The 72,089-nt window shown below is 35.4% G+C and overlaps 1 protein-coding gene across 1 annotated transcript; it reads right to left on the bottom strand.

Moving 5' to 3' along the window:
- Positions 1-17,520: 17,520 nt before the first annotated feature.
- Positions 17,521-54,032, bottom strand: LOC121426553 (ceramide synthase 5-like). The gene is made up of 8 exons (XM_041622900.1): positions 53,893-54,032; positions 52,810-53,046; positions 51,872-51,980; positions 47,295-47,387; positions 29,173-29,301; positions 27,458-27,564; positions 22,876-23,032; positions 17,521-19,450 (listed from the first exon to the last, which is right to left on the bottom strand). Exons 1-8 carry the CDS (start codon positions 54,030-54,032, stop codon positions 19,307-19,309), a joined length of 1,116 nt encoding a protein of 371 aa, XP_041478834.1. The 3' UTR covers positions 17,521-19,306.
- Positions 54,033-72,089: the final 18,057 nt, after the last annotated feature.

The raw sequence follows: 72,089 nt of genomic DNA, 5'->3' as shown, positions 1-72,089 counted from the left end.
AGGGAGACACATTATTCACACAAGTATGAAATAATGAAAAAATATGATATTATGTAATAACATAAGAAAACAGAAAGTGGAGATATGACATCATCAGCCCACCTAATGAATATTCATGACGACTGTTTTAAAAAAAATATTGCTAAACTTTAAACTTCAATAACTTTATTATTTGTTATCCGATTTTGATGAAATTTGCGGCATTTTGCTCAGTGAATTCTACTCTATGTATTAAAATATAAATATTTTCAACCCGGACTATCCCTTTAAACACATTATCACCCTTCAACTGTTTTATGGACTTTGTACATCATGGTTCCAGGTGGATAATAACTTATTGAATTCTGAATCCCATTGTGGGTCCCGTCATTTTTGTACGTAGAAATTTGCTCTATGCCTTTTAAGTCTCTGTATGATCTGTATATCAAATCGTAGAGAAAGATTGTAAACGTTGGAAATGGAAAGCGCGGGAGTGGGGGGAGGGGGGGGGGTGGAATAGACCCATTAACAAGGATCCTGAACGATTGTTTTGCTGGGGGTGCTGAAATATATTTGACAAAAAATGGTTTCAACACAAAATGGTGGCCATTTTCATTACATTTCTCCAATTTGACACACCTACCATAATTCCAAGGGATGCTACACGCTGCACCCCCTGGGGAAAATCTTGTGGTATTTCAGTACCCTCGCTTCCCAGGGCCAACATCACTGCTAATCAGGGCGGCTCATGTCCATATCTCGTATAAAGGGATTCTCCATACTGAAAATAATATGATTTGAACAGATACAGTAAAAAGAAAGGTACAATATATTGGAGATTTTTTAAAATCAAAATCGGACAAGGAAAAATAAAATTATGACATTTTTAAACTTTACAATATCTCAAAAAATGACAGCTCTCTGCGTGTCCTCATGAACAAGCTGATGATGTCATATCCCCAATTATTCTTTTGTATTTTATTATAAGAAATCATATTCAGATTCTTCCACTTCGAATAAAAAAGAAAATGGATTGACAACTGATTTATTGCATAAGATATTTGTTGATGCAACTTGTTTTTTCTGAAGGGAGACATAAAACACACACATGAATGAAAATAAAATTATTATGATTTCATGTAATAACATTAGGGGAAAGCATGGGCGTAATAACATCTAATGAGTAATCATGGCGGCGTGCATATAAGTGTTTTCACAAAACATTGCTAAGCTTTGCAAGGCAATAACTTCGTTATTTTCATAAGATCTTGATGAAATTTTCAGCGTTTTGCTTTCCTCTTATTAAATAATTAAAACGATATTTTTCAGCCCGGAGTATCCCTTTAAATGGTAAGATTTGAAAACGAAATACAACACAACTTTTTTCCTCAATTGAATGTTTAGATCCATAAATATACAGGGTATTCCTTTCCTTCTCTTTAAATTTAACTACTTTCAACATTTAATTGTCGAAAATGAAAAGTGACAGTTATCACTGGCCAACAAAATTGCTGCCGGATATATGGACTCCGGTTTCAAGAATTACCGGAATATCCGAATGGATTGGATAATGATACAGGTCGGTAGCGTTTCCTTCCTTTTTACTTTAGCCCACCATATCAACATTTCATTTCTTATTCAAATTTCTCCTTTTTTTGTCTTTGCAAATCGACCCTCTTGTGAAGAGTTCACAATATTTCATTCTCCGTCTGTCGCATGTGTATTAATATGCAGTCATGCCCCTGGCAAGCGTGGGTGCAGAAGCACCTTCAAGATTTTCCAGGGGGGGGGGGTGCCGCATGCATTATTTTCCACAGGCAGCAGCCCCTGGAATTGTGGAAGGTGTGAAAAAATTGAGAAATGTAACAAACATGACCTTCATTTTGTAGTGATTTGTTTGTCCTGCTTTTCAAATTCCTCGGGACAAAAAATTACGTCCATTTTGTTGTATTATTTTCATTTTTTTTTCAATATTTAATGTCTCAGAACCAAATTGAACCCTATTTTGTAATGACAACTTGTTTCGTTGTGCTTTTTAAATTTGCCTCAGAACCCCCAGTAAGAAGAAAAACAAAATGTTCCCAGGTCCCTGAAGCGAGCATCTTACTCTCCCTTCCCCCCACTGGCGTACAATGAGAGGGGGAACATATGTGCCACAAAATAAGCCTCACGACCGATAGAGAGCGAGAAGAGAGAGAGAGAGAGAGAGAGGGGGGGGGGGGGTAACGTAACAGATAATTTAATCGAAGATTGAAGGATACAGCTTAATTTCTGGACATTGCACAATAATCTGTCACAAAATTCGGATCACATTTGAAAAAAGAAAGATAAGAATTTTGGACCCACATTGACTCTCAAAAATTTTGACTCGTTACGTCAAACTTTCTCTTTCACCCCCCCCCCCGGGGGCACTTGCATTGACAAGCGACCCCCCAAAAAAGAACACGTAAAAAGGATGTCGTTTTCAAGATAGGGCACGTTACGTACGTAACGTAATAAGGGTGTCAGAAATGCTAAAATAATGAAAAAAGGATATCTATTTCGCTAGGAAAGCTACGTGTTTAGGGTCAAATTCTTGACGGTATACAAAAAACTAAAATGTTTTATAAGGATGTAGTTTTTGCCCCGTCAACACACGTCTTTACAGTCCGATTTGCGTGAGGTATGGGAGGTAATTGGGCCGTATACGCAATGATGTAGGTAAAGGTAAAACCGACGACAGACGTCCATGACATACAGGGGTACGATTAAGGGAATACTTGCCGAGGGTATCGTTTTGTTTCCAATAATTGTTAAGGGTAAGGTTTCACACGCCAATACTTGTTAAAGGGGGCGTTTTCAGAATATGGAAAATACTTGTTTAGGGTGCTTTTCGAGACCCCACCCTTCAATCGAAGTGCCCCCCCCCCGGATTTCACCTTCTCAGTTATTACCCCCCCCTTTCACAGCTCGCTCATTGTAGAACTATTTCACCGACATAATGTAAACTTTGTAAATCCAGGGTCCCGTCTTACAAAGACTTGAGATTGATCTGATCAATCGCAACTATGGAAAGCCAGCAAAGTCATCATATAAAATGCATGTTTTGTTTAAACAATCTAGATATTAATGTATATCAATAAATTCATTGATTTCTTGACAGTTTGGTGTGTTCTCCTTTGTTTACAAAGGACACTTTGCAAATTTCTTGTAGAAAAAATTATGACACTGATGGATTTCCACAGAGTTACGATTGATTAGACATATCGTAACTCTTTGTAAGACGGGGTCCAGGTCCGAAATTGATGAAATTTTTATTGTTTGCATAATCACAGCGGTATGGTGTGTAGTCCCGTAGGATTTTTTTTCAATACTGATTTTTTTTAGTTGTTTTGGCTTCAATAGGGTCCCTTTAGACCAAAAATTATGGGGTTCAAATTTTCAGACCCCCCCTTCCCTTCGTGGGGATCCTTTTTGGCGCCATACTGGCCTGTACAAAGCCCAATAGGATAATCCATTGTTTTCAATCTTCTTTCTCACTTTTCTTCTCCAATTTTATTTTTAAGTTGTCTGAGGTGTACAAGAATGAATGTTGATGTTGTGATGTCAATGTTTATTATTCACTTTTATCATGTGGGGGCGGATTTTGGGGAAAATGCCCTCAAATTGTAAAATATTACCCCAAAAATGTAATTTCCCCCTTTTTGGCACTAGAATTAGGACAAAAACTTATACATTCCAATAACAGAGGAATGCATCACATATAATTTATATGATCAATCTTGGTCAATTGATGAAAAATCAACCCCATTTCAGGAGTTCATGCACTGAAAACCTTACTACAACACTAGATGGCGCCATAACATATCATAATGATATTAGTGTGGTACGGTATATCATGACACAGCAGCTCATGAAGGACTTTTGTGCCATTTTTTTTCATTTTGGATTCACTTGGGTCCAATCTTTCAGGAAGTGATAGAATTCAAATTTTCCAGACCCATACTGCTTACCCACTTCCTGGGGCGTGGTCACCTATACTGACCAAGACCCCCTAAAATAGGTGCATTAGCAATTTTGCGCCTGGTTAAAAAATGAATTGTTTTATGGTATTTTATGGTATTCATTCCTAGACAGCTAGAATGCTTATATATCTGAAGACTTCCAGTTAGATGACCATCCTACCAACCATATCCCCTACCCCCACTGACTTGCATACAACTTTCACCATTCGTCCACTCGTTCTAGAGTACAATTTACGATGAAAAGACTTCTATTGAAATTGTAAATTAGTGTCAATTTCCAATTACTGATAGACAGAAAGAAACACATAAACTATATTTTTATGCCCCTACACGCACACACATGCACATTATCAGTACGTAATTTTTTTATTAATTGACCTTCACAAGATTTAGAGAACTTCCGAACTGACAAACCTGCATTGTGCCTCAATCTCTAAGGTAGGGCCTATAGACCATTCAATGTACAAACGAAAATACCCTTACCCGGAAAAATTGCAACAATTTTTTTAAACAGTTGTTAGTACTATTTGACCTCAGGAATAATAAACTAAAAATCTACGAAATCCGCATCATACAGGGAAAGTGGTTTTTTCAAGATAACATCCAAGATGGCCACACTTCTCTGAAAATTAATGAATACGACTCACTCATTATCCCCCCGAGAATCTTAATTGGTTTCATACTTCATGGTCTAGGAAGTAAAATTATTTGACACAGGGTAGAGTGAATATAAGGACCCCAGGGTACCTGGAAAATCCAAACATGGCTGCCGCGTGCTAAAAATCCATAATTTGGTTTCGATTCAATGGATTTAAGGGTGAAGCAGTAAATTGGAAAGTTACAAGGACAGTGAGTGGTCTGGTGGGTCCAAAAATCAATGATAGCTTATAAAAAAATTATTCTGAAATGGCTGCTAAAATTTTAAGTAGACATAGCTAGCTGATTTCATATCGACCAGGGAAATGTTACTTTTTAAAAACTTTAATCTACTGGCTTTTGGGTCAAGTAATATGTAAGGATAAGTTACAAGGACAGTCAGTGGTTTGGTATTTCATATTAATCAAAGATGAATTCCAAAAATTGATCTTAAAATGGCTGTTGATACTCAAAGGGATACAGTTCATTGTATATTGGCCTGGGAGATGTCATTTTGGTGTCTAAACCACTCATTGGCGGCGGAAGCCAGAAAATTTAGGGGGTGTCCACCTGAAATTTTGGGATTTACACAGGTAAAAAATTTGACAAGAGCCCCCCAAAAAGTTTTTGGACCTAAATTTTATGAGTTGCTAACCAAAAATTTTTTGACAAGCAATGAAAAACAAAAGGTCATCATCATAAATTTTATTAGTAGCTATCCAAAAAAATTTGACAAGCAAAAAAAAAAAAAAAAAAAGGTCATCAACCTACATTTTAGGGGAGGGACAACACACGTTTCAGGGGGGCCACGTGAATTTAGGGGGGCACGCAGGAAAAAAAGTTGATAAGCAAAAAAAAAAAAAAAAAAGTTAATCAAAACGAAATTTAGGGGGGGGGCCGTCCCCCAAACTAAAATTTAGGGGGGGGGACACGTCCCCCCCACTGCCTATGAAACCACTGGTTTCAAGGGTTAAATAATACATTAGGACAAGTTAATAGGGGCAGTCAGTGGTCTGGTATGTCCAAAAATGCGATATTGCCTCCAAAATGCAGTCTAAATTGACTGTAGTTCTTAAAAGTAGACATAGTTCATTAAAAATGCGCATTGTGGATTTGAGTTTGGTGCCTACACTAGAGTTTAAAGGGTCAAGTAATATATAGTGTCAAGTTGAAAGAATAGTCGGGTGTCAAGTTTGTCCAAAAATCCTAGATTTGCTTTAAAACTGTTTAAGAATTGGTCTTAAATGACTATTGTTAAATTAAAGTGGATGTAGAACGTTAAACATACACATGGGGATACTATTTTGGTGTCTACACTAGTATTTCAAGAGTTAAAACATTAAAGAATGGTTACAATGATCATGCAGTTATCCATTTTGCCTTAAAAATCCAAAAATGTGTTTTAAAAATGACTACTGTTACTTAAAATTGGATACATCATTGATACAATATCCAAATGTGAGAAATATGTTGGTGCCTACACTTAAATGTATGGAATAAGTTATCAAATTGATTCATGAGATTGTAACAGCACCCATTTGATACATTTTTAATCTACCATGGATTTCTTGGACAAAGTGGAAAACTAAATATCCTTGTTACTTGTCGAATGTATTATCTGACCCTTTATAACATGTGTAGGCACCAAAATTATTTCTCACGAATTATCATTATTATTAACATTATTATTATCATTATACAATAGTATAAGTTAAAAGTAAAGTCGTTGGTCAAGTATGTTTAACACTGGAGTATAAAATAGCCGCTGTTATTTACAAATGGACATGTAATATCCATCGAGGATATGGTTTCACGTCTAAACCATGGTTTTTAAAGTCGGAAAATTAGTTACAAGCGTTGTGGCCAAGTGAATTAGCCTTCTGACTTTGAAACAGAGGGTCGTGGGTTCGAATCCCAGCTATGGCATAATTTCCTTCTGCACGAAATTTATCCATCGATTATGCTGCACTCAACCCAGGTGAGGTAAATGGGTACCCGGTATGAAGAAATTCCTTGAATGATTGAGCGCCTAGGCAGCCCATCTAAAGCAGGGTTAATGATAAAAGTAGGGCAAGCTGGGAAAAGAGTTTTCAGAACTGAAGTGGCTTCCCTAGGTAAATATACTTATATCATTAATATTTTATTATAACAAGGACAGTCAGTGGTCTATGTCGAAAAATCCAATGGCGTCAAGAAATCTGAGTCTAAAGTGACTGCTGTTACTTAAAAATTGATATATTTCATTCAAAATCCGCCAAGGACATGTGATTTTGGTGTCCACTCCCTGGTTTCACGATTAAAATGATAATTTCGACTGGTTACAAAGATATGGACTTGTCCATTTTGCATAAAAATCCAAGAAAGTTTTCAAAATGGCATCTAAAATGACTCCCATCTCTCAATAATGTTCAGAGTTTATACAATATCAATCTTGGCCATAACGCTCCAACGCTTGTATCTAGTTTTCTGACTTTAAAAATCATGGTTTAGACATCAAACCATATCCTTAATGGATATTACATGTCCAAAGTAAATAACAGCGGCTATTTCAGACTCCATTGTTTAACATACGTGACCAACGACTCTTCTTTTAACTTACACTATTATATTATATGACCCATTTTACCATGGTAGGCACACACAAAAAAAAAAATCATATTCCCGGATATTGAACTAACTTTATCGGTTTTTCAAGCAGCAACAGCAATTTCAAACTCCATTTTTGGAAGCCATCTTGGATTTTTCAACATACCGGACCACTGACTGTCCTTGTCCCAATTTAATCATTGAAACCATGGTCTATAGTCACCCATTCCATCTATCTCATGTTGATATAAAATGTGCTATGTCCATTTAAAGTATCAACAGCCATTTCAAACTCCATTTTTGGAAGCCATCTTGGATTTCTGGACTCACGAGACCACTTGCTGTCCATGTAACTTTTCCCGATATACTTCTTCACCCTTAAAAACATTTGAATAGAAACCACTTAAAGGCCACAATGTATCGTGGATTTTTAGCATAAGACAGCCATTTTGGGCGCCCCCGGGGGGGGGGGAATCAAAACAAATTAAATGCCCCTACTATGAAATGTGTCAGCTTTCAAATTCATTGATAAAATTAGTGCCTAGAATTCGATACTTTTTAAGGAAAGTGCTTATTGTAAGTTTTGGCGCCCTCTAGTGTTGTAAGGTTTTCACTGCATAAATTCCTAAATTAGGGTTAATTTTTACATCAATTGACCAAAAATACAGATATACATGTAAATTACATGTTATATATTCTTCTGTTATTGGTTGTATAACAAGACATATTCATTTCAATTTGTAATCCTTTATCCCAATTCTAGTGCCAAAAAGGGGGAAATCACATTTTTTGGGTAATATTTTACAATTTTGGGTCATTTTTCGTAAAGTCCACCCCCAAATGGTAAAAGTGGAAAAAAATTGACATCACAACATCGTTAAATAACTATTCTTATACACCTCAGACAACTAAAAATCAAATTGGCGAAGAAAAGTGGGATATAAGGTTGAAAACAATGGATTATCTTATTGGGCTTTGTACAATACGGCGCCAAAAAAAAAAAAAGAACCCACGAAGGGGTCGAAAAATTTGAACCCCATCATTTTTGGTCTAAGGGGTCCCTATTGAAGCCAAAACAACCAAAAATCAATTTTGGCACATAAGTCCTAAGGGGCCTGTGTATACCGTACTACACTAATAATACCTCTAAAATATTGTCATTAAGGAGGATCGCCACCAACTCGAACCGAGTTGTATTATTTACCGACTCTTTAACTCCCGTTTTAATCCAAATAAGGCACACCAAACACCGGATTTATGAAAAGCATACACAGAACCCTTTATTGATCAAAATAAACATCACACAATAAACAGAAAGTAACATAGCAAAAAGACCCTAAAGATGGCCAACAGAGATATTACAATGTATTGCTGATCACGAGTGGAAAATATCATGCAATCGAGATGTTTTACATAATTCCAAACCTATTCCAAACATCAAAACATTAATCTTCAGAAAATTCACCGTTTGTGAACTCCTCGAAGCAGAAACAATTTACAAGGTTTCTCTGATGTTGTAGAAATGTTGTTCAATATTGCAAACCCTCAATTAGCAGTTCATGGAGTGACCAACAGTTTTCTTTTTTTTTATCACAGAAGCACAACATACAAAACAATAATCAATTAGAATTTTCAATAAATTTTTACATCAAAGACCCATGGGTCGTTTCATAAAGCTGTTCGTCAGTTCGGAGTGACTTTAAGAACGACTGGTGATCCTTTCTTGTGGTAAACGTTTTGTGATTATTTAGCACGCAAGAAAGGATCACCAGTCGTTCTTGAAGTCGCTCCTCCCTCAAAGAAAGTCATTGGTTGTGAATCAAGTTACAAATGCAGCAGGAATTTACAAAGTATGCACGAAGTTTGATGTGTGGTTGCAAGTGTATGTATGCAAATAAATAAATACATAATAAGTATTGAATAATATTTGATTGTCACTTTGTAACATAAATGGCCCTTCATATAGCATTAAACCATACCTCTAATAATTTCATATTTGCCAACTTTAGAAAAAAAGAGGAATCAATTTTTCATGCAGAGTAACGAGCGTGTGACATTTTGCGCGGGAAGGGTGTGGGGGTACCCCCCTGCCACGGTTAGAAATTTTTGGAATTTTAACACAACAATCCATTTCCCCTTGCCGCTACAATGTAATTTTATAACTTTCTGATGGGAGCGGGCTAACTGCCCCCCCCCCTTGCTGGGGAATTTACTTAAACATACAAAAATATTTTTCGATCAAAGGTGGAATAGAAGCACAACGAGAAATTGTTTTATAATGTCTTATACTTGAATGATTAATGAGAATTGTACTGCTGATGATTGCTGAGATATAAATCAAAACAGGATATCATCATACAGGTCAGTAAACTTTAACAAGATCTGAACACATTTGAAATATCATCATTATCACAATTAAATAAACTAAACACTCATTTTCTAAATAAAAATCTAGAGAAAAAAAAACAAAACACACAAAAAATATCTGCATTTTACCCATATCAATCGTCCTGGAGAATTAATCCTTCATTAAAAAAACTTTAAAAACAAGAGTCAAAATGACTAAATAACTTGTCAGCTAGGTGTCATTGATAAGTAGTCATATTTGATTCAATTTTCCCACTATTTACTGAATATATATGAATGTGTTTTGGCAAATTTCACTACAGTATGTAGTCAAATATGACTAAAATAATCAATAATAGTTGCATTCAGCTGACAATCATGTAGTCATATTTGACAGGTTTGTTTTAAAGTATTCATCAAGTCATACATTCATCCAAGACAGACATCATTACATGGCATCCAATTACCATCACTTTACATAATCACCGAGTTAAATTTTACTTTTAACAATTGTTATATTCAATAATTCATTTTGGATAGCAGATATAGATTCAGAGGGGTATAACTATAATAAAACAATCCTGATATTATTCCCTCCAGTATAGATAGCATTACTACTAACTATGGGCTTATAATATCTTCATAAAACTTTATTAATTGAGATCATTGAAAAGAAAGTACTGACTCGTTTGTGCTTACACGATCATTTACATGTATGCATGGAAATGGATTTATATTAGCATATGATTAGCACTGAAGAAAATAACACTACCAATGTGTGTTTGTACAAGGTTATCACATCAAAGGTTGTCAATTTAAATACTTGTCACCATAAACAAAATAATAATAACTTCAACAATTTAAAACAAAATATATATAAACAGTTTATAGATGCATCAAATTGTCATACAAAATGAGTTTAGACAATAATATATACAGTATATTAAAAACATATAAATTACACTTAATGTTTTATTGTGGAAGGTATAGCACTGGTAACATTCCTTGATCTGAGATGAAGGTAATTATTGTACTTGTAGATCTCTATGCGAAACAAATTGTAACAAGTGAAATGTGTTGGTCAGTCACGTATAGCATTTAATGCTAAGGATTATATGACAAGGTGGTTCACGAACCAAAAGTCTAGCCTGATTTTGCGATATATAAAATATTCAATATCTTTTGACCCCTATATGACCTTATCATCCTCAAGAACACATGTGTGGTATCACCCAAAGATCACTTGTACCATTCCAATTATGAACACAATAATTGATGCAAAAATAAAGAAATGAGATCAAGTTGAACACTCATTTTTTTAACAAAGAGACCACCAGACTAAAAACACTCATGGACCAACGGGAAAGGTGATAAATAAGTATTAGCCGCATATCGTTCAGTTGAAACAAAAAATGAGACAGGAAATACAAAATAATTGAAACCATTTCAGAGACATCAAATTCATCTGGTCATTAAGCTGGTAACTGAATCACTACCACTTCTCTTTCCTCCTGTATTCCTTTCTCCTAATATTTTTTTCCCAAAACCAAAACAAACACTTCAAATGTCAAGTTCACCCCCCCCCAAAAAAAAGAACGTAGCTTTGGATCAATAGAAAAAATCAAGTGAGCATAATGCTGAAAATTTCATCAAAATTGAATGTAGAATAGGAAAGTTATGACATCTAAAAGTTTTGCTTATTTTTCACAAAACAGTGATATGCAAAACTCGGTGAAATGCAAATGAGAAAGTTGCCGATGTCCATACTCACTATTTCTTTTTTTTATTGTCTGAATTATACAATATTTCAATTTTTACAGATTTGACAATAAGGACCAATTTGACTGGATCATACAATGTTAAAAACAATGGTAATTCCACATTTAAGAAACAAAACTTTGTTTTACAGGACAATGAAAATTTAGAATATTTCATATAATAAAATACAAAAGAAATAGTGAGTGGATGACATCATCAGTTCCCTCATTTGCATACTGACCAGGATGTGCATGTAACTGTTTTGTGATATTAAGCGAAACTTAAAAATGCCATAACTTTCTTATTCTACATCCAATTTTTGATAAATTTTCAGTGTTACACTTAATGCTAGATTTTTCTCTTTTTATTCAAATCAAATTTTCGTTGGGGTAGACTTGTCCTTTAAAATTTAACATAATTAATAAAAAGAGCTGTTGAATCATGCATGTAATATCTTCATTATTCTTTAACTAGACATCGAGTTGAGGAAGAGGACAATCCTTATACATGTATCATCAATTATAAAGTAGATATAAATATTCTGTATGAAAGCATATTGCAATGAAAGCACTGTGAGTGAATACAATTCTGTTATGGACTTGCTAATCTTAATACCACCGGTAAACTGTTTGGAATAAAACTTCTTTTCTATCCAGTAAGCCATGTGGAATCATCGGCATCAAAGTGATTATGTAATATCTCTCCTTTTCCCTTGCCGCCACTGTCTACAATAACTCTGATCGGAATCCTGTATCATGATGTCATAATTCTACAAGAGTTGCATTAAAATCCATTTCAAAACATTTCTTTTCAGTAATTTACATGATAATTTTTCAATAAACACTTTTAAGTATAAATTCTCAAGTTAATTTCATTGAAAAGGGATTTGCCAATATGTCTACGAACTCATGTAGGATTATGACATCATTGGCATCTGAGGTTCATTCATGCCTTACTTTTGCACAAATCAAAAGTCACTGCAAAGAATACCTCCTGATCATCCAAGTGTTAGGTAACACATACCCCATAAATATGGTAGCAAATTATTTGTGAGATACCTTTTCCAGTCATACATAATGATTATACATTCATGCTTTTTTCTTTTAATTGGGGATATGTGAGGCGTCTAGATTTGATTTTTTTTTACTCACACAGTTAAACGCACTGTCAAGTTCCTAGATAAATGCAATATTTTGGGTAGCTATCAGTGTGGCCTCCGAAATTTTTTTTTCAATAAATATGGCTCTCTGTACATGCATTTGAATGCAATTCTTTTCTTATTAGTGTTTTTGTTAAATTGTCAGAGGTGGTGAATATAAATCATGATATCCTGTTTGCTAAATATAAGCACTACAGGATTCCAGGAATAGCACACAGTTGGCATCTACCTCTCCAATCAATTTCAATGTACTAAATATAATACCTGATTGTCAGAACCGAAGAAAACAGTGTGTGGAGTTTCACAAGGGTACTTGTTAGGGCCTTTGTTATTTAAATTGTACATAAATTATATTGCAAATGTGTCAAATATCCCATCTTTCATACTATATGCTGCTGATACAAATAAACTGTTTAATGGTAAAGAGCGCCTTGTCAACCACCATAAATGTAACTTAATTATTTAAAGTAACTGCAATAGACAGTATGACACACACTTTTTCAAAATTAGAGTTGAATAGTATTGAGATTCCTAAAGTTGTAAAAACAAAATTTCTTGATGTAACCATTGATAACTTGGTAATTTCACATACAATATATAGACAAGAAAATATCAAAGAATATTGGTATCATATTCAGATTAACTTTTTTACCAGTTGATATATTGCGAGTGGTGTATTCCACACATATATTGCCTTGTCTTATTGTAACTCAGTTTAGGGTAGTACTTTCATTCTAACCAAAAGAAACTAGTTACAAAACCAAATAGAATAGTTAGAATCATAGCTGTAGCAAGCCCAAGATCAAAAGTTAACACATACTCGGAGCTTTATAAGCTATTTACTTTAGAAGATATTACAACCAACCAGCAATGTATTTCAATTTATCATTGTATCATTTGGCTAATGCCTGTTCATTTTTCTCAGGTGATACAAATCAAAATTGATATAAATACCATACATCCTCCTCTTCATTTATTTTCCAAGACACAAGACGTGTTTCTATTAGCATAACATTCATATACAGGTCTGAAACAGTGGAACAATAACCTAAAGACATCAGAAATGCACCATCTTTGAATAAATTTTAAGACAAACCTAAGAAAAACTCACATTTGGTCCCTAAATTGAGAGATATAACGTGTAAAAAGTTGCAATGCGTTTTCGTTTTTTCCCTTGTTATGTAATGGACTTTTTACGGATAAGTTTTTGTGATGTATCAATGTCTTTATGGTCCATATGTTACCATTTCACAAGCTATGCCTACAGAGTTGCTACTTCCATTACATTGTTGAATTATTAAAAATGTATCAATGCTTTTATCTTTGGATATAAATATTGAATTGAATGTACATACACGGTGGGTTCAACATAGTAAAAACACTATAAGTAAAAGAATATTAAGATTAAAATAAAACAAGTGGAACACCTCTGGCAGTCTTGCCTGCATTACACAATTCGATATAGCAGCAATGCTGCCTTTGAAAAAAGCTAATGAATAATTATTTACAGAAGAAAACACTATTAAATATGATAATAAAATGTCCATTGACCCATACTCGACCATGATCATGTGACCTAAGACAGACGCAACACAACCAATCATACTTGATTACCCTTATGTCCATGTCTCATGTGCTAAATCCATAAACTTTTTAAGTTATAATGCCAATTCATCACATACTCCCAATACAGCCAGAGTTCATTGACCTATAAATGACCTTTGATCTTGGCCATGTTCCTAAAATGTGCAAAGGGTATTCAGGGGTGGTATTCTGTAACTCTGTCATAACTTTTGTCATAAATTTTGTCATTTCTCTCCGAGATGTGACACCGCTATGATTGTCACAAATCGGTATTCTGAACATTGTCTTTTCCCTGTCATATCTCTCAAAGTTCCCGCCCATCTTTTCGGAAGCAATCCAATCAAAATCATCGTTAGTTCCCAGTGGGAGCCCTTCTAGCCAATAGGAATGCCCCGTGACAGGTAGGGGTATTCCCAATTCTGTTGGTGGCATCGCGCAACTACGCGAATATTGATGCGCTTAATTACAAAGAGAGACAGGGAGCTGTGAAGGATTTTAGAGGAGAAGTAGAAAAATAAGGAAAACAGAGAAAAAAAAGAGAAATTAATATGTAGGGCCTAACTAATTGTAGCATGAAAAAATAATTTTAAAAATTGTCGTGGATGATGAGTGAAACTAATACCACAATCTAATCTAAATGATATCGTTATATGCTTGACATTCAGTCGGCAGGGTATCGGGATATTTGGTACTAAAAGATATGACAAAATTTATGACTGCTACCCCCTGTCATAACTTTTGTCATATCTTTTGCTTGTATAAAAGGATTACGCGCATTAAAGCCGCGTATTTTTGGTGCGCGCCAAAGAGATAAGACAAAATTTATGACAATTTTTGTGACAAAAGTTATGACATCCACCAGAATACCGATTTTGTCATATCTCTGAGATAAGATAAAATATGGACATAAGACAATGTTCAGAATACCGCCCCAGGATACATTGCCACCCTTATGTCCAAGTTTCATGAACTTGATCTATAAACTTATAAAGTTACATGATGACAATTCCACAAATACCCCCAACATGGTCAAAGTTCATTGACCCTAAATGACCTTTGACCTTGGTCATGCAACCTGAAACTCAAGCAAAATCTAAAGTAATACTTGATGTCCAAGTTTAATGAACTAGTTCCATATACTTTTCTCTGATTTACTTTCAACATTTGAAATGAAAAAATACAATAAAAAAAGGAAAGAGAAAATAATCACAATGAAAATCTTTTAACCATAGACTGTAAGGTAAAAATTGTTGGAATGTAAATGACTTAGTCTAATTTACAGGTGACATTGAGATACTTTATCCAAGAACAGAACAAAACTATTATTAAAAATGCTTTGTGGCCAAAGATAAGTCTTTGTGTTCATTTTGAATTCTACAATGTAACTTTTTTAGATTTACTTCAAGCAAATTGGTAACTACCACTAAGATCAATAGGTCTAGATTTATCATGAGAATTCATTCAATAACCCTTATAGAAAACTAATGAAATTATTGTAACTCTCATGATCCAAATAAGAAGTTTATCTGGTTAACGGTTCTATCACAAGAACAAATAAGTAGAGCACCTCTGGCAGTCTCACCTGCATCAAGCGATTCAATGTAGCAGCAGTGCTGACTTTGAAAACCACTACAAAATAATTATTCACAAAAAACACCATTCATATAATAATGATACAATACTACGTTCAATGACAATAAATGACATTTGGCCTTGACCATGCAACCTAAGACTTGTCAATGATACATGATTACCCATATATCCACATTTTATACACTATCTCTATAAACTTTGAAAGTTAGAGCAATCTAATAATTACCTCTAAAATGGCCGAAGTACAATGACCTTAAGTGACCTTTGACCTTGATCATATGACTTGACACTCGCACAGGATGTTCAGTAATACTTGATTACTCTTATATAAGTTTCATGAATCAGATCCATAAACTTTCAACTACTCATGCTGTCAGTTCAAAAACTTAACCTTTGATTAAGATATGGTGTTGTCGACGCCGCCACCACCGTCAGAAACGCCTATAATCTCACTCTGCTATGAAGGTGGGACGAAAATGGGACGGACCGAAGTGGGCAGAGGCATTAATATCATATGCTATACCGCAGCAATATTGGAATCAAAATAGTATAAAAAATTGGTCTTGAAATAACAGAACCTGGGCACAATACACATCAATAGCACTTTGGAATATAAAGACAGAATTATGAAGAAGTCATGCTTTTACGATATATTTGGTATTTTAGTCGTTAAGAAAAAAGCACAAATGGTATTATCAGTCGTTTTTAACTGAAAATGAAGTACACATACAAAGAGCCTATACATATATGAATATATAATTTTTTTTTAAATGTAATAATTACACTGCAATCTTGATTTTCAAACAACCATAATATCTGGATAAAAGAAAGCAAAAATAAAAAAGCATGTAACAAAATGAATGAATTACAAACTCATTGCAATATAACACCCTATACATCAAATCATTTCATATTCTTCACATTAGATGATTCAAATCATATCACTCAAGTCAACAAATTCCTGCGATATGAAAAACAGAATCCCAGAATTCACAGAATTTTATGAAACTCTTTTCAGGCAAAAAAAAATATGCATTGGTGGAATAACTGCATTGTTCAGCAAGTGTTTGCCAAGCATAATCTGCATGAGAACTTACAATTTTTCTCTCATTTTCAATAAAGTCTCTACACTATACTAATAAGCATACAAATGAAAAACCAAGGTAGATATGGGGCAACATAGCTCAATACACTAAATAAATTTCCAACCCTAAAATACTGTCAAGATTATTGATCTGTTAAATCCAGATATATATACACACATAAGAGAAGAGAGTATGTGAGATGAAATAAAGAAATTCAAGAAGTTCTATAAATATCCCTTACATCAACAAGTATGTTCTGTTGATCATCCATCCAATATTCTTTCAGTTTCTTTTTTTACATAGAATTATTTTTTCACATAACCTGTGAAACATTCTTTGGCATTAGCAAAACCTTTATTCAAACAGATATATAGAAAGACTTTTTGAATCATTGGTAAAAGACAAAATTATTTCAGATAGAAGCACAGATTAATAACATTTCAGATAAAGTAGATAAATAATCTTGTTCAATTCAAAGCGAGATTTTTTTTCTCCAAATATTATTGTGAATGTAGCTTTCATAAAAAATATTACTTATAGGCACTTTTATGTCAAAATATTGATAACCACTATCTGGAGCGAAGTTGGTAGGGGTTATGACAACATGCCACCTGGGTGTAATCTGCAATATGGTTTTAATTCTGTCAATATGTGATAATACTGTATTCTAAGCAGCTGCTGAAATCGTGTGTTATATGACATTGTATTTTTGCACTTGAATGTATTAAAATCAAATGCAGTAATGGAGCTGTTACATCTGATCAAACAATAAAACCTTTTCAAATGAATGAATGAATTCAATTAAACAAAGAAATCATGTAGCATTACGACAAACTTTAAGAGACCAAAAATCAGAATATTCCCATACTATCAATTTGTGTAAAGTAAAATTATAGCAAGGAAAGGTTTAGAAAGTAGAACATGATGTCAAAGTAATGGAGCAGTTCCTGAATAAATATTTGCTGGTTTTATTATTTTTCTTTTTCATTTGATTTTACTCATGGAACAGGCAGTCTTTCAAACCTTGATTATTTCAAGCTAAACTGGGATAGGATGTTACAAATCAACAAAGAAATACATGTACCTTTTTATGAGGCCACCATTATCAAGTTTAATCGCTCCCGATAATGGTCTCCTGCATTAATTTAAGCTGTCATTCTGTTTAATGATTAAAATTTGTCTCATATCATTAACCCAATGATCAATTTATCAATTTCTTCTATTTTACATTTGTACACATTGCCTATTAAACTTATAGCTGGTGCATTGAACAAAGAAATATAAGCAATCAATCAATCAACAGATAATGGTATAGACAATGTTGTGTTTTCATTCACAGGAAAAACTGTGTAGTAATAACCTTTAGACAAGGCCTTGTGACATGGTTATAGTCAAATAATAGCTGAATCAAGATTAGTGGTTAGAACCAGGTTAATCCTTCAGTCATTCAGCATCAGGCCAATATGCACTGTCAATGAATGACATCATGGAACCACTATATGTTCACTCCTGTATTAAAGAGCTCATTGATGCAAACAATATGCTTGCGAATTGGCTTCTATCTCTAAACTAGTGGATTCAAGCCTAGAACGATGGCTAACATGAGAAATCCAAGCTAGGTTTCATCATAATGCTCTGTTTGTTCATCCGGGTTAAGTCCCTTTTTACTACTTGCTCAAGTTTTCTAATACACATGTCACACACAGGGCCTTGTCTAAAGGCTAGTAATAGCCATTCTCTCATAGCTTTCTGGGAACCTAAGTTACAGGAGATTCTAACCATATGATTACAAATATGATCATTCTAGTACATAACAATTAATCTTAATTAACTCTAACTTTCACACCCCCTAAGAATCTTTGTAAAAAAATGTTTGTTTTATCCCAGCTTCCTTTACAGATAAGACAGACTCTTTTCTTAATGATTAATATCTGATAGTGGAACAAAATCCTTAATTTAAAGCACCAAAGAGTTAAAATATCTGATATAAAAAATGCCAACCTCAGATACTATCAAAGATGTTACTTTACCAAACTTGTCAAACTGGTTAACAGTGTAACATATTCATAGCAATAGAAACAGAGCATCATAAGGTTTCGGGGGGGGGGGTTAGGTTGAATCACATCGACTGGTATAACACATATTTGGTGTTGAATGGCTTTGAAGATAATCTCAAGTTAGCTTACATTAAAGCCGAACCTATTAATAAAAGCTGTCTTTCAACAGTGTACAACCTGTATCATGTAGACAGCCATTTAACAATCTATATTCCGTTTCATATCATACTGGTAGAAAGACAGAAGAAAACTTGAGGGAGAATACATATATCATCCAATATACAAAATGCATTAAATGGTAAAAAATATCAACCTCTTTCATTTCAACTAACAAAGCTTATAACCACTGTTCAAACATCATGTAGGCTTGAAATATTGGTTGACTAAAAAATGAAATAATGGAAGGTGATTTCCTGCAAGGTTCTGTATCAATTATGAAATATAAAAGGGTTAGCACTCAAGTGTAGTAAACCGAGATTGCCCGATGCTTCATCCTGCTTGAATGAATTCAAATGATGCTCAATGGTGATTGGCTACTGCTTTGTAGTTGGAATTGATATGATTTGGGAAGTTATGATTGTGATTCATTTGACCATTCTTCTCATTGATCATCTCATCTTCTGAACTACTCTCCTCTACATCACTCCTGGCATCCTTGGTAACCTAACGGGGAGTACAACACATAGTATCATTACTTCAAATCAATCACATTTTTTGGTTAAATTGTTGGATTGTCCGGCTACCGAAAAAAGGTTTAATGCAGCTTGACAAAAAAAACATTCTAAGCTTCAAAATTATATAAATAACTTGTCAAAATTGATCAACAATAACCCCCATCTCAATGATACACCCAAGCAGTAGAAAGTCAGTGCCATCTCAATGATACACCCAAGCAGTAGAAAGTCAGTGCCATCTCAATGATACATCCAAGCAGTAGAAAGTCAGTGCCATCTCAATGATACACCCAAGCAGTAGAAAGTCAGTGCCATCTCAATGATACACCCAAGCAGTAGAAAGTCAGTGCCATCTCAATGATACACCCAAGCAGTAGAAAGTCAGTGCCATCTCAATGATACACCCAAGCAGTAGAAAGTCAGTGCCATCTCAATGATACATCCAAGCAGTAGAAAGTCAGTGCCATCTCAATGATACACCCAAGCAGTAGAAAGTCAGTGCCATCTCAATGATACACCCAAGCAGTAGAAAGTCAGTGCCATCTCAATGATACACCCAAGCAGTAGAAAGTCAGTGCCATCTCAATGATACATCCAAGCAGTAGAAAGTCAGTGCCATCTCAATGATACACCCAAGCAGTAGAAAGTCAGTGCCATCTCAATGATACATCCAAGCAGTAGAAAGTCAGTGCCATCTCAATGATACACCCAAGCAGTAGAAAGTCAGTGCCATCTCAATGATACACCCAAGCAGTAGAAAGTCAGTGCCATCTCAATGATACACCCAAGCAGTCAGTGCCATCTCAATGATACATCCAAGCAGTAGAAAGTCAGTGCCATCTCAATGATACACCCAAGCAGTAGAAAGTCAGTGCCATCTCAATGATACATCCAAGCAGTAGAAAGTCAGTGCCATCTCAATGATACATCCAAGCAGTAGAAAGTCAGTGCCATCTCAATGATACAACCAAGCAGTAGAAAGTCAGTGCCATCTCAATGATACATCCAAGCAGTAGAAAGTCAGTGCCATCTCAATGATACACCCAAGCAGTCATTAAAATGGTGTGAAAAACTACTCTATCTCGTCTTTTATTTATTAATAAGTTTACAACTTTAAATTTTGATAGTATCAAGGAGAATAATTACATGTATCTAATTTTCAGTTTTTGAAGACCAAATTATTATTTTGAATTTTGACAGAAAGCCTTCCCTGGTGACTGATTTTAGGTTGGCTGGTCATATATGATCAAAGATAAAGCTATAATATAATCATATACATTTAACAAGGCTAAGAAGAGATATTTTCAATAAAAAAAACATCATTCCCCACTCACTCTTAAAAGATTGACAAGCTTCACTTATGTCATTCATATAATAAACTAATTCTCCATGACAACAAGAAGGAACATACTGATCTGTCAAAACAATCATATACACAGTGTATATAGTCAAAACACAAATGTTTGCAATTTAGATTTATATTCAGGCAGCAAGTTAAATCAATGAACTAGCATAGTATGTAGATAAATATAATTATCTAGATGTTGGAATAGATGGCTTTCTATAAGATACACATACATGTATATGATAAACAGGACAGAGCAAGTATAAGATGAGCTAAGATGAATTATTCTCTTGGGATTTGTTTTCATGAGAATGAAGTGCTTATTCTAGAGTGCTTCAATGAAAATCAACTGAAGTGAGACTGTGCCTTCATCAGAAAAAAAGTTATACCAAATTTCAAGCTCAAGCCCAAATCTGGCATGCATTTATATGTGGTATAAAGCTTGTGTTAACTATATGTGGCATGCTCAATACTAAAGGCAGTTACTAGATCATTCTATCTTACAAGAACCTGGTTTGACTCCCTGTCAAATGGTGGCAAGATTTACAGTCAAGTGGGTTAGAAATAACAATATATTTCAGAGTATTTTGAGCAAACATTGGGCTATGTAATACACTATCCATGTCATCAGCAATGACTAGTTTAAGAAGCAACTTTGTTCTGGTTACATGTACCTTATAAAAACAATATTTAATAATAATATGCAAAATTTGTATTGCACTTAATACAATGGCCTGTATTCAGAAGTCATGTTTAACTCTGTGCTAAAATTATGGGAAGCTAACAAAAAATATTGTTTACACTGTATGCTTGTAATGTTCACTGTGCTCTTTCCTAATTCTAACTACATGTATCTTATTCTTCCTTTGTGAGTCAAATGAGCTAATGCTCTACTGCTAGAGATTTATGTCACAATTGGCATCCATACTTCAAAATAGGGGCCAATGTATCAGAGCGCTGCATACTATTACCCCATCTATAGTGCAGTTATCCTCATCACATGCTCGAGGATTCATTCCTTCCTTCTGGATACCTATTTACTACACCTGGGTGGAGAGTGGCAAATGTAGATAAACGGCTTGGGAAAGGACGAGAGTGCTGTGGTGGGATTTGAACCCCCAGACCATGTGATTCGAAGCCTGGAAACTTAACCTATACACATGATTACCTGGCAATTGGTAATAGCTTTGTAGACCATACATGAGATAAGGAAGAACTTACCTGACCATTGGTAATAGCTTTGTAGACCATATATGAGATAAGGAAGAACTTACCTGGCCATTGGTAATAGCTTTGTAGACCATATATGAGATAAGGAAGAACTTACCTGGCCATTGGTAATAGCTTTGTAGACCATACATGAGATAAGGAAGAACTTACCTGGCCATTGGTAATAGCTTTGTAGACCATATATGAGATAAGGAAGAACTTACCTGACCATTGGTAATAGCTTTGTAGACCATACATGAGATAAGGAAGAACTTACCTGGCCATTGGTAATAGCTTTGTAGACCATACATGAGATAAGGAAGAACTTACCTGACCATTGGTAATAGCTTTGTAGACCATACATGAGATAAGGAAGAACTTACCTGACCATTGGTAATAGCTTTGTAGACCATACATGAGATAAGGAAGAACTTACCTGGGCATTGGTAATAGGTTTGTAGACCATACATGAGATAAGGAAGAACTTACCTGACCATTGGTAATAGCTTTGTAGACCATACATGAGATAAGGAAGAACTTACCTGGCCATTGGTAATAGCTTTGTAGACCATACATGAGATAAGGAAGAACTTACCTGACCATTGGTAATAGCTTTGTAGACCATATATGAGATAAGGAAGAACTTACCTGGCCATTGGTAATAGCTTTGTAGACCATACATGAGATAAGGAAGAACTTACCTGACCATTGGTAATAGCTTTGTAGACCATACATGAGATAAGGAAGAACTTACCTGGCCATTGGTAATAGCTTTGTAGACCATACATGAGATAAGGAAGAACTTACCTGGCCATTGGTAATAGCTTTGTAGACCATACATGAGATAAGGAAGAACTTACCTGGCCATTGGTAATAGCTTTGTAGACCATACATGAGATGAGGAAGAACCAATAACTATTGAGAATCTGAAGAATGATGAGAAGTCCATTGAAGAAGTAGTATGCAGGAAATGGTCCAATGATTTCAAGAGATTGGAATAGAGAGCTGAAGATCACCCTGTTCATTCAAATAAAGATAGATAAAGGGAAAATTAAATCCATGTTGTATATTTTAATATAATTTGGAGGACAAGGTTCCGAAGTCGTGTGTAAGATCTGACAGTCTAAAAAGGTATCCCCATTTTGTTTCATTCAGATGAAATCCTACATTACAATCAGAGAGGAGTTTCATGAAGCTGATACAGAGGAAAATTATGAATAACTTTACAAAAGCATCATGTAGTTTGGTGCCTACCAAGATATCCCAATATCCCACTTCGTCTTTGAAGTGGGACTGACTTTCTGTTGACCCAAATAAAACTTTGACAAATATTCAAATATTGCTGATGGGAATAAATATGCAGATTGACCATCTTCCAATTCCATTCATATAGGCTTTCAGGATTGCCTTTTTTTTTAAAAGCTTCAGAGCAAGTTCCATCATTTACTTTTTTCTAAAGCTAGGATTCCACCAACAGAATTCTCCCAAAACCACCCGAATACAAATATTTGAATTCGAAGCTGATTTGTAAGCCTAGCTTAAAAAAGCAGTCAGGAAAACTTTGTAAAAGTATATGACTTACATATTGTAATATTTGCATGTATAATGCTTTAAATGACATAGAAGTGCAAGCTAATTCTTCTGGTAGTACTTATAATTGTATGACACATCATTATTAAACTAAAGATTAATCTCATCTCACTAAAGTGAGTCTGTATTTACTATGAACATCCTAACCATCTTAAGACTTGTAGGAGTTGTTATGTCATAGAACTCCTTCTTTTATGCAAATGAAAAATAAGTATAACTAGAATTCTAATAATAACAAAATACAAATCTAAGAGGGTCCCACCCTTAGGATATGAACTACCCCCACATTGCAAGTCTGTTTTCACATAAGGTAACAGAATTTTTTATCATGACTGCCTGATTGCATGTCTTATATTGATTCTGTTAGTGATGTATGTCTAGTAGATACATCATTGTTTGATTTCCTCTCTTATTCTTTGAAAATGATTCCCTTTAGAGATGTGTGAGGATCCATGGCTATCCCTCTTTGACATTTTATAATCTAGGAATTATGGAGTCAGCAAATGCCACATGTTGACTCTATACAAGATTAAGTTGGACTTTGAAAATAAACAATACAGTAATTTCTCCATTATGATGATCATAAATTCAATGTTTACTTCTTTCCATCACATACATGTACTGAATCACAAAGATATGAAAATACAAATGAAAAAAAATGTAGAATTTGCTGGTACGTGACATTTGAATGATTTTATTGTCAACATGACTGTGTATACCAATGTCTACATTATTAAAAAAATTACATTAGGAGGGGAATTTTATAAAAGATAACCAAAAGAAAAGGATTGGGGACTCATCAAGGTCTATTCTTATTGTGACATACCAAATCAACCACTACACTATGATCCCTCCTTCCTTGGCTTTATTTTATAGACAACCAAATGATCTATCCTGGGTGGGAAATGTGAGTTAACATGGAAGTTATCTATTTACCATCCCCACCCCTCACCCAAAAATGAATACAATAAAAGTAGCTGGCAATAGTTATTAAATTTAATCATTTGAAGTCATTTTGAGTTACATCAATACAACTAAAATAGTGAAATTATGAGAGCTAAAATTAATAACATCTCCCTCGTTAAAAAATCAACAAAGATACGCACCCAACTTATGACAAGTGTCAGCATTAGTGTTACACAAAATGACGTTTTATGATCAAATTATTTGATGTGTTTGAGTTCTGTGGCACGCATTGGCACAATTTACGCACTGGCACAACTCAAGTCATGCCAATGCGTGTCAAGGAACACTGCCAATGCCATGACGAGGCAAGAATTTTATAATGTTCAAAATTTTGGTCACGATAAAATTAAACAAGTGGAATGCCTCTGGCCGTCTCACCTGCATCACGCGATTCAACATAGCAGCAGTGCTGACTTTGAAAACTACTATAACTCGCACAAGATGTTCAGTGATACTTGGTTTCTCTTATTTCCACCTTTTATGAACTAGACCAATACACTTTACAGAGATAGGATGGTAATTCAACAAATACCCCCAAAGTGGCCAAAGTTCATTGACCTCACATGACCTTTGAACTTGATCATGTGACCTGAAACTTGCACAGGATATTCAATGATACTTGATTACTCTTATGTCCAAGTTTCAAAAGTCCGATCAATAAACTTGCGAAGTTATGATGGTAATTCAACAGACACCCCCATTATGGCCACAGTTCATTGACCTTTGATCTTGGTCATGTGACCTAAAATGTGCACAGGATGTTCAGTGATACTTGATTACTCTTATGTCCAAGTTTTATGAACTAGACCAAAAAACTTTTAAAGTTTTTATTAAAGTTATGATGGTAATTCAACAAATACCCCCAATTCGGCCAAAGTTCATTGACCCTAAATGACCTTTGACCTTGATCATGTGACCTGAAACTTGCACAGGATGTTCAGGGATACTTGATTACTATTATGTCCAAGTTTCATGAATCAGATCCAAAAACTTTTAAAGTTTTGATTGTAATTCAACAGATACCCCCAAATCGGCCAAAGTTCATTGACCCTAAATGACCTTTGACCTTGGTCATGTGACGTGAAACTCATGCAGGATGTTTGGTGATACTTGATTAACCTTATGTCTAAGTTTAATGAACTAGGTCCATATATTTTCTAAGTTATGATGACATTTCAAAAACTTAACCTCAGGTTAAGATTTTGATGTTGATTCCCCAACATGGTCTAAGTTCATTGACCCTAAATGACCTTGGTCATGTGACATGAAACTCTAATAGGATGTTCAGTAATACTTGATTAACGTTACGGCCAAGTTTCATGAACTAGGTCTATATACTTTCTAAGTTATGATGTCATTTCAAAAACTTAACCTCGGGTTAAGATTTGATGTTGACGCCGCCGCCGCCGTCGGAAAAGCGGCGCCTATAGTCTCACTCTGCTATGCAGGTGAGACAAAAACAGGATCATACACTATGAGGGTAGATGCGTGCCAGTGCGCACCATAACATGACTGTCACAAACGGTTCACGAACAGCTCACGTCGAGTTCATAAGTAGGTCACAACATGTTCACGCATTCGTGAAGTATTCATAAACTGATCTTGAACTCCAGGGGGCCACTTCCATTCACGAGTGGATACCATGCGCGACCATGGGGTCTCGAAAAGCACCCTAAACACGTAATTTCCATATTCTGAAAATGCACCCCTTAACAAGTATTGGCGTGTGAAACCCTACCCTTAACAAGTATTTGAAACAAAACGATACTCTTGGCAAATGTTCCCTGAAATGAACCCCTAAACAAGTACAGGAATGTTTTATTGTTACAGGTCCTTCGGTCGTCGGCTTTACCTGATTTGGTTTAGTATTACCCCACCTACCTCACGCAAATCGGACTCTAAACACGAAGTGTTGGGGCAAAAGGACATCCTTTATAAAACATTTTAATTTTGTTTTATCATCCCCGCAAATTCGACCCTAAACACGTAATTTTTCTAGCGAAATAGATACCCTTTTTTCATTATTTTTGTGTTTTTGACACCCTTATCACGTTACATACGTAACGTGCCCTATCGTGAAAAAGACATCCTTTTTACGTGTTTTTTTGGTCGTGCATGGTATCCACTCGTCAATGTAAGTGGCCCCCCCCCGGGCTTGAACTAGTCGTGATAAGTGCAGGAGCCTCCAAGTTCGTGTCCCAAAATAACACAACTTGCCACGACAAAATCGTGACCGAAAGTCGTGCTAGTGTCGGCCCATCACAAGTGTTAAGGTTGTGTTAAACATACATACCAAAATGGAAGAAATATTATGCGAGATAGAAAGAATGCAGTAGTGAACACAGCAAACAAGCAATTAGCTCCAGCCTCATACTGAGCGTATTTCATCATCTTTCCAATCTGTACATTGTCCATTAAGAATAGGGAGGGGGGGAGAGAGAGAGAGACAGGAATACACAGGGAAGGAGATGAGAGATACAGAAGAAAGAATGAGAGAGAAATAGAGGGAACGGAAGGGAAGACAGGGTTAAAAGAGGGGGAGGAGAAAGAGCAGGATGGACAGACAGGTTGACAGAAAGATAAGCAGAGAAGGATGGAAGGAAGGAAGGAAGGAAGGAAGGAAGGAAGGAAGGAAGGAAGGAAGGAAGGAAGGAAGGAAGGAAGGAAGGAAGGAAGGAAGGAAGGAAGGAAGGAAGGAAGGAAGGAAGAAAGAAAGAAAGAAAGAAAGAAAGAAAGAAAGAAAGAAAGAAAGAAAGAAAGAAAGAAAGAAAGAAAGAAAGAAAGAAAGAAAGAAAGAAAGAAAGAAAGAAAGAAAGAAAGAAAGAAAGGCAAGAGTAGAAAATGGGAGAAAACATAAAACCAAGACAAATTCAATAATGCACTTACCCAAATGGAAGGAATAAAATCCGCGAGAGGAAAAATACAAGACTAAAAACTCCAAATAACGCATTAGCTGCAGAATGCGATGATAAATAATTACATATTTTGGCAAGCTGTAGGACAAAAAATATATATAAACCTTTGAAAGCTAAGTCCTCCCAACAAAATATCTAAATCCATGATTAATACTAATATGGAGAAAGAAAACCCCATAAAACTGAGACATTTCAAATCACACATAGTTTCACATACATGTAGCATCATTACGTCATATATCAACTGTATCATTTGTATTTCACTGTATTTGAAATATTTTATTTACCTCTTACAATGCAAAATTAGAATATATTTCCCATTAAACATATCAATATCATTGTCATTGTTTTCTACAGGAAGGAAGGGGAGGGGGTGATTAGTGACAAGCTTTTAATGCTCAAAATTCAAATACTTGGACCACAATTTTAAACTATTCTACTTGATTTATACTCATTGCTGTGTACTTTTTAGTGAAGATATTACTAGTATTGTACACTTTAATAGGGCAATCTTTTATATACTTTAATACTGTACTACTTGGGGATATGATGTACAAGGAGTATACAAAACATAACCTGTACCTACTTTCCCTTTAATATACACCTACTGTAATATCACATATTATCACCCCCAACATGATTGTTTTGCACAGATTTGTGTACTTCCAATAAAATGAGTACTGTACTTTTACTGCACTGCACCTGTACAAGAAGATCTCTGTTATTAATCACTATTCATATGCATATTGATCACTCAAATCTGTAAGTTATTCCATAAGGTTTCGTACAAGGATCACACACTTAAATGTTCAATACAGTAATGTATAAGTGCAGGCAGGGATGCAAGGAAAATGGGGGAGGGTAAAAAAGGGGGCATGTGGCCGCTTACCTTTTAATAATATTTTTGAATGTATTATTTTTTAAAATGTATTACAAAAAGGATTGCTTTCCAAGGTACATGTAGTAGAGTGAAAAAAAGATTAAATCTAAATTGCAAATTCATGGAAAATGGTATGCTTTTCAAACTTGGATACGTACATGTACAAGTAAATCTAGTCTAAGGTTTCACCTCATAATGAAAATTGAATATTTCCAGTTCTCTTTGAGGCATTATTATTAAATATGACCAAATAATTGGTTTTAAAGATCAATCTCAAGATGAGTTCAAACAGAACCCAATGAAATTTCTACCACCAAAGTGTTTATATATAAATATAAAAAACGTGTGCCAAATAGTTCTCCAAGAAAATGTGTTAATTGCTGAGAAATAAGCAAAATAAGCATGGAAATCCATCAAATGTCTGACTGGTATTTTTTGAAGTAAATAAGTTTTTAAAAAGCAATATTAATACACTGTCCCACATATGCTTTTCTGTATTAGGGATCATCGGAATGATTGATTTTGAGCTAAGATTTCATGATTTTACAAAAGTAAGTTCACATTAATGTACCAGATCTATACATATGAAAATATTTTAACATAATAACTTTGATTTAAAAAAGACAAATCGTGCAACTACTATCTTTTACCTTTAAGGTATTCTGAAATTGAAAGATGATTTTTGGCTTTAAGTCCATGTTCACTGTATCACTATAATGTCATGTCTTAATCATAATATCATTCTTCTGTCTTGTGGTGTTGGCAACCAGTCAAAAATTGGTATGATTTGTATTTAATATCCTTACCTCAAGGAATATGTCTGCCACATCATGAGTGAGTAAAACAATGCAGCCAATCCTGGTGAAGTTACATGTCCATGAGAAACCAAGCAAGAAGATTGTTGCAAAGTGATGTATAAACTGTGGAATAAAATCCTGAATAAAAAAAAAATTGGAACAAAAGAGGAATACATGATATAAGCTCTGATACACTGTATGCTTGAGTTTATTCAGTACAACTTTCTCATCCCCTTCAAATATATTAATAAATCTTTTCCCTGCTACAGTTAGAGGAAAACAAATACCCTTTTTACACAGGATTTTCGTAGCCCCGGACTATCGCTAACCCCGTACTATTCTTAACTCCGTACTATATTTTTTCCTTTTCACACATGCCAAATTGTTATTGCTAACCCCGGATAAGCAATGCTTGCTTTTCACACACGAAACTCGCTAACCCCGGACTAGTGGTTTTTGTCGATCATTCGGAGTACAAGTACTTTACTCGTACCTTTTTACACACGCTAAAATTTCCTTAACCCTGTACTATAGGTGGGGCTAAATTGCCATTTAGCCCCACCTATAGTACGGGGTTTAAAGCTTAGCCCACTTTCGTTTTACACTAGCGATCTTAACCCCGTACTATCGCTCTTAGCACCGCAATTGCTGGGATAACCCTGCTTTTCTGCAGGGCCAAATAATCCCGTACTAAAGGTGGGGTTAGCCCACTTTGCAAAAATGCTGTGTAAAAAGAAAGTGGGCTAAGCTAAACCCCGTACTATAGGTGGGGCTAAATGGCAATTTAGCCCCACCTATAGTACGGGGTTAAGGAAATTTTAGCCTGTGTAAAAAGGGTAAAAGAGCCCTGGAAAATAAAAAAAGAGAAGCGGAAATTCCGGTTATAGGGCGGGTCCAAATTATGAATTGGAATGCAATGTACATGAATTTGGCTCAAAAGTTAGCCCCCCCAAATAAATTGTGTTGAATGCTATTTCATTGGGTGTTCTATGTCAGATCACCTATCAATTTTGTCAGAATTATTATTTCTTTATTGTTTATTTTTAAGGCTAATGTTTGTCACCAAGTTTGAGAAATCTGTCTTGTCAATTTCTTTGACAATCAATCGATCAATTATATTTACAGCAAATAAACTTTATCACAAAGGTCATGCAGAGGTCATGATGCATGTGTAAAATTGCCAATGATTAATTTTGGATATGTTTCGGGTCATTTTAAGCATTTTAACAATTTGCGTGCACACGTATAGGCATACTTTTCATGTATAACATTGTTATGCCATATAGAATTGCTGGTTTTTTCTATGTGTATGCATTAATGATATAAGTCGTTTCAGAACGCTGATCTTAAACATGATACTGGTAGTGCTGTTTATGCTTAACTTTTCAGAGGTGAATCAAGATCTCCAGCTGGTGTCACATCGTAATTTTCGTTAAGCAAAAAAGCGAGGTCAAATTGGGCGCACCCTTTTTCGAAAGTTTATTTTTCCGAGTGTTGTTATGATCGACTATTATTTAAAAATCAAATGATTTCCGATATTTAAGTAATTGCATGGAGCTACTTGATATAGCCATAGCATTCTATCATGGTGAGGAAAATAGTGAGACAAAATAAAGAATACTAAGGTATGCATAAGAAAGACATCTATTTGTTTATGCTACTTGGGCTTCTTGCTCAGCAATGTCTTCTCATCATAACTCAAATCCCTCAACATTCATCATGATGACAAATTAGAAGAGTAGTATTAGTGATAGTACTTAAATTAACTAGATTTTAATTCGTCATGCGGACGAATTAGGTGGTCTGTCTTTATTCTCGCCATCATGATCACTGTTACCATGTTCATGCAGATCAATATGATCTTCATGATAAAAGAATGTTCATTATGGATGGAATACTTGTGAAAGACGGGAGATAAAGCACTGTGAAAAGAGTCTCTTTGATGTATGACAATACATGTGATATGAAAAAAGTAATATTAATCTGTTTTTCTCTTGCTAAATTTTAACTTTTATACCTTTTAATTATCATAAAGGATCATGTACGAGGTGGTAAAAAGAAAAAAAAATCTTGTTCACCCCAGGAATCGAACCTACGCCCCCGAGAAAGCAAGTCAAATGCGTTATCCATTGAGCCACGATATTCCCCATAGAGATTACACGTAAGCAAATTTGAGAATTACAATTCCCATTTTGCAAGCGAAATACGGGCAGGATGGAGGGTAACTTGCGAAAGCTTAGAATCTCAGCTACAACATACTAAAAGCTCAGGGAAAACTGACAAAAAAAATGGAGATATGGCTCACGAAATGGAGGAATGTTGAATCTAGTTTTGAGAAGAAGTCATGTCCCATAGAGATTACACGCAAAATGAGGAAAAATGACATGCCTTTATTATTTGCAATTTTTCAGGATGATCCGTTTATCAAAATGAAAAATAAAGGCAATAATTAATAAAGAGTAAGACCTAAGCTATAACATATCGAAAATTTTGCGAAAATTGACAAATATTCACAGAGTTAGAGCCTAATTTGCATAATTATCATAACAAGGAAAACGGATATTTTGACTTCAGACGCCATTTTGATGACGTCAAGATCAAATTGAGGGACAATGGGGACATGAAATCAAATCTACAATTCATACTCTATCGATATATGAAAAAAAAATTGGGGGTCAACGGACTATTTAAAGAGCTACAGTGAATTTGCAATAGGCACGTTTTTGCCCATATATGGCCTATAGTGAGAGCTCGCGCGCACACGTGCTGCAAACTTTAACGGGTGTTAATTTCGTTATTAATGGTTGTAGAAGGTTGATCAAGGTATCAAATTGCTCAGAGTTTTATTATCAATGCAATGATTTAAAACAAGTGGAATGCCTCTGGCCGTCTCACCTGCATCACGCGGTTCAATATAGCAGCAGTGCTGACTTTGCATACTACTCTAACTCGCACAAGATGTTCAGTGATACATGGTTACTCTTATGTCCTCTTTTTATGAACTAGACCAATAAACTTACAGAGATATGATGGTTATTCAACAAAAAACCACAACATGGCCAAAGTTCATTGACCTTACATGACCTTTGACCTTGATCATGTGACCTGAAACTGGAACAGGATGTTCAGTGATACTTGATTACTCTTATGTACAAGTTTCATGAATCAGATCCATAAACTTTCAAAGTTATGATGGTAATTCAACAGATACACCCAATTCGGCTGAAGTTCATTGACCTTTGACCTTGGACATGTGACCTGAAACACGCACAGGATGTTCAGTGATACTTGGTTACTCTAATGTCCAAGTTTAACGAACTAGACCAATAAACTTTCAAAGTTATGATGGTAATTCAACAGATACCCCCGATTCGGCCAAAGTTCATTGACCCTAAATGACCTTTGACCTTAATCATGAGACCTGAAACTTGCACAAAATGTTCAGTGATGCTTGATTACTATTATGTCCAAGTTTCATGATTCAGATCCATAAACTTTCAAAGTTATGATGGGAATTCAACAGATATCCCCAATTCGGCCAAAGTTCATTGACCCTAAATGACCTTTGACCTTGATCATGTGACCTGCAACTTGCACAAAATGTTCAGTGATGCTTGATTACTATTATGTCCAAGTTTCATGAATCAGATCCATAAACTTTCAAAGTTATGATGGGAATTCAACAGATATCCCCAATTCGTCCAAAGTTCATTGACCCTAAATGACCTTTGACCTTGGTCATGTGACGTGAAACTCATGCAGGATGTTCATTGATACTTGATTAACCTTATGTCCAAGTTTCATGAACTAGGTCCATATATTTTCTAAGTTATGATGACATTTCAAAAACTTAACCTCAGGTTAAGATTTCGATGTTGATTCCTCCAACATGGTCTAAGTTCATTGACCCTAAATGACCTTTGACCTTGGTCATGTGACATGAAACTCTAATAGGATGTTCAGTAATACTTGATTAACCTTATGGCCAAGTTTTATTAACTAGGTCCATATACTTTCTAAGTTATGATGTCATTTCAAAAACTTAACCTCAGGTTAAGATTTGATGTTGACGCCGCCGCCGTCGCCGTCGGAAAAGCGGCGCCTATAGTCTCACTTTGCTTCGCAGGTGAGACAAAAAATCGGTATTTCTGCATTGAGTTAAGACGCTACGCGCGAAAACGCGCGCGCATATGTGCGTGCGCGCAAATATTTGAAATGCCTAAAATTACCTGAAACGTACCCAAAAAATTTTATAGGCCATTTGGAGAATTTTTTTACCTTTGACGCGCGCGTCATGACCTTTACATGACCTTTGATGACATTGACAGTTGACCTTTGACGTGAAGTTAATGTCATGTAAATATTGTTAATTTTTGATAATTGATAATGAAGATATGATCAAATGAAGAATTTTACAAAATGGCGCGTAGATGACGTCATCATGACCATATGACCTTGAAAAGCTTAGTATGCCGTCTCTATGACAAACTCTATATATGACAAAAAAATCAGTAAAATTGATTAAGCCAATTCCGAGAAAAGTTGGCGACAAACATAGGTGCGAAAAATAAATAATAAAGAAATAAAGAAAATTCTGACGAAATTAAGAGGTGATCTGTCATAGACAGACCACGTAATAATCACACATGCAAATGTGTATTGGTCATTAGAACCAGGGAGATAAGAGGTAATTCCGTGGACTTAAATCCCTGTAAGAACCATGCGACTGTATTTGCCTGCCGATGATCATCCCACCGGAAAAGTGTACCAAATAACTTCATTTAAACATGTTCACAATCGTGTTTTGTTTATACTTCCCCAGAAACCTGATTCTGGTCAAACGTTTTTGAAACGTACCTCTTTGTGAGTTTACGATCGGTGTTCTGAAACGTCATTTAAATGAAAGTAAGCATGGATGCAACCATGTTTAAGACTAATCACGTATGGAAACACTGATTCTGGCCTGAAAAGTGTAAGCATAAACACGCCCAAAGATCACTATCAAAATGAGGGAATGACACCCATAAAAAAATTGCAGCACACGTGCGTGGGTACCCAACTATGGGCTAACTATAGGCCATGTACTGGCAAGAGCATGCCTATTGAGCATTCACAGTAGCTCTTCATTATGATCATTATTAAAATGTTGAGATCACTAGAGGTTAAAAAATATTCCATGGACAAAGAGTTTACAGTACCATCATTAGAACAAGCAAATATCTACAATGTTTCAGGTATATTTGCAGTTTAATGGGGTGATTGTTTTATTTGTGGGAGAAATTCAATAGCATTCTGATCTTGACAAAAATGCTCATTAGTTCATATTGTTTGTCTATTTTTTCAAGCCCTTTTATTGAATTTTTTTTATTTGATGTTTCTGTTTCATACAAACTATCAAACTTGTTTTAGGGTTTCATTATAATCTACTCTCAATATGCAATTTGAAAAAGTGTGACTATATTACCATCATTCTTATTTTTAAAACAAACTTCCTATCAATATCCTCTTTCGATTTCATCACCATAGACACCGTTCTCACTACATTCCTAAATCTAGTGTACTGGAACAAGATTTGTGGAAACTAGTTAAATGCGTAGTGGTCTTGGAAGCGATCTTCCAAACCAGTTTGGGAAACCACCATGCGATTTAGTTGTCAAGATTATTTTGCCTCAGCAAACTGGTTTTAGCTCAAGTGAGGAAACAACCGTTCTTCGGGAAGCGTGCTACTACATACAACAGGTGTAGAATGCCTATGCTGCGATTTCGAATTTTGCGCTAAACGTGTCACCCCATTGAGAGCATTTCCATAGCAAGAAAATCCCTTTACATGAAGTGATTTTGAAAACCACTTTCGTGTGATCAAGTAGGAACGCTAGCAAAGTGATCTTCCAACTGGTTTTCTGAATCAGTTTCCACTAAACTAGTTTTAGAAAGCGTAATGAGAAGGGCCTCATTTATGAAGCAAAAAATGTTGTTCCTAATATTTTCCTCTATATCAGATATAAATAAGGGAGGAGTTCATCCCAATATAAACCATGTCTGACTGGTGATCAATACGATTGAAATGTCAGGAATGGCTCTTTGCGTTTTTTTCCACTCCAGAAATGGAAAAAATTAGTGAAAACATAACAGAAAAGAATGGACGTGGGTCGTGTTTAGCTGGGAGGATATTCATCAGAAGCCAAGCAAATGAAAGTGGATGATAGTTCCAAAGGCCTTACGGGGAGTTTGAAAACTTTGTATGTACAGGACTCATACACTTTACATCCTTTCTCTTTCCATGCTACTATGTATACAAGTTCCATGTACCTTATCTCTCTTCCGTTTTCTTTGTTCGACTGCAGTGAATGCAAATTACAAGGATACTCAGAAGATGCAGAAACGATACAGCTGACTAGACATGGGACATTTGTTGCTTGTATATATTGCAGATTTATATTGTACACGGCGGAATTAAAGTTCATCCGTTCTAAAAGCTTTGTGCAACTCAGAACTTTTAACGTGGATGAAATTGGACAGATGCTTGATGGATAGAGCATACAAAAAAAGTATGCAATGGGTTTGAAACGGATGCATAGCGTTTTCCAGCGAATGGCAAGATTTTATTACGCATTACAACCTCTATGCATCAGTGGGACAAGGCCTTTATAAGAAAAAGAGAAAAATATTACATGCACTTGAGGAGAATGTTGAAAATATCAGCAACATTGGGTGTAAAGCAAGAAACTTACAACTTAAGTATAGCTAAACTTCACAAAATATGCACATATTGGTCGGTATGCAAATGAGGTGCCGATGATGTCACCTACTCACTACACACTGGTAATGAAGAGAAAACTGAAAGTAACAAAGAGAGAGAAAAGGAGATAGTGGGAGTGAGAGAGAGAGAGAATAAAGGGAAAATAAAAAGTGAAACAGGCAAAGGAAGTGTATTAAACTACATCCATATTAGTACTAACCATACTTAAAATCAAACTTATTAAGGGTGTGTTAATAGAATCAGCGTTTTCAAACATCATTTCAGAACGCTGATCGCACATGTTGTTCTGGGGAGTGCTGTTTATGCTTAAATTGTCAGAAGCAAAATCCCGATGTGCAGACCTGGCTTTGCATCTTAATTTTCGTTGAGCAGGACAGCAAGGTCAAATTGGGCATGCCATTTTTTGAAAGTTTTTCTTTTCAGAGTGTTGTTTATGGTCGACCATAATTTTAATCTTTGAACAATTTCTGATCTTTTATTAATTGCATGCAGCTTCTTGCCATAGCCAGAAAATTTCTACCATGGTGAGGATATGTAGGACAAAATAAAATATAAGAAAATAATAAGACATCAATTTAAATGCTACTGGAGTGTCTGGTTTAGCAATGTGTCCTCAGCATAACTCATGTTCCGCTTTGTTTAATCCCTCAACATTCATTGTGATGGTGAAAGAACTTAATTCAATAATCACTCTTATGCAATATAACCTGGGAGTTAAGAGGTAATTCTGTGGAGGAAAATCCCTTCCCATGGAACTGTATTGCCTGCAGATTTTCATCTTACTGGAATGTAATGTACCAAATGATGTCATTTAAACACATTTACGATCGTGGTCCTGTTTATACTTCCCCCAGAAACCCTGATTTTGGTCAAATGACGTTTAGAACTAGACCTTTTTGTAAGCTTACGATCGCCGTTCTGATATGTCGTTTACATTATTGGAGGCAACCATGTTTTGAAGTAATCACGTATGAAAACGCTGATTCTGGCCTGAAAAGTGGAAGCAAACACGACCTAAGACTTATCTACTACGCCAGTGTACAGAAACCCAGTAGGATATTATACTTCACATCTACAGTACAAAGTGTTATCATATGATTATACATGTACATGAATTACTTAGAAAACATCATTCATTTCAATTAATAAAGGTCCCTTTTTAAATTGGGAACACCGGGATGCGCATCACCATTGTTATTGTTCATTTGCATTTTATTAATCATACACCATTCAGTGACTTGGTCCAGATCATGTTGAAGAATGTGAATATCATGGTTATTCACATTATATCATCTGCTACATAATGTGAGACCAAACTTCATCTACAGTGATATATTTCCCACCTATAGTACAGGGTAAGAGACATTTTGCCCTGTGAGAAAATGCTAGCCACTCATGGTATCCACTCGTCAATGTAAGTGCCCCCCCCCCATGTGCACATCCCACAGAGTTGATCATACACTAGCCAGACATTATAGACTCATCAATCACATCAATAAACTCAATTTAGCTTTAAAAGAGAACATGTCCATCATACAAATAACCCATTTTGATTCCAATCATATTCCACAGCTGATCCTTGTAAAGTGCTCATCAATCAAATATCTCTATACTAGCAATAATACTTGACTGAACCATCAAATACAAATGTAATACCATCCACATGTTCAGATTGAAATACTACTTTTTTTCACAGGACAATGAAAAAACTAGAATATTTCATATTTCATATTAAAAGTATAAAAGAAATAGTGAGTGGGTGATGTCATCAGTCCCTTCAATTGTATACTGACCAGGATTTGCACATAACTCTGGTGAATTTGAGCGAAACTTAATTACATGAATATCACAACTTTTTAATTTTACACCCTATTTTTTAAAAATATTCAGTTATAGATATGTTCAATAACAGTTCAAACATGTGTTTAAAATATTCACTTGGTCCAGGTTAGGGTAGGCCTAGAGAAAAGCACGTACATATGTTTTGAATATTTCAAAAGCAAAGGTTGGAAACGTTTGACCCCCCCCCCCCCTCCCCTTTTCTGGTCCGTACGAGATCAGGTGGAAGTGTTTTAAATAATTATACAGTTCTCTCGAATGAATAGATCTGTGTATTAAAGTGCACAGGAAGTGTCTTCTGTTATAAATAATGTGTTGCTTTATGCACTCATCTGTTATTGAAAATCTTTGAATTACTATATGGTCATGCGTCATGAGCTCGCCCCCCAAAAAGGGTGGTGCTGTTACACATTTTGGCTTCGTGCTATAGTAATTCTTAATTATTTTCAAAACCATAGAGGCTATTCCAACAAATTTAGTATCATTTTAAAGCTGAATTAATAAGGCAATAGCCTGGAAAGTTTCATTGCTGTAGACTTTATAGAACTTGAGTTATAGCTCTCAAAAGTCAGGACACCAGAGGTGATGAGGGGTGGTGCCGGAAGCGGCGCTCCCGGAAGCGGCGCCGCCTGTACAAAGTCAATGGGAAAACGCAATTTTTGGTGCAATTTTTGGGAAAACATCAATATTTTTGTCAAAACTTGGCCTAAACCTACAAACTTGGTATCAAATTAAAGCTAACATAGTCTACTTTACTGTCTAATGATTGAAAAGTAGGTTTGGCCATGTCATAGACCTGTGTGATAAGGTTGAAACATAAAAATCTGATAAATTTGCAATGTCTTAATTTTGACATTTCTTCCAGATTGACACATATTTGAATGACAGTTATTGTTTAGCACTAAACTTGCATCAATTACAAAAAAAACACTTCCTACAATTCTGAGGGGATGAAAATACTGCTTAGTATCAAGGCAAATCATCAAAATTATTAACTGACAAAGGTCAATGACCTTCAAACATCCAGAAAATGTGTTACGAATTTTAGAAGGTTTAGCATTATTTTCTTAAAAGCACCAAGTTTGTACATCTTCACTGATGTCTTATTACACATACATATTTCACTAAATACACACACTGACATTCAACAATAAGTGTCTGTGTGAAATGGTCAAATTGACATGTACCTACCTCATATGCTATCATACCAAAGGACTGCATACTATATTTTGGCTTTGAACTCATCAAAACCCGCCATGGCTTTAAACTATCAAACACATGCTATGTGGATGTAATGTGTGCAATTGCACTTCAGAAACTTCTTTCACGAAGCTGCAGTAGTCATATATTAAAATATATGTATGTTTGTACATATAGCATCTGCAAACTTGTTTCAGTCTTTACTCCTGAACCTATAGACATTGTCTCTTGCATGTCATCATCACTTGGCAGATCATTGTAATAAGAGCCTCGGTAAGCAAATTGTGTAACTTACATTTCAATTGTTACTTTTCCTTTGAATTGTTTATGTACCTACATGTACCATCAATTCCTTTTAAAATGTTAATAACTTATAAATTCTGATGTACAAGGCAAAGAAAACCCAACAAATGTTGGTATTGCAAGCATTATAACACCTGATATATAGTATACGATTCCTGAAACGCATGATTTTTTTTGGCTAAAGTCGGGGTCAATTTTCAGATCACTAATTGAACATGAACCCTACACAATTATATATGGTTAGAAAGGTCTGAATGTGTTCTGTCATAATATAGCATTATTTTTGTCATAGGGGGACTACACAAAATTTTATGACAAAAACCATGAGATTAAAAAAAATATCAGAATTTCCCTATTCAAGTCCATGTAAAACTGTTGCCTTACACCTAATGCTATTTTTGAGTGCAGATTTGGATTCCTTGTGCAATTTCCTTTCAGAAAATGTATACTTTTGCTATCATAGGGTGTATACTTTGCCAGATAAATGTTTTTAAAGTTGAAAGTGCATCGCGAAAGCAAAAATCACCATGTAACACAAAAGGGCGACCTCATGACACATGACCATATAGAAATTTTAGAGTAATAGTATGGCATTTTAGCAGATTAATCTCAGTAACTCAAGGAGAATCATCCCAGCTCAAACAGATCACAGATGTTAACACTGAGGGAATACCTCAGTGACGACAAAGACCCTAGCTGCCGCCGGTTTTCCACTGACATGATTTGTCAAAGTCATGTCATCATTTGGGGCTTGATGTCTTCCAATAACCCCTCGAAGCCACATCTCTCTGATCTGGGGGCTACTCATCAAGGGGCAACACAGTCTGCGGAGGCAGAGTGGAAGAGACATCGCAAGCTGCGGAGGCCAAGAACTGGACTGGCCACCAGGGCCGAGTGGGGCATGTCAGGCCAGATGAGATGATGGGGGCTCGATTCAACAATCCTTGTTAAGTTTATTTTGTTATCAATAATCATGCATATCTTATGTACAATTTTTGTAAAACAATCAAAGAAAAAAACAGAAAGATTAAAGAGATTTGATTAAATATTTTACTGTATTTATCAGTTTTACTTATTCCTTTTTTGGTGTCAAGCAGCAGTAGGTAAATAATTTTTATAAAAAGTCACTCCCACGTGACATCTATTCAGGTTTTAACACGCTCCTATTAAAGTAGATGAAAGGTTTTGTCTGCAACTGGCCTTATGAATTTATTAAACTTTTGATTAATAATACTAATGGGAATTTTAAATTGGATGAATTATTTACTCTACTGGCAATGTGTGTAATATGACCTAAACATATTTTCATTGCTATTAAATAATATAAATTCCCATCATATTCTCAAAATATATGGTTTGGGACTGTCTATCTCTGAAACATGCACAAAATTTCAACTTAGACCAGTTCTCATTTACAACCTGAAACCAGTAATGTGAAAAGTAGTTTTTAGTTGAAACTAGTAATGTGGAAAGTAGTTTTTAGTTGAAACTCGTAATGTGGAAATAGTTTTTAGTTGAAACTAGTAATGTGGAAAGTAGTTTTTAGTTGAAACTAGTAATGTGGAAAGTAGTTTTTAGTTGAAACTAGTAATGTGGAAATAGTTTTTATTTGAAACTAGTAATGTGGAAAGTAGTTTTTAGTTGAAACTAGTAATGTGGAAATAGTTTTTAGTTGAAACTTGTAATGTGGAAATAGTTTTTAGTTGAAACTAGTAATGCGGAAATAGTTTTTAGTTGAAACTAGTAATGTGGAAAGTAGTTTTTAGTTGAAACTAGTAATGTGGAAATAGTTTTTAGTTGAAACTAGTAATGTGGAAATAGTTTTTAGTTGAAAGTAGTAATGTGGAAAGTAGTTTTTAGTTGAAACTAGTAATGTGGAAAGTAGTTTTCAGTTGAAACTAGTAATGTGGAAATAGTTTTTAGTTGAAACTAGTAATGTGGAAAGTAGTTTTCAGTTGAAACTAGTAATGTGGAAATAGTTTTAAGTTGAAACTAGTAATGTGGAAAGTAGTTTTCAGTAGTTTTTAGTTGAAACCAGGGGTGATTCCAAGCAAAAGCGAACATATTCCAAAAATTTATATTGGCTCTATTTAAAATCTGGATCAATACTTTTTTATCAAAACTCGTATGGAAGTTCATAAATATATCGAAGGGGTATCATAATTAGCCTGATTTTTTTCTCATGGGAGAAACAGAACCATACAAAAAAATGAAAACATGGGACTACTTAATTTTCAATTTAACAAAAAACTATTCTTTCTTTTTACAATTTCAGGTGGATAATGTGGGGGCGTCATGGTTACAACTCTCACAAATCTAGTCTTTTTGAGAAGTATGTGGGTTTGAATGACAGCCATAGCATGTTTTCCTTCAGCATCTTTTTCGGGAGGTCATGCGACCTTCAAGAGTTTACGATTACCTTTGCCATCACTACGATGTTGTAGAGAAGGTGAAAATCATCATAAACAACTCTGGATAATAATGCGTCTTTTACGGGAGGTCATGCGACCTTTCAGAGTTTACAATTACCTCCGCCATCACTACGATGTTATAGAGAAGGTGAATGTCATCGTAAACAACTTTGGATAATAGTGCGTCGTTTTCTAGAGGTCATGCGACCTTGAAGAGTTTACGATTACCTCTGCCATCACTACGATGTTGTAGAGAAGGTGAATATCAGTGTAAACAACTTTGGATAATAATGTGTCTTTTACTAGAGGTCATGCGACCTTTAAGAGTTTTACGATTACCTCCGCCATCACTACGACGTTGTAGAGAAGGTGAATATCATCGGAAACAACTTCGGATAGTAGTGCGTCCTTTTCGGTAAGTAATGCGACCTCTAAAAGTTCACGACGGACTCCACCATCACCACGATGTTGTAGAGAAGAGGCCTATCGTTGATCGGCGGTAGTGTCGCGCGCTGGAACGTCATTATCTTCTTTTCCTTCCTCCGATCATGTCAGAGATCAAAACAAACTATCATCTTCTCCTTCCACTTTTGTCGGAGATCAAAACAAATTCTGCCATCAGTGCGGCTTGCAGCATTTGTCCATGTGCCGGCCACATACAAATTTTAATGCATTTTTTTGTTTTTGAATATCTTCCGATCCGATATCCGAAACGATTTTCAATTTTAGGAGCAAAACTTTCGAACCCAACTCTGATCCCGTAATTGCTCTAACTTACTACATTAGTTTCTTAAGTTACATTCAGAGATTTTTCAATTTGTTTCCTCCCTTGCCCTTTTTAAATCGCTTTACATGTCAAGTCCACCCCAGAAAAATGTTGATTTGAATAAATAGAGAAAAATCTAATTAGCATAACACTGAAAATTTCATCAAAATCGGATATAAAATAAGAAAGTTATGACATTCTAAAATTTCGCTACATTTCACAAAACAGTTATATGCACATTCTGGTCGGTATGCTAATGAGGAGACTGATGACGCCATCCACTCACTATTTCTGTTCTATTTTAATAAATGAAATATTCTAATCTTTTCATCATTGCCAAGGGAAACAACGATTAATTCCTCCCTGAACATTTGGAAATAGCATTGTTCAATACTATATGGATCAGTCAAGTTGGTCCTTATCGTCAAAGCTATAAATGGGCAATTCCATGGAAAATGTTCACTTTAGAGAAAAAATGAAGTTTCAGATTTCACTCAAGCAGTCAAATTTTCTTAAAAAGTAATCTATAAAGTCTCAATTTCCAATAGAAAAATCGCAATATTAATAAAAATTTTGTAGTTTTTTCCATCATCAAAAAAATAGAATAGTATATTGCAAAATGTAAAAAATGTGGCTATTTTTAAACAATTCATCTTTCCTGTCTCTACCAAAAGCAAACAAGGTCCCAGAGGTCTCTTTTAACTTTTGAATAGTTGATTAATGTTTAAATCAACAGAAAATAATCGTTAAATTTTACGCCATTCATCAATTTTACAGAAATCTGTCTTCAGATTTGTGTGATTTCTTTACCATTATCAGTGTCATGTCCGTTACGTTTTTCACTTAAAGTTTTCACAGCTTACAGGAAATTTGTCTAAAGGTACTGCAGATTCAGATTCTATGTTAGAATTAAACCCCCTACCATGTGTAGCAATCATTTTCCCTTACCACTTCTCATTTTCATAAAAATGGCGTAACGGACATGACAATTCGCGTAACGGACATGACGCCTTATATATGGCAAATGGCAGCATTTACAAAAACAAAATATTAGGCTCAGTGTCACAGACTGAGGTTAGTCTCAATTGTTTGAGGATAGCTGAATGTAATATTTCCTAGAATCTGCATGTCATTCAAGCTATTTTTAGAACTTGGTGAATGAAGAAAGTTCAGCTCTTGTTCTGGTAGATTTTTCTGAGAATTAACGGTATGCCACATAATACTAGGATAAGATGCAGCTAGATCTGGCAACATACTCAGATCACAATCTGCATCATTCGTGTTTGAACAAACATTTGATTATCTTAGGTTCTTGCACTGACAGTTTGGAGCACGATAAAACTCCAACTTGTGAATTCATGATCATTGATGATATTACTTCAAAGTATCTGACTTTCACCAACCTCTACATGTACTTCTTCAGTGATGGCATGGGAATTGGGCTCACATTTAAAAGCAAGTTTGTATTCGGATATCTGTGTTTCATGATGTAGCTCTATGAATCCATGAATCTACAGTGGCACTTCTTTGCAGTATCACAAAGCAAAGGGGCCGTGGAAAGAATGTGGCGCGATCAATAAATTATGTCATCATAGTATTTTGGTCAGCCATAATCACGATTTGAATGATGTATCTTCAATTGTACACAAGCAGCGCGGACAATACAACAAAATTAGATACAGCCACATTTGTCAGCAAGCAAGATTGTAAGATTTACATGTAGAACATTCAAGATTTGATGAAAGGATGATTATACTCAGGATGATACTGTAGTTATTTTGAATGAAAAAAAATCTCAGAAGCTATTTACAAACATTCCGATTACCTTTCAACTCGTACATAATCGATAATGAAAGACCGCTTTCCAGGTACTGCTATTAAATTTTAATACCATTTTTTGTAATCTTAAAACTGACATTAATACTAGTACATGTTCTTTATCATACAATACACTCCATAATATGTTCTTGGATTTATACAGGTCTGGTAAATTTTGTTTTCTTGTCACAAAAAATGAGATTTGGTCTTCTCAGTGTGTCGTAGTGGTATGATAAACATTGTATTCAATATAGAATTATCACTTAGGCTATAGCTATTAATTTAATGATACCTGCTAATAATATCTACATATTTTTCTTTAGAGTGTTAGTAAAGGTTCTTTGCTGTTACATAATTACATTTATTATTCATATTTCTTTCATTTTGAAACTAAGAAGTGCTATTTAAGTTCACTTCGTAAGGGTGTCATGTCCGTTACGGTAGTATATTATCAAATATTAGGGCATGAATAAAAAATAATCTTTTCTATCAACTTTTTCTCCTTTAATTAGGTGTGGTGGATGGTAGTAACTGGAAAATACTCATTAACTGTTGTTAATTGGTGTAAAATAAATTTTTCTAAATATTTTTTTTGTTTTATAAAAATTGTACAAAAAGACCCCCTCTCAAATTGCAAAATAATAGGAGATATTACAGATTACCAGTTATATGTGTCTCTAACCTCTAGCCTTAACATGTAAACAATTAGACTTGTACCATATCTTGTAATGAAATAATTATATTCGCTTACAAAAAGTGGACGAAACTGTCATGTCCGTTACGCTTCGTGTGTCATGTCCGTTACGCTACATTTTGAGCTTGGAATACAGAATGCACTGTAAAACTGTTGTTAAACACCATTTTATGGATAGAGCATGATCTTAAGGTTAAATTAACACCAACGTCAGGTGCATGCAATCTAAGAATTCACAGGAATTTTGATAAGCAATAGGAGGTAAAAATGCTTCGTCCATTTCGTGTCATGTCCGTTACGCTCACAAAGAGTGCAATTTCTCCGCAACTGTTGAACGAAACGATTTGAAAGTTTATGTGTATGTAACTGATACTTAAATGTGTATGATAAGCTTAGTAACAATTATCAAAAGACTGCTATTTCTACTGTATAAACCTTTGAATTACAAAAATTTGTCTGAACGTCATGTCCGTTACGCTGGAATTGACCAAATAATGAAATATTGTTCAATTCAAACACTAAAAAAACAAAAGAAATAGTGAGTGATGGACATCATCGACTGTTTTATTTGCATGTCACCAAGTTGTGCATATCACCTTTTTGTGAAAATAAACGAAACATTAAAATTTCATAACTTCCTTATTCTACAGACGAATTTTCAGCACTATGCTAATTAGATTTTTCTCTATTTTTTCAAATCAACATTTTTCTGGGGTGGATATGACCTTTAAAAAAGGTCCATTTTGATGAAACAAACAGTTCAAGACCTATTACTGCATTCGCAAAGGCCCGGTAAATGGGCGTCAATTAACTAAATTCTACACAATATGCATACATGATTGATAAGTTTCACATCAAAGTTAGATCGAAACCATCATAATCTGTATGTATATTGCAACATGCATAAAACATGCTTTAGCTTTGTTTGACCCGGTGGATGTTTCATAAAGCTGTTCATAATATACAAATGACTTTACGCACAACTGGTGATCCTTTCTTGTGCTATCTGATATCCCTATGTAATTGAGTTATGACCCAAGAACAGATTCCAGTCCTGCGTTAAGTCGTTCGTAACTTTACGAACAGCTTTATGAAACACCTACAGTGTACAGTGTACCCGGACGTAGACCGATCAAACATAACATATTTGGGATGTCGGACAGGTCCAGGTCTGTGAAACATACTTTAGTTTCCCCCCATTTTATTTCTTCCTCTGGAGCTTCTCGCGGCGCACCAGTGGGCCGCTGCCCACCGTTTGAGAAGCGCTGTACTAGAGAATAGTAACTCTAAAGTAATGTAGGTAGGGCAGGAAATTGATTCAAAAACTTAACCTTAAGATTTGGTGTTGACGCCGCCGTCGGAAAAGCGGCGCCTATAGTCTCACTCTGCTATGCAGGTGAGACAAAAACCACATTGGATGAATTCCTGAACTGGATCTTTGCTCCTTTTAAAGTAATTACCTCAAAACCATTTCTTACAATCTTGTTTCTTTTGAAGAATATGAACCTCTAAATTGTAGTGATTATCAAAATCATCTGCATGTTTGACCAAAAAAAAATCAAAGGGGAGGGGGGCTTGAAAGGCCCCCAACAATTTATGATAAATCTTGTCACATGAAATGTGATTTTTTTTTCTTTTAAGGCTCACGTAACTTTTGAAACTAAATTTGCAACATCAAGATAAGCGATTCCAAAATATCTGACCTAAAAATACTCGTACCAATCCAATGCAAATTCTGTTTCTAGCAAAAGTTCATAACTGTGTCATTTTCTTTTAGTTTTATTGATTAATATCAAACTCAATCAATGCCATGTTTTATGATTGGGATAGTGTCACCCAAGATTTCCTTTTAAAAAAGAAATGAGCCTTGAGCCTGTACACACCATCTTTCCAGCATTCCCAAAACCCCAAGTTAGAATAAACTTATAAAATGCTTTAAGTAACTCTCTGGTTCAGACCAGGCCCAGGCTAAGTCTCAAAATTTTGAGTTTATGAATGGAGTAGGCTAAAATAGCCTACGCCATGCCCGGGCTATTTCTTATCAGCCCCAGACCAGCGCCATCATAGAAGTAGTGTAATAAGTAGCATGGTTCTGCTAGTAATTGAACGCTTGTTGTGCAGATTATTTCAGTGCAGCCATGATGCTGACCAAAAAAAATCATGAGTTTCTGAAAATGGTATTAGACTCTCCAAAATCAGGCTAATTAATATACTGGACCTCCCAATTAATGGCTTAAACATTTTTTTTTTTTACTTACACACAATTTTCTTTTAACCAACAGTGGTATGTTAACCAACCTAATATAATCTTTCTGAGCATGTTAAGATAAATGTACTCACCTTTCTCTTGACATCAGTGAAGAGTGATAAAATAAGAGATAGGTAGAAAGCCATCTCAGCCATGTAGTAGTTATAGATCTCAGATGTTACAGTCTGTAAAAAGAGATAAGAGATTCAGATTGATAAAAAGAGATGTTGACACTAAAATTAATACAATCATAGATGGTAAAGACTTGCATATTAAAAGCTAAATATACAGTATTATATATCTTTTTTTTCAATAGCATGTGTCAAAGAATTGCCAATTGAAAACAACAAGTGGAGCGCCTCTGGCAGTCTCACCTGCATTACGCAATTCAATATACATGTAGCAGCAGTGCTGACTTTGAAAAACTATAAAATATTAAACAAGTGGAATACTAGTACCTCTGGCCGTCTCACCTGCATCACGCAATTCAATATAGCAGGAGTGCTGACTTTGAAAACTATTCTAACTCGCACAAGATGTTCAGTGATACATGGTTACTCTTATGTCCACTTTTTATGAACTAGACCAATAGACTCACAGAGATATGATAGTTACTCAACAAAAAACCCCAACATGACCAAAGTTCATTGACCTTAAAAGACCTTTGACCTTGATCATGTGACCTGAAACTCGCCCAAGATGTTCAGTGATACTTGATTACTCTTATGTCCAAGTTTCATGAATCAGATCCATAAACTTTCAAAGTTATGATGGTAATTCAACAGATACACCCAATTCGGCCAAAGTTCATTAACCTTTGACCTTTGTCATGTGACCTGAAATACGCACAGGATGTTCAGTGATACTTGATCACTCTAATGTCCAAGTTTAATGAACTAGACCAATAAACTTTCAAAGTTATGATGGTAATTCAACAGATACCTCCAATTCGGCCAAAGTTCATTGACCCTAAATGACCTTTGACCTTAATCATGAGACCTGAAACTTGCACAAAATGTTCAGTGATGCTTGATTACTCATGTCCAAGTTTCATGAATCAGATCCAGAAACTTTCAAAGTTATGATGGTAATACAACAGATACCCCAAATCGGCCAAAGTTCATTGACCCTAAATGACCTTTGACCTTGGTCATGTGACATGAAACTCATGCAGGATGTTTGGTGATACTTGATTAACCTTATGTCCAAGTTTAATGAACTAGGTCCATATATTTTCTAAGTTATGATGTCATTTCAAAAACTTAACCTCAGGTTAAGATTTTGATGTTGATTCCCCCAACATGGTCTAAGTTCATTGACCCTAAAAAAAAAACCCTTCAAAAACTTAGGTTAAGATTTGATGTTGACGCCGCCGTCGGAAAAGCGGCGTCTACAGTGTATAGTCTCACTCTGCTATGCAGGTGAGGCAAAAAGGGAAATATCAATTATTGAGGAGAAAGGTATGTCTGAACGGATGATTTGAAGCCAAGAACACTGGAAGCATTTCTTATTGAAAGAGGGAAAGCATTCCAAGTCTTGGCAGCTGCTACAGCAAACCGTTTTTCTGCAGAGGAGTTTTGACAAGGGAATGCTAAGTCTACATGTGTCAGTGATTGAACAAAGATTACGAGAGGGTGTGTATAATTTGATGGTATTATTAAGATATTCAGGTGCTAATTGATTTAGAGTTTTGTAAACATATAAACTATATGAACTAGTCGCTAGAGGGTATTCATTTGTCTCGCAATCTACTATGGTCAACAAGGAAATTCGTGATCACTCTCGCAAAAAAGTGTTCACTGGCTTTCTAGGAAATTCGTGATCACTCTCGCAAAAAGTGTTCACTAGCTTACAAGTTCACGAGCTTTCGAGTGCCGCTGCAACTCTTTATCAAGTGACGAAAATTATCTGATATCGTACTCTATTTATACTAATCTCCAAGACCGTACACACGAACGCGAGAACAATAGGTGGGCACTGATCCGTTGTGCGATTGGTCAGGAGTTATGCAAATAAGCCGGGGGTATATGCAAATACGCCGTGGGTCGGCAATATGCAAATGAGACAAAAAAAAAATTTGCGGGCTCGCTAGTTTCCTGTGGGCGGGGGGTTGACTGGCTGAGCGGTCCCTCGATCGAGGCCGGGAACGATCGGGTCGGCGTGCACTGCCAGGTATGTTACACAAAAAGCTTGTACACCCCAAAGACCCTATCCCTGATCACAGACGTGATGGCGTAGTATACAACATTCCTTGCCAGGGATGTGACGGGTCTTACATCGGAGAGACAGCCCGATCGATAGTTGAACGCATTTCTGAACACAAGCGCGATGTTCGGTTACAGCAAACCGACACATCCGCGGTGGCAGAACATGCTTGGGAGAAGCAACACCACCCAGATTGGGAGGGTGTACATTGCATTGCCAAGGAAAGACATTGGTATACACGCAGGATTAAGGAGGCTATTAGTATACGTCTTTGTCCCAACAACTTCAACAGAGACAGCGGGATCGACATCCCCGATTTCTGGATGCGAACCATCCGACAGCACAATACCCCCTTACCTGGCAGTGCACGCCGACCCGATCGTTCCCGGCCCCGATCGAGGGACCGCTCAGCCAGTCAACCCCTGCCCACGGGAAACTAGCGAGCGCGCCAATTTTTTTTGGTCTCATTTGCATATTGCCAACCCACGGCGTATTTGCATATACCCCCGGCTTATTTGCATAACTCCTGACCAATCGCACAACGGATCAGTGCCCACCTATTTTTCTCGCGTTCGTGCGTACGGTCTTGGAGATTAGTATAAATAGAGTACGATATCAGACAATTTTCGTCACTTGATAAAGAGTTGCAGCAGCACTCGAAAGCTCGTGAACTTGTAAGCTAGTGAACACTTTTTGCGAGAGTGATCACAAATTTCCTTGTTGACCATAGTAGATTGCGAGACAAATGAATACCCTCTAGCGATTATTTCAATCCGCAATAATGAACCTATTTATACTTTAAAAGATATGACAATATTTCAAAAACTTAACCTTAGTAAAGATTTCAATATTGATTCCCCCAATATGGTCTACATGTAAGTTCATTGACCCTAAATGACCTTTGACTTTGGTCATGTGATCTGAAACTCACACAGGATGTTCATGGATACTTAATTGCTGAACTAGCTCCATAAAATGTCAGAGTTATGATGACAATTTCACAAATACCTTCAACATAGTCAAAGTTCTTTGACCATAAGTTACTTTTGACCTTGGTCATGTGACCTGAAACTCGCACAGGATGTTCAGGGATATTTCATTGCTCTTATGTCTAAGTTTCATGAATTAGAACCAAAAACTTCAAAGTTATAATGACAAATCCACAAAAAAGCCTCAACATGGTCAAAGTTTGTTGACCGTAAGTGACCTCTGACCTTGGTCAAGTGATCGAAACTCAGGCAAGATCTCCAGTCATCCGCTATCACCCTTATGTCCAAGATTCATGAAACTCGGTTCATATACTTTCTAAGTTATGATGACATTTCAAAATCTTAACCTTGGTTCAGATTATAATGTTGACGACGCTGCCGTCGCAAAAGTCTCGCTCTGCTATGCAGGCGAGACTAAAAGGAAGAAAGAAAAGGGGGAAAAGGAAGAATAAGTGAGAGAGAGAGAGAGAGAAAATATCAAAGAGAAAATGAAAGAGAAAGTTATTAAGATAAAAGTAGCAAATACTTTGAAAACCTGTGCCACCAGAGAGGGGGGGGGGGTAATTTTCCTGGTGTTATGTGCTCAGAGGTAATTGTTGGGGGGGGGTGATTGTCCTTGGGGGTAATTTTCCTCAGGGGTAATTGTCCAGGGGGGGGTTGGGGGGATTGTCCTCAGGTGGTAATTCTCCAGGGGGTAGTTGTACAGGGGGAGGGGTTGATTGTCCGGGGTAATTGTCCTAGAACCCTCCATTATCAACAATCAAACAAATTACAGCACATAAATTCAGGTCAGGGATCAACTGTCCAAGTCATCAAGGGTCATGTTACAGGTCAAAATTTAAAAATGGTTAAGTCACTTTTTGATTAATGTATAGTACATTTCAGGTCATTTTAAAAGCATTTAAAAATCTGTGTGCTCACACGCTTTCGCGTGCGTTCTAACGCATAATTTTGCAAATATGACTATAACTCCATAAATATTGGTAATTTTTTCCCCAGTTTTAAAAATAGTAGAGATTATACTCTTTCAAACATTTTCTTTAATACTCATTGGCATAAAAAATCATCATCCTCAAAAACAACAATTTATAGAGGCATATCAATGAAAAATTGTTACTTATTTTTTCCTCAATACTGGAGTATATATATTCATGTATTTCGTCAACATTATATTTACTATTTCGTGTCATCACTTTTGAAACTAGAATTGACAATCTCCACAATCTTCTCATTCCCTGTCTTTCAACAGTGTTCAGCATGTCCTTTCAAATATGCTTTATCATGATCATATTGATCTGCATTAACATGGTGATCATGATTGAAAAAAAGATCTTGATTATGATGAGAATCACAGACAGATCACCTACTAGTAATTTGTCCTCATGGCAAATTAAAATTCTATTTTTTTTTCATTACTGTGAATGGTGACAACAGGTGTGCCCCACCACTCTTGACCCATTGACACTTATACTCACATGAAATGGGAAATGATGCCAACATTGTCTTAGATCCCAAAACCAAGGCTGCATAGGAACACTCGATACACCATAGCTGAATACAACAAGATAAAATACACTCCTCCAGCTGTTATAGAGAGAGAAATCAACTGAAATGTATTTGAAAATTGTAATATCTCTACTCTAAAACCCCTTTACTTTAGTCAAAAGACTACTGTAGGACAATCATCAATCCAGATTCTAAGAGATATGAATTTTTTGAAGTGAAGCCATTAAAATCCCCCTTAACTCAGGATTGGTTGGAGAAGATTACTCCTAATAACACTGGATATTTTAACATGCCATATATTCCTTGATGCTCATCTGATTTTTCTCAATTTTTTCCAATCTACTTGCGTGGGGGGGGAGGTTAAACACAATAAGCTACCAGTACTGATGATTCACTTCAGTATTTTGTGTATGCCAGTATGTAAGTTCACAATGAAAAAGTTTTCATTTTCTTTGAAATATTTAATTTTCACTTACATTTTAAACCTTTAACCTGTAGAAATATTACACTTTCCTTTAATGTCAAATGATGTTTGTGAGTGTGGGTGTGTGCATAAATGTGTTGTGCATAAGTATGCATGCATCAGGTATTTTGTCATTTTCTTAAGATTCTTTTTTATTTCATTTTTTTCTTAATTTTTCAATTTTCAATTATTCATTATCATTACTATAATTATTATTCATGTATTTTTTTTTGGGGGGGCACTTTTCACAAATGGTTGTCTAAATCTGCAACAATGGATAAGTTTAAATATTACAGTCAATATGGAATTAAAAAAAAGATATATCTGATAGGATTGGATCATTTTGAGACTGTTTTGTTATAATTTGGACATGGGGGGGGGGGGGGGTAAACATTCACACACCATGTCTTTTTATTTTGAGAGAAGACTTTGTGAACACCATACCTTGTCTCTGTAAATTTAACCAACATGGCTGGTCTGTCCTGGTTACGTCTCCGTCTAAACCATCTTTCTACGGTCCTAACTGACCAGTCCAGTTGTTTGGCCAGTCCATCTAATCGTTTTATATCAGGAGTCTTGGATACTGTCTTATAAACTTTCTCAAGTATTGTGTTTGGTGTAGCCTCATAGTGATTCTTGGATTTTATTCCAGCTATACGACCAAGTGGTGTGCCAATGTATCTGTAAAGAATATGAAAGAATAACAAACTATTACCGGTACTTTGATTCATTAAAAGGGATATTACTGGGTCAATCTACATGTATGTTAAACCAGCTGATTTTTTTTGTCAATTAAACCCAAACTCCTTTGACTTTCAGAGTCTCATGGAGCCATTACACATCAAGGTTACACTGTTGCTAAGTTACAGTCTCACATAGCGCACTATTTATTTCAAATTTCAGCATGTTTAAAAGGCTGGTTAGGGCTTTATATAAAAACATTTGGATGAATCTCCCTATATAGGTCATTCACTAGTTATCGTTTGGGGGTCAAAGGTCATCCAACATGTGAATTACCCAATTTTTAAATTCAAAGCAAAAAAAAATGAAGCATACAAATCATATTTTAGATATGTTTTTCTTGAACTTATCTGAAACAAGCAGTCAAGTACAAATCCATAGTCAAACGTTTTACAGGGTGCAAATCTGCCACTCCCCCCCCAAAAAAAAAGGTCATAACTCACAAATTTGTCCTTTATTCCCTGACAAAAACAAACATTTTTTTTACATTGTCATCAGTCCAAAAAGGAGGACTTTGGTCTCTTGTGAAAGCCCCCAAAATAAAGGATCATTACTCATAGTGTGCACCACTATATTTTCAAATTTCATTGGTGTGTCACCTGTGCCTGCGAACCATTCATTTCAAATTTCAGCATGTTTAAAAGGCTTGTCAGGGCTTACTTTAGATACAAAGTTGCTGTATTATGAAATGAGGGGCTTTCATTCCCTTTTCTGCCAGAATCAATTGCGAGTTCAACCAGGTCTTGCCAACTCTCTCCTTCGACCCCTAGTCTCATTTAATCCTACCTAGGCCGGGAGGGGGAAAGGGCCCCAAAGACCCCCTCAACTTTTTGGAACGTGAAAAGCTGCGGTGTTTCGTGACTTTTTTCCTTCAGATCTCCTGAATATTTTAAGATCTGATAGTAATTTGCAACACCTAGGTACATGGTTTGAAAGATATGCAACACTTCGTAAACTGCATGTCAAAACACGATTTCATGTACAGAGTAAGTTATGCAAAAGCGTTTAAAACCAAAAATCATAACTGTATGATTACTCATTACTTTTGCTGGCTTAAATAGTTTTATTTTATACTGTTTATGATCGCAAAAGTTACTGACAAAGTTCATCCAAAAGACATTGAAAAACAAAAAGTCAATAAAAAGAAAGAATCATATAAGACTTTAAAAACATTATAACAAGAAATTGATCAGTTATCATTTTTTCATGCACATTTGCTATAACATGACAAAGAGATAGTATTAACGATATTTGAAAAGTTCTTATTTAGGGCTTTAGAGCCAAAATTATGATCATGCATACTAATTATGCATAAATTAGCACTAAAAATTAACAGTAATTTTCATGAAATATCACGTAAATATACAACTTCGAATGCTATTTCCCAGGCAAAGTATGTGCCTCAAAGGAGGAACTGTGAGCCCCCTCCCCCCATCTACCAAAATACCCCTGCATTTATAGGGTTAGCCACAACTTAGCATATATAGCCAAGTCACAAAGCCTTGTCAAAAAGGCTACACCCCCCACACACACACACTCCTAAAGCAAAGAACAGAACTGCAATTTTCATACATTAATTTTTGCACACTGGTTGACTCTACTCATTTACACAATACATGCAGATGGAGAAGATGCAGTAAGGGCAAACATGGTTTGGAGCTGCTGTGTACATAGCAACCTTTAATCAATGTTTACTGAGAAAACCACAGAAAATATTGAGTTTAGATGCTGGCTAGCAATGAAGGAAGTCCTCATTCTTCTTTATGTTTCATTACAATACACAACTTCCTTCAACAAGAGTGAATAGGCGGTGCTGCACTCTCCAGAGTTTGCTCAATCTCGAGATTTTAGCCCCATCCGCCATCTTTGAATCTCGAGATTCAAGAACACCATCGCAAGAAGAGCAATTCCTGCTTGAATGAGGCATCGATGCATTAGTGTCTGATGCCGTGAATAAATCATTCTGAGTGCACCTGCGAATTAGCGCGATAATTCATAAAATAGCGCGCTTTTTTGCAAATAATCCCGAGTTAACTTGGGACTGCAATCTCAAGATTAATCCTACGAACTAGCGCGACAATTGCGTCTCCAATACAAATAATCTTGAGATTGTTCCGATCCGGATAATTTGCCGGATCAGAAATACATGTAGCATGCTAATTTGAAAACTCGGGATGGTGCAGACGGCCCTAATATGGTGAATAAATGAAAATAGAATTTTTTAAAGAGTTGACATGAAGACTAATTCATGCAAATCCAAATATTTAAGAAACAAGAAGAATATTAATTTTTTTCTTTTTTACTCATAAATGTAGGGACATTTGTGATTGGCCAATGATTTCATCATTAAAAAGAAAGATACATGTAATACTCGAATTTTGATTTGTCATGTGGACGTATTCAGTGATCTGTCTCTAATTTTCATGAACACGAATACAATCACCATGTTTATTGAGATCAATATGATCATCATGATGAAAACTGAACTTTTCTTATGAAAAGTATGTATTTCATACTCTTGAATAGGAGAGAAATGGGAAAGTTGTGTGAAAAGATGTGGGTCATACACATTGCTAATCAAAAAGGAATTTTAATCTCTTATATTGTGCAATATACCTTGCAATGGTCAAAAAGGACCATTTGTAAAATTTTGAAAAGAACAAACAAGAAAAAAAAATCTCATGTCCATCCTTAGGGCTTGAACCGTGGACCCTTGAGAAGCAAGTCTGATGCCTTACCAATAGAGCTACACCATTTACCATAGACATACACATAAACAAATTAAGAGGATCTGAACATACTCAAGCTCAGAGAAAACCGACAAGAAAAAATTGAGATACATGTATGGCTTGCAAAATAGAGGAAAATAGAAGCCAGTTTTGAGGTCATTTCCCAAAGAGATTGCATGCGAAATGAGCGAAAGTTATGTCATGATGAAATTTAGGGTTAAATGTGACATGAAATATCTCCCATCCTTACTCTATTTGAATATAAAAAAAATTGGGGGTTAACAGACTTCCTGAAGAACTATAATGAATTTTGTATGGGCATATTTTTGTTCATAGTATATGTTGTCTATGGTTAATAGTGCGCACGCATGCTGTAAAATTTGATGGAGGCAAATTCCATTATTACTTGTCGTAGAAGGTTGATCAAGGTATCAAATTGTTGTATACATTCGTAATTCAGAAGCTTTGTTATTCCAAAGGTTTGTTAATCCGAAAGCGAAATAAGGTTTGTTGTTCAGAAGGTTCGACAATCCGAAAACAAAATAAGGTTCGTTGTTCCGAAGGTTCGTTAATACGAAAACGAAATAAGGTTCATTGTTCCAAAGGTTCGTTTATCGAAAATGAAATGAGGTTCGTTGTTCATTTCGTTTTCGGACTAATGAACCTTCAGAATTACAAACCTCTTTTCGTTTTCGGATTAACGAACCTTCGGAATTACAAACCTCATTTCGTTCTCGGACTAACGAACCTTTGGAATTACGACTCTCATTTCCTTTTCAGATTAACGAACCTTCGGAACTACGCCACAAATGTTCGGATTAAAGAACATCAAGGTATAGCCAATTTACATGTTTCGGAATTACGAAGTGTAACCCAAATTGTTTAGAATTATATTATCTATGCAGTGATATAAAAACTAGCACATAAATGATGTGGAGCTCATATGGCATCTCGCAACGAAATTTAACACAATTTCAATTTCAGCCCAGGTGACACTGTAGTGAATTATATTGGTGACATATAGAATTGAAATTGATGAAGAAATGACATAGAAGCATTTTTTGTGATCTATGAATAAATTTCATATGAATTAAGTATTAATTATTATCTAGTCAAAATTTCTTAACTCTGTGTAGTACCTTGGTGAACCTCATGTAGCTCTTAGAAAGAACAAAAATAATCAAAATCAATCAACAAACAAATAAGTAATTTTTGTGAGTTTTGAAAATATTTGAATAAATTAGCATATTTAATGAATTTCAAAATTCTGTGTTGAAATTTTGTATAACCACCTTGAGCTATCATATAAAGCAAACAAAATTGAAATTGATAAACAAATGAAGAAGAAAAAACATTTTTTTGTGATTTATGAATAAATTTTGCATAAATTAGCATAAATAATTTTCCACACAAAATTTCAAAATTTTGTGTTCAAGTTTGGTGAACTTCATGCAGCTCTACCAGATTGGAAAAAAAATCAAAATCTGTCAACAAATAAAGAAGAGGCATTTTTTGTGATTTCTGAATAAATTTTGCATAAATTAGCATAATTTTCTACTGAAAATTTCTAAATTCTGTGTAGAAGTATGGTGAACCTCATAAAGTTCTACCAGATGGAAGCACAAATTCAAAATCAGTCAACAATTAAAGAAGAAAAGGCATTTTATGTGAATTTTTGAAAATAAGAATTAATTTCGCATAAATTATCATAAAAATTGTTCTAGTCAAAATTTCAAAATTCTGTGTAGAAGTTTGGTGAACCTCATGAAGTTTACCAGATGGAAGAAAAAAAATCAAAATATGGCAACAAATAAAGTAGAAGCATTTTATGTGAATTTTAAAAAAATTGCATAAATTAACATAAAAATTATTCTGGTCGAAATTTCAAAATTCTGTGTAGAAGTTTTGAATTACCCACCTAGTGCTATCATATAAAGCAAAAAGAATTGAAATCGGACTTGAAATGGCGAAGTAGCATTTTGAAATTGTGGACGGACGACTGACGACGGTCGCCACGCCACGGCATGAGCTCATTTGGCCCTTCGGGCCGGATGAGCTAAAACCTGCTATGTTGCAAAATTCCGTTACACGCGAATATTTTTTAAATGACCTGGAACGTACTTTGGGCATTCAAAAATTTTGACGCACGCATATGCGCACGTCGTCACCTTTACATGACCTCAGATGACATGTACAGTCAACACTTAACCTGAAGTTGATGCAATGTATACCGGTACATGTATATGGTTGATTTCTGATAATTGATGGAGATACGATTGATAATGTGAATTTACAAAATGGTGCCTAGATGGCGTCAAGATGACCTTTTAACCTTGAACTTGTTTTGTACACATTGCATAAAAAGTCCACATAACTGATCAAATTTTGATGACAATTGAAGGAGGGGTTTTGTTGATTTTGGTGGAACCAGAAAAAGGAAAAATAAAGAAATAAAGAATGAATAAAAAAAGACGAAATTAATAGTTGATCTGTTGATTGACAGATCACCTAATAGTAAACAAGTGGAATGCCTCTGGCCGTCTCACCTGCATCACGCGATTCAACATAGCAGCAGTGCTGACTTTGAAAACTACATGTATAACTCGCACAAGATGTTCAGTGATACTTGGTTACTCTTATTTCCACCTTTTATGAACTAGACCAATACACTTTAGGGGCAAGGACAACTTTCCCACAGGCCACTTACTTTATTATCACGGATTTGTGGTTTTCTCCTAAGTATCCATTCCCCTGGGGCAGTAATCGTAATATAATCCAGGTAGTATAATGCTTTATGTCCTTATGAAAGAAAAATATAATTTGAAATAAAACTTTTGGGAAAAATGACATTTTAGCCATAATATGTATTGGAGTACATGGAAGAGAAGTCCTTGCCTAAGCCTTACATCACTATGACATTCCATATGCAGCCAATTTGAAGTCTCCATGGGTATAGTGATTACCAATATTTACAACTTTTAAAAATTCATAACTTTCTTGTTGTTTGTCCAATATTGTTCAAACTTTCACCTATCAACTTATCTGATTTTTCTTTTTCTTATAAAAACAAGTTTTTATTTGGGTTGGATTCCCTTGGCTTTAATACTTTTGTGGGTTTCTATCTCACTTGGAGCAAACGTCATAGCCTACATTGTATCTTCCACCTCATCTCATATACAAGTTTTGTACTAAAGTTTTTTCTGTTATTCACCAAGAGAAAAATCCAAAAGAATGTGTGTGCTAGCCAAGTCAGTTCTCTTATAACATCTGTGTGGTTTTGTGTCAAATATTAGGATCGTACAATAATTGGAACATTATATTGGAGGACTTCTACTTGGATTTGTCTACATGCCTTAAGTCGGTAAGGTGCTTGGATATTGTCATTCAATCATATAACCAACCCCCGTTTCAGTATAAAAGTTAAAATATTGCATATTAAAATATAAAATACATGTATATCATGATACTGTATATATCTGTCACATGACTTTCCCTTTTCTCGATTTTCAAGTTATCAACACATACTTTTCAGCATGACCTTTATAAGCAATTATAGACCAATCTCAATTTTGCCTAGTTGCTCAAAAATACTAGAAAGAATTGTTTATAATAGACTGATTGCCTTTCTTGACAAAAACCACCTACTTAATCCCAACCAATTTGGATTTCGCAGGTCTCACTCAACAGACCTTGCGTTGTTGAAATTTTATGACTATGTATCTAGTTCTCTGGCTAATCGTGAGCACGTTATTGGTGTATTTATGGACCTGAGCAAGGCATTTGACACCCTTGACCACTCAATACTGCTTTATAAACTCCAACATATGGGAGTAAGGGGCGTTGCCCTAAATTGGTTTACTAGTTATCTTTCAAATAGAAGACAATACACATGCTATAACTATTCTAATTCTGGTATATCAGTTATGAGGTGCGGTGTGCCGCAAGGTTCTATATTGGGTCCATTATTATTTCTGATTTATATTAATGATATTTGTTTAGTATCAAACACATTGAGTTATATATTATTTGCTGATGACACAAGTGTTTTCCTGTCACACCGTGATATTGATATCTTAGAAAACACCATTAATGTCGAACTTCCGAAATTATCTTATTGGTTTCGAAGTAATATGTTATCACTGAATGTTAGAAAGACTAATTATGTACACTTTAAAGGCAGAAAGTCATGTGCTGATCATGATTTAAGATTGAAACTTGAAAATGCTTTGCTAGAAAGACAGACATCTACGAGGTTCCTTGGGGTCTATATCAATGATCAACTTAACTGGAATGATCACATGAAACACATCAGTAAACCAATTTCTCGAAATATAGGTATACTGTATAAAGTTAAGTACCTTCTACCTTATAAAATACTTTACATGTTGTACAATACTCTTATTCTACCTTATGTGTCATATTGCAATATTCTTTGGGCAACATCAACGAGTGTCACAAACCCAATTCTTTTGTTGCAAAAGAAAGCAATTCGCATTTGTGCTGGAGTTGGTTACCGTGATCATACACGCCCTCTCTTTATAAAGCTGCAATGTCTTACTGTTGATGATGTCCATTTTCTTCAAACTTCCCTTTTTATGTATCGGTTTAATGCCAAAATGTTACCTACCTGCTTTTCCAATATGTTTCAACAAAATAATACTATCCATACCTACCACACAAGACAAGCATCTAATATGCATTTGTATAACCCTCGCACACTGTTGGCTCACAAATCTGTCAGACATTATGGACCTGATGTTTGGAATTCGATACCTACTAGTATTAGGAATATATTATCAGTGCATTCCTTCAAAAATGCGGTAAAACGCATACTTGTCTCTAAGATGTAATTTCTTTAGCAAGACACATTTTGTTGTACTGTACATTTTAAACTTAAGGATTGATATAATTTCAAGTATTATTACGCCTCATACACTCATTGTAAATATTTGTAGTTGTGGAACATAATAATTTGTTTATTTAGTTTTCTTTGTTTTGTTTTTCTTTTTCTTTCCCTTTGAGTAATCATTAGTTTTGACTTTTCAGTATTGTTTTTATATTTATGTATGCATTTCATATATTCAAAGGTCTGACAACAGCTCAAGCATCTGCTTATTTTGTCATACCACTGCATGTCTGCAACCTTGTTATAATCAGTTATGTTAATGTTATGTTAATCATCATAATTATACATTATTATTATGTAAAATTCAATGTAATCAACTTTGTGATGGTTACACTATGTAAATTATCATGACATGCAGAAACAAATAAATAAATAAATATCGCATGCTCATGGTTGAGTGAACACACTATTGCAGGGGCCGCAGAAGTATACTGTATAATGTATACAAGTCTATGAGAGAGGAAGTCAAAACTTTAACAAATATGAAATGAGGGTTTGTTTCATGGACAGTTTTTGTTACTTCTGCCAAAAGATATTTCATGAAACTTCGCACTTGGCTTCAGAGTAACACTATCCAAAAGGCGCGCACACCAAAATAACAATTCGATACGGCACAGAGTGGGGCCAAGGCCTTGAACTTTCTTCTCATTTGCATAATTTTCGGATATTGTGTGCTCATTGATGCATTAAACATCGGGATTTTCATAAAAATCAAATCAAATGAACCATGCAAGGAGGTTTGTGACAGATATCGATTGTAACAAATTGCATTTTTCCAATAACGTAAAAAAGATCTAATCATATTCCACATGTTCATTCAAGCGTAAAGGTTTAATTAAACGCCTTCGAATCATTGAAACATGTTAATTGGTCATGAACATAACGAAAATGTTGATAAAAGATCAGTTTCAGTTACCAAAATGAAACAATACTTTCCTATGATATTTGAAAATCGTATTTTTCGTTTTCAGTAAATGTTCATTGAACCGTGAAATGATGAATATTGTTGAAGATACTCTTCCCAAAATAAACAGTCATCATATTCTTTCATTTGTATTGATGAAAATGTGTAAAAAATCCAATTATAGCAAATTTGGACTTGTGTTTATTCATCCATGAAATTTAGCCAAAAATGTTGTATCGTCTTTTAGAGAGTACCCTTTACAAGCCTTCTGACTATTGTTCATGATGAGAATGTAGAATCAGTTCCAATACAATGGAATCAAAGTCATGATATTTGGCTTGTGACTTTTGAAAAGTGACATTTTTGCCCTCTGACGGTGCTCACTGGAGCATGACGTAAAATACGTCCATAACATTTACTCAGAGGTTAGCTTATAAAATTACCTACACGCTCACGTAAAAATATATAAAAAACTCGCAAGTTATTGATGTTTGTTCAAGGGGACTTACTTTTTTTTGTTGTGTTTTATATGGACCGTATCGGACCTACTATCCTGACTATAGGGCTATGTTCGATTTCATATCAGCTCTAATCATGATGATCATATTAATCTAAATTAACATGTAGATTGTATTCATGATCATGAGAATCAGAGACAGATCACCTAATTCGTCCCCGTGACGAATTAAAATTCTAGTTTGAATTGTTATTGTGAATCTAAGACCTAAATCTAACTAATGCTGTAACCGATTTTTATTCCAATTCCCGATCCGATTTTCCCCTTTTTTCTACATTTTTCCGAACTCCGATTTTTGACCAGTGGGGAAAAAATCGGATCGGAAAAACCAAAACATAACAAGACAAAAAAAGAGACGTGGCGACATGTTTGCCGTCAAAATGCGCTGGTGATTTGTTTTGATCTCAGACATAAGCGGTGGAAGGAAAAGAAGATAAAGGGGAAGAAAATTATGATTTGTTTTTATCTCTGATATTAGCGGAAAGGCAGGTGGAGAAGATTATGATTTGTTTTGATCTCCGACATAATCGGGGAAGAACAAAACGATGATGATGATAATTGGTGGTAATTTGTTTTGATCTCCGACAAAAATGGAGGAAGAAAAACAACGAAAAGACGATATGTTTTGATCTTAAGCGGAGGCAATTAAGATTTAGTTGAACACGCTGAAATGCGTGGTAATATTTACGACTATCTGACTATACCTCCTCTAAGAGTTTACGATTACCTCCGCTATCACTACGATGTTGTAGAGAAGGTGAATATCATGGTTAACCCCTCTGGATAATAATGCGTCTTTTTCGGGAGGTCATGCGACCTTTAAGAGTTTACGATTACCTCCGCCATCACTACGATGTTGTAGAGAAGGTGAAAATCATCTCTAACAACTTTGGATAATAGTGCGTCTTTTGCAGGAGGTCATGCGATCTTTAAGAGTTAACAATTACCTCCGCTATCACTACGATGTTGTAGAGAAGGTGAATATATCATGGTAAACAACTCTGGATAATAATGCGTCCTTTTCGGGATGTCATGCGACCTTTAAGAGTTTACGATTACCTCCGCCATCACTACGATGTTGTAGAGAAGGTGAATATCATGGTAAACAACTTTGGATAATAATGCGTCTTTTTCGGGAGGTCATGCGACCTTTATGAGATTACGATTACCTCCACCATCACTACGATGTTGTAGAGAAGGTGAATATCATGGTAAACAACTCTGGATAATAATGCGTCTTTTTCGGGAGGTCATGCGACCTTTATGAGATTACGATTACCTCCGCCATCACTACGATGTTGTAGAGAAGGTGAATATCATGGTAAACAACTCTGGATAATAATGCGTCTTTTTCGGGAGGTCATGCGACCTTTATGAGATTACGATTACCTCCGCCATCACTACGATGTTGTAGAGAAGGTGAATATATCATGGTAAACAACTCTGGATAATAATGCGTCCTTTTCGGGAGGTCATGCGACCTTTAAGAGTCTACGATTACCTCCGCCATCACTACGATGTTGTAGAGAAGGTGAATATCATGGTTAACCACTCTGGATAATAATGCGTCTTTTTCGGGAGGTCATGCGACCTTTAAGAGTTTACGACCGACGCCGCCATCACCACGATGTTGTAGAGAAGGTGAATATCATGGTAAACAACTTTGGATAATAATGCGTCTTTTTCGGGAGGTCATGCGACCTCTAAGAGTTTACGATTACCTCCGGTCCTCCGCCATCACTACGATATTGTAGAGAAGGTGAATATCATCGTAAACAACTTTGGATAATAGTGCGTCTTTTTCGGTAAGTAATGCGGCCTCTAAAAGTTCACGACGGACTCCGCCATCACCACGATGTTGTAGAGAAGAGGCCTATCATTGATCGGCGGTAGTGTCGCGCGCTGGAACGTCATTATCTTATTTTCCTTCCTCCGATTATGTCGGAGATCAAAACAACTCATCATCTTCTTCCTCCGCTTTTGTCGGAGATCAAAACAAATTCTGCCATCAGTGTAGCGTGCCGCATTTGTCCACGCGCCGGCCACATACAAATTTTAATGTATTTTTTTGTTTTTGAATATCTTCCGATCTGATATCCGAACCGATTCCGATTTTAGGAGCAAAACTTCCGAACCGAACTCCGATCCCGTAATTGCTCTAACTGACAACATTAAATCTAACACAGCCATGCAAGAATCTGATCTCACCTTTTTTTGAGTGTGAACCTCCTTTAAATCCTGATTCAATAAAAACTTGTTTGCCATTGTATTCTACAGGGTATATAAACACTGATGGGAGTCAGTAAACAAAGTGTTGGTAAATATATGTTTTTAATGATGGTATGTGTGTACTGGAACAGGTACACACACCTTTGTTCACTACATGTATGATTAGGGAGTCTACTCCAGAAGACTGTATCAACAAAATTTTGATTGTTAAAGATAAATTCCAGTTTTGGTAATGATCTCAAAATGACTTTTTACAGAATCTAATATAATGACCACCCAAGTGTCTGTTTGTAGGAAAAAAAATATGTGCCAAAGGATTCTGAAAGAAATTGTGTAATTGCTGAGAAATCAGCAAAATAAGTGCGGATTCGGTCACTTCCGCCGGGTCTTTATTCCAGCAATATTAATACACTGTCCCACGTGTGCCTATCTGTGTTGGTGATCTTCAGTGTGATCATTTTTCAGCGTAGGTTTCAAGATTTCACAAAGTTCAGTTTATGTAATTGTACCAGATCTAGATCCTTGATGATATTCTGACAATTAAGCCTGGTTTTACAGACTTTCTCATGAAATCAGTGTTTACTGCAACTACTGGCATTTCTCTTTAAGACTGAAAGAGTCTTCCCCAGGATGACTTGATATCTATAAAGATAAAGCTTAGATTGGTGAATCCCCCAAAATGCATGCATGTATTTCCATTCAGTATGCACTCTTAAACGGTTTTATTGCTGAGGATACAAAAAAAACTCATTTATTTATTAAAGGGGGAAGTTCATCCTGACAATAATAAAGTTGTATTTTTAATAAAAGCAGAATATTAGAGGGTCATTCCATGCCAAAAATTCATCAAATAATTAAAAAGTTATTAGAATTTCAATCATTTGATTTGTGACATCATATGCGAGCAGCATTCCTACATAGCGAATGGTAAAAAAATCAATGAAATGTCATTTTCTCAGAAAATTGAAAATGGTTTTCACTGTATCTTTTGAATATCAATAGACAAATCATTTCACATTCGATCATGAATAGAAAACAAAATAAAGTCATCAGGAACCATACAAAATTTGAAATTCATGCATTCTATATTACATAACACATGGGGCAGCTGCTCGTTTATGACGTCACAAATCCAAAACTTTGAACTCGAATAACTTTCTTACTCTTAAACAGATTTTCCTTAAACCTTCACAAATATTTTGTACTATTTCATCTGCTATTTTTACTACAAAGTTTTCTTCAGGGTGAACTTCCCCTTTAAGTTACAGTAGTATATAAACACACGAAAAGAAATTAAGCTCATCAGTTAACAAACGAAACAAATATTTATGCTCATGAATAGGCATCTGTTTAGGCATTTTGATGTTGGACAATATATAATAATTCATTATTAGAAAACTGCTGGGAACTGCAAGATCCTGCTTTCTAGTAAAGCTGTGAAGTGGATACATCCTTCAGATCCTTGAAGCATGATGATGATTTGATGTTAGAGATGGATGATCGATTGGAGAGATATTGTTTCTAACTATCCAGGAGGTACATTTATCCATCTTTACACTACACCCCTATGGAAAAAACGCAATCTAATAATTACCTCCAAAATGGAGAAAGTTCATTGACCTTTACCATTGACTTTGGTAATGTGACCTGAAATCATACAGGATGTTCAGTGACTCTTGATTGCTCTTGTGTCCAAGTTTCATGAATCAGATCACTTTCAAAGTTATGATGGTAATTCAACAGATACCCACAACTTTGCCAGAGTTCTTTGACCCTAGGCCTATATGACCTTTGACCTTAGTCATTAGAATTAAAACTCCGGCAGGATGTTCAGTAATACATGATTAATCCTTATGTCCAAGTTTCATGAATTAGGTCCATATATTTTTTTAAGTTATGATATTTCAAAAACTTAACCTTAGGTTAATATTTTGATGTTGACTCCCCCAACATGGTCTAAGTTTTATTTACCCTAAATGAAGTTTGACCTTGGTCATGTGACATGAAACTCAGGCAGGATGCTCAGTAATACCAACGAACTTAGAGGGCAGCAACACACAGCAGTGTTGCTATTAGGAAGGTCCTCTCGATGAGCGCATACAATTGAAGTGCGAGAACAATTTGGTAGTCATGCCAACGAAACCATGAACCGATACAATACACTCACGGATCGATAACAAAACAGATGTATTAAAGCTACATGTAACAGATTACGACAATACTACATTCAAATAATAGAAAACTAAATATAAATTACCAATGGGATAATAATGTACCATATTTTAAAAAGAAATTGTCTTGATTTTGTTTGAATATTCTATATAGGATTGAATTCTGTCATTAAAGAAACCAATCTGCTAATTTCACCCCGATTTAGCAAAGCTCATTTTGTGACCACATTTAGCCCCGCCCCTCACTCAGAGAACTTTTTTAGTAGGTTGTAGAGTTGATTTTTTTTTATTTAACATTTTTGCTTGATAAGTTTTTAAATCAAATACCATGCTTAAAAATATGATATATATATTTAGATCTGTATTTTTCCTGAAATATTACGTTGTATTATGCTAACAATTATATGACTTTGTATATCAATTGTGATAATGAAGATGAGTTCGGATTTGAGGATATTAGAGTTTCATTTTATATTTTCAGACTCAGTCCAATCTACAATGAAAGTTAAAACTGAAATTCTAACCTTGAACATTTATCGTTGCTCAACTGCCTAAGAGCCAGAACAATAACAGACCACACCCATATCATTCAGGTCCATTTCTAGCTAGGTCGAGTCGCGCATCCAGATAATCCTGCCAGTGCAGTGCGGCAAGCTGTATGTGCACTGTGACCCCGGGGAAGTTTTGGCGTGGCCAGGCAGAAGATCAAGGTCTTGACTGTGGTGTTGGCTGGTGTAGTTTTGGTAGGGGCAGCGAAATTTAGCAGAACGGTAATACCATGTCATCAGACTATGCATTTTTATTGCTTTACTAGCTATTTGGACAAATTACATTTCATGTCAAAAAATAATATTAAGCATTCATATTTGGAGTTTTATTATCCCTACAAAATAGTTAAATTGAAAGAAAAATAATCAACTCTACAATCTACCTAAAAAGTTCTCTGAGTGAGGGGAGGGGCTTAGAGTGGTCACAAAATCTGAGTGGAGTGGACCTTCCTAAAAGCAATACTGCAAAGTGTTGCTGCCCTCTACTTTCAATGGTAATACTTGATTAACCTTTATTATAATGTTCAAGTTTCATGAACAGGGTCCATATGATGTCATTTCACAAACTTGACCTTCGGTTAAGATTTGGTGTTGAATCTGCTGTCTGAAAAGTGGCGCCTATAGTCTCACTCTGCTTAAGATGCAGATGAGACAAAAATGACCCTTTTAACTGAGCTTTAACCCAGGGGAAGTTCTTAGCATTTGGGTTAAAAACTGAAATTCACCAGGCCAACCAGTAAAATGATGAAGAAGCAGGTACAAATATATCAAGTGTTTCTTTTTTCCTACATGTACACTTCTCTTCCACAATTGACACTTATATTGAAGCCAGTTGCAATTCATGGTGGCTTTTATTTTGCTGATTACAATCAAATCATTTTGGACATACATGTAATGTACATGTTATGTGTATTTGGGCTGCGACTACCCATACATATTTTGAGTTGGTATGTATGTATAGCCTATAGGCCTACATGTACATGTTCTGTACACCTACTGTAAACTAAGCCTCCAAACAGAACTTTCTGGAGCTTCAGCAGATAAATGGTACAAGTATCAGTGATACACAAAAATGAAAGGGGAAAAACCTGTTTACCATAGAATGGCTTTGAATTGCAGCACTCTATGAACCTTTATTGATTTATTAAGGTGAACAAACTTTCTTTGAAGACTGTTTTGTATACCCATGCACCCATTGAACCATCACACAATAGAAACAAATACCTTCTTAGACCTACATGTACAGGCTAAATATTAGAGCCTTGCACACCCTCCTGGTCATGAAAAATAGGGGATGATGGGGGGGGGGGCTTACGCATAAGTTCTATGGAAATTGCACATTTTTTTCACACAAATTTTGTGACACGCTGTATTCATTTCCCCATAGCTAAAGAATGATGGGCAGTTTAGAGTATACAGCAACTTGATGTACATGTATATACTCTGATACTATGTTTTTCAATGTAGTCACATTTGTTATGCATCAGCAAGCAAAATGTGCCAGTAACTGATGCAATTTCAGCTTGTTGAGTAAAATTGAAATATCTCATGTCCCTGGTTACTCTTAATTTGAGCAAGTTTCACTTTATTAACTCTTATCAAAAGCACATTCCCATCAATTGTTGTTTTATGTACACACTATGAAAGGTGTGTAAAATTGTGCCGTGTAACATCAGTTACCGTGAAAATGCCCCTATTTTTCACAAAACAGTGATATGCATGCAAATGAGACAGTCGATGATAAATATCCCTCACTCACTATTTCTTTTGTTTTGTTTATATATTGTCAAATTATCAAAGTAGTACTACAAAATGCTGATTCCACATGTTCAGGAGAAATTAATTGTTGTCTCACTTGACATTAAGGAGAAAATTAGAATATTTAATATTTTCATAATACAAAAAAATAGTGAGTGGGTGATGTTATCAGTCTCCTCATTTGCATACCAAACAGGATGTGCACACTGCTGTTTCGTGAAATTAAGCGAAACCTTAAGATGTTATTTAATAACTTTCTTAATTTACATCCGATTTTTATCACATTTTCAGCGTTATACTTGTTAATTTTTCCTCTTATTGTTCAAATCAACTCTTAAAGAATGACATCTTTATGAGGATGACATACAGATAGCCATGTTGGCTGAATTTGTTAATGCTCACACTCTCATGATGATAGTGAAGAGCAGGGTGAATGTATGCCTGGTCACCACACCATAGGTCCATGGTAAGACCACATATGAATCAATTCCTAAATCAATAAAGGACCCCAACAAAAAGTGGACTTGAATAAATCGAGAAAAATCCAACAAAACAATGAAAATTTCATCAAAATCGGATGTAAAATAAGAAAGTTATGATATCTAAAATTTCGCTTAATTTCACAAAACAGTTTCTGGTCGGTATGCAAATGAGGAGACTGATGACGTCATTCACTCACTCTATCATTATGTGAAATATGAAATATTCGTATTTTCTTTATATTGTCAAGGGAAACAACTATTACATGTAATTCCTCCCTGAACATGTGGAATTAGCATTGTTTAATACTGTACTATATGGTTCAGTCAAGGTGTTCCTTATTGTCAAATATGTACAAAATAAAATATTGTATAATACTAACAATAAAAAAAAAAATAGTGACGGATATCATCGTCTGACCCATTTGCATGTCGCTAAGTTGTGCATACATGTATCACTGTTTAAAAAAAAAATAAGCGAAACTTCAAAATGCCATAACTTTTTCATTTTACAACTATTTTGATGAAATTTTGAGCATTATGTTTGTTTTATTTTTCCCTATTTATTCAAATCAACATTTTGCTGGGGTGGACTTGACCTTTAAGATGGCCCATGGTAGATAAATTAAGCTGTAAGCTTATAGCTCTCTGAATGGGCAGATGTGAATACTCTAAAATTGACTAATATGGCTTTGCATGAGTGCCAGTGTGTGTGTGGGTGAGTGTGTGTGTGCACATCTTATCGCACTGATCATAGTGGCAGTGTCCGGTCCTATGGACCAGGGGCTGATAGTTTATTCAGCTATTGGTTCCATCATGTTGGCATGATATCAATGGTCAAGAAAGTGTGTTGCTGCCAGGTACTATTCTGTACAGACATGAAGGAAGGCCCAGAGGACCCCATTTTTGCTTGTGCATTGATATATTTCTGATTTATCATTAATATGAACAACTATTAAAAAATGCAAAATAGCAGCATTCAACACTAAAGAGAATATATTGGCGAGAACATTGATAGAGACAGTGGTTTTTCCGCGATCGCAGAAAACGGACAGAATTCACAGAAAAGCAACAGAAATTACTCCAAACTAGATTTTAATTCGTCTTGCGGACGAATTAGGTGGTCTGTCTTTATTATTGCCATCATGATCACTATTTCCATGTTCATGCAGATCAATGTGATTTTCTTGATGACAACTGAATGTTGATTATGGATAGAATGCTTGTGAAAGACGGGAGATGATAAAGCACTGTAAAAGGGTCTCTTTGATGTATGACAATACATGTGATATGAAAAAAAGTAATTATAATCTGTTTTATGTTGCTAAATTCTAACTTTTGTACCTTTAAATTATCATAAAGGATCATGTACGAGGTGGTAAAAAGAAAAAAAAAATGGGAAAAAAAATCATCTTGTTTACCCCAGGACTCGAACCTCCGCCCTCGAGAAAGCAAGTCAAATGCGTTATCCATTGAGCCACGATATTCCCCATTGAGATTTACACGTAAGCAATTTTGAGAATTACAATTCCAATTTTGCAAGTGAAAAACGGGCATGATCCCGGCATCTGATAAAAAAATGGAGGAACACTAGCAAAAGCTTAGGATCTCAGCTACATCATACTAAAAGCTCAGGGAAAAGTGACACTAAAAAATGGAGATATGGCTCACGAAATAGAGGAATGTCGAATCTAGTTTTGAGAAAAAGTCATGTCCCATAGAGAGAACACGCAAAATGAGGAAAAATGACATGCCTCTTTTCATCGCTGTTTTACGCCATGATGCGTTTTTCAAAATAAAAATTCATGTTAACTCAGGAGAAAGAGTCCATTCTAAACTACAGCATATCCAAATCTGGGCGAAAAACAATCTATATTCGAGAAGTTACAACCAAATTTGCATAAATTTGATGACGTCATTTTTGAAAAAATGAAATTTTTAGTTTAGGCGCCATTTTGATGACGTCATGATCAAATTGAGGGACATTGGTGACATGAAATTAAATTTACAACTAATACTCTATCCATATATAAAAAAAATGGGGGTCAATGGACTATTTACAGAGCTACCATGAATTTTTAATAGGCATGTTTTTGCCCATATATGGCCTATAGTGAGAGCTCGCGCGCACACGTGCTGCAAAGTTTAACGGGTGTTAATTTCGTTATTAATGGTTGTAGAAGGTTGATCAAGGTATCAAATTGTTCAAAATTTTATTATCAATGCAATGATGTAAAAAAAAACGGTGTTTCTGTGTTGCGTTAGGGCGTTACGCGCGGAAACGCGCGCGCGCACAAATTTTTGAAATGCTTAAAATGACCTGAAACGTACCCAAAAAATTTTATAGGCCATTTGGAGAATTTTTTTACCTTTGACGCGCGCGTCATGACCTTTACATGACCTTTGATGACATTGAGAGTTGACCTTTGACCTGAAGTTAATGTCATGTAAATATTGTTAATTTTTGATAATTGATAATGAAGATATGATCAAATGAAGAATTTTACAAAATGGCGCGTAGATGACGTCATCATAACCACATGACCTTGAAAAGCTTAGTATGCCGTCTCTATGATAGATTCTATGTATGACGAAAAAATCAGCAAAATTGATTCAGCCAATTCCGAGAAAAGTTGGCGACAAACATAGGTGACAAGAACAAAGAAAGAAATAAATAAAGAAAATTCTGACGAAAACAATAGGTGATCTGTCATAGACAGACCACCTAAATATCAACAAAAT

The sequence above is a fragment of the Lytechinus variegatus genome, chromosome 13 (assembly GCF_018143015.1).
Source record: "Lytechinus variegatus isolate NC3 chromosome 13, Lvar_3.0, whole genome shotgun sequence".
Classification (NCBI taxonomy): Eukaryota; Metazoa; Echinodermata; class Echinoidea; order Temnopleuroida; family Toxopneustidae; genus Lytechinus; species Lytechinus variegatus.
The sequence above is the reverse complement of the archived record's forward strand: the minus strand, read 5'-3'. Positions and strand labels throughout refer to the sequence as shown.

What these genes read in the sequence shown, in the direction of transcription:
- LOC121426553 (XM_041622900.1), bottom strand. Translation starts at nt 54,032, where the DNA reads ATGTACCTAGGTGTTGCAAATTACTATCAGATCTTAAAATATTCAGGA. An exon ending in CTTTCCCCCTCCCGGCCTAG is followed by an intron (nt 53,047 to 53,892) that starts GTAGGATTAAAT and finishes TATTCTTTACAG; the next exon opens with ATACATTGGCACACCACTTG. An exon ending in TGGCAGACATATTCCTTGAG is followed by an intron (nt 27,565 to 29,172) that starts GTAAGGATATTA and finishes TTTGTCCTACAG; the next exon opens with CTTGCCAAAATATGTAATTA.